This window comes from Vulpes vulpes, chromosome 12 (genome assembly GCF_048418805.1).
Source record: "Vulpes vulpes isolate BD-2025 chromosome 12, VulVul3, whole genome shotgun sequence".
NCBI classification, from domain to species: Eukaryota; Metazoa; Chordata; class Mammalia; order Carnivora; family Canidae; genus Vulpes; species Vulpes vulpes.
The window spans coordinates 76,425,465-76,494,795 of NC_132791.1; the positions used below are offsets into that span (position 1 = coordinate 76,425,465).

The following is a 69,331-nucleotide window of genomic DNA, read 5'->3' on the forward strand; positions in this document are numbered from 1 at the left end:
AAGAATTATCCCTCTCTACTCCCTCAGCATTTCTCAATAATATGACTCCTCAATGTTTTTGTCACCATAAGTAATACATTAATGAACATTGGTGTTCATGCCTTTGTAGGGGCCTATTTAAGATCTTGTTATATAGGGACACCTGGGTGGCTCAGCGGTTGAGGGTCTGCCTTTGGCTCAGGGCATGATTCCCGGTCCCGGGATCAAGTTACACATTTGACTCCCAATATGGATCCTGCTTACTTACTCCCTGTGTCTCTCGTGAATAAATAAATTAATAAAATCTTTAAAAAAAATCTTGTTACATATTTCCAAAAATGATGATTTGTTTACAAAATTGTTAGCCTTGGAGTCTGCAAGAGTGAGATGAAATGTAAAAAGTTAAACATATGAAGTAGATGACTAAGGACATCCTCTAAGCACAATGTATTGTTACTGCATTAAGAAGATATCTGTTGGGGGTCAATCCCTCAGTGTCGTTCCAGACTCTGTCTTGGGATCGGGGGTATGGCTGGGAACAAGAGTACTCTTCTAGGGCTCACCTCTTTAGGGAGAGTTTTACAAGAATGTCATTCGTTTTCCTAGATCTAGGTCCTGGGGGTGGGCATCTTCTCTGACTTTGCGGGCTTATCTTCAGCGCTTTAGAGAACCTACAGGATTCTGAGGCTCAAATCAAGAATTAAATTGGACTCAGAAAGAGGCAGATGCGAGTAGCTCAAAACCTCTCCCCTCATTGCTCCCTTTGCACAATCACACCAGGCTCTCTTGCAGTTCGCAGAACGTGCTAAGCAGGGAGCTGAGCAGGGTCCTTCCATCAGAGCAGCTTCCCCCAGCTGGTGATTCTCTCAGCACCTGATGCCCCTGATGCCACGGCAGGGCCCTGTCTGCGGTCCTTCCTTCAAGTTGCGATTCCCAACTCCTTATCCACCCCCTTGCTTTGTTTTACACAAAATGCTTCATCAAGGAGCTGATATTTTATAGGTTTTATTAATTTATTTTTTATTGTCTGGCTTATTTCTCCCTTCAACGTGCCACAGGAACTTTCACAGGCTTTTATCACTGTGATAAAAGGAGGAGGCGGAGACATACCCTGTCTCCTCCATGCTAGGCTAGTACCTGCCCTATAATAGATGGTCCTATTTTATGATTAAGTAAATTAATTTCCCTTACATAGAGGTAAAATTACTGACTCTCCAGTGAGTTGCCTGACTTATAGCTGGAATTTGCAAGAATGTCTGTATTCTTCTTCCCTGAATGCATCAGGCTTAATCATTTTCCTGTTATACACATGGTCTCAAGCTCTATGGATTATTCAGACTTTTGTTACAGTTCTTAGCCTATCAACAAGTTCTGAGACAGACTGAAGTTCATAGAGGAAAATGTGAGATTAAAGGAAAGCAATTTAGGGGGAAAAAAACTTGCACGAAAGAAGATGCAGATTTTTCTATACTAAACATATAGAAAGAAAAACCAAATAATATCTTTATTACTGACAATAAGCCAATAAGTACATTCTAAAGAAGGACCTCCAGGATGGTAGAAGACAAAGTCCTGTCAAAGGGTACTACATGCCCCAATTCTCTTGTATGAAATAAAATCCTCTTCAACCTCTTTTCTATTTCTTTGTGTAAAATATAAACTCAAGCCTGTACTGTGGGGCCCTGTCTGCGTACCACGTTGTCTGTCCAATATGGAGTTCTGTGCCAGTGTTCAAAGCTGCCACCCAGTTGTTTTTTCCCAGTTTAAAAAGCATAGGAGTGTCATTTGATTGGTAAGAGGTCTCTTAGGACTTCCAAAGGCTAGATTTTGTTGCACAAATCTTAGACAGGTAGCCCTGCAGTGTGTATCTCTGATCCACTGGCTTGTTTGATCATATGCTACAAAGGTTAACAATGTTGTATATCAAGTCTTTCAACTGATTAAAAAAAAAAAAAAAAACTTGTAAGATTCTTCTACTAGTTCCAAAATAGACCAGTGGTCTTTTGTTTGTTTCCTTCATGCTCATGAAGCAAAGAAATCCTTTGAATGCTGGATTAATTTAATAAATAATTTGAGAGTCTGCTTCACTTAAGTAATCCCACACTGTTATAGTGGTCTCTAGAATTTTGCATATTCTATAATCTGACTTGATAAGCTCTTCACAATTCATATCTAGTTATTTAATCATGAGATCCTGTCATCATTTTATGAAGGCTGCCTCAAGTACAGAATGCAGCCCCAGGTAAAACATTCTATGAGACTCACTGCTCAGCTCCTTGGGCTGCTCCATTCTGCCTATCCTTGTAGACTTTAACCCCACCAACTATTACTGATTCCTTGAATGTCATACCCACTTTCTTACTTCACCTGCCTAGAATACTGTTTTGTACTACCTCCACCCCTACTGGGAAATTATCTATCCTGTGCTCCTGGGACTTTCCATACACATCTTTATTGAGTCATTTATTATGTGTGTTTTATCAATATTTGAGCAAGGAGATTCTTAGATTTGTTTATTTGTTCATTCATTTATTGTCAATGCATACATGATTTAAAATTCAAAGAGCATAAAAGTTACTTGAAAAGATCCTCCCTTCATCCATGGCAGTTTATCTAGTATCCTTCAAGAGATATTTTACAATTGCATAAACATACATGCACAAAGGTTTCTTGCACAATATCCTGAACCTTAGTTTTTGCATTTGCCAATAGATCTTGGAAATCATCACATAGCTATACCTGGAGAGGCCTGATAATACACAGTGATTACAAAAATAGATCCTGAAGCTAGATTTTTTTTTTAAAAATTATATTTTCACTACTTATTAGCTGTGCAACCTCAGGCAATGTACTCAACCTCTCTGAATCTCCGTTTTATAATCTATAAAACAGGCCTTACAGTAATTTAACTCATTGTTATAAAGATTAAATAACTGGATGTATCTAAGGAATCTGTTAGGACATTACCTGGCAATAACTTTTGGATGTTACCCAGTAAGCAAGAAATACTAGCTACTGTTATTACGAAAAAGAGCATTCTCATTTGGTTTTACCATCAGATAGAATAATGCACTGTAATTCATTCCTGGTGTTGATCACTCAGATTGCTCCTAGTCTTTTGAACTACAAACTGGCTGCTGCAAATCCCTGTCATATGCCATTTTGCACATACTCAAGAATGGTACAATCCCAGAGGTATGGTTTTTGGGTGAAAAAATATATGCATCATTTTGAGAGACATTGCCAGATTTTCCTCCATGGAGGTTTTACCTATTTTCAGGGCCAGCAGTGGTGACTGGAAATTAAGATCACAGAGTCTTATCAAGAATTTCCATTCCTAACCCAACATACAGGGGCTGCCCTATAGTGAATAGTAAATGCTAAATAAAATGCTAGTTAACTGGATGGGAGAACAGTTTAGTAAATACAGTTGGGTTTGAGGGGTGTTGTGCCCAAGATTGCGAATCCAAGAAACCACCAAGGAGCCGACACTGATGCAAGCACACGAGGGTTTATTAGCAAGCTCGAGCTTTGGTCCAAGTATACCCATCACAGCGGAGCAGGGACTTGGACCCTGAGGTGGGTTACAGCTGGATTTTTAGGGGCTGGTCTAGGGGATTTCCATTAAGGGTGGGAGAGTTTCTCAAGCTCTTAGTTCCTCATTCAGATATGGGGCATGCTCTGCAGTTTTTCTTGGAACTGACTTGGGCTACAGGCTGCAGGGTGTGCTTATCTAGGGCCCAGGGGTGGGGGACATTTTCTGAATTTCTTGGGTCCCACACTCCCCCCTTTTTCAGAGGAACCCAATGCAGGATGCAATCATGGGTCCTGAAAGTTCAGTGGCTGGTATTGTTGCCTTAGCACCAGGGGTTGAACGGTGTTAACTGGGTCCCTGACAAAAGCCACTACTCTATTAATGAGGCAGGGTCCAAAGGTCAGGAGGAGGAGGAGGATGATGAGGGGGCCCTAGGGAGGACAACAAGGTAGTTAGCCAGGGGAAATGATCGAACCAGGATTCGAACCACCCCTGTTGCTGCTCTCGCTCTCGTTTTCACCTGGCCAGTCCTTCCCTGATCGTTGCCATCGATTCTCGGACTATCCCTGAGTGGTCAGTGTAGAAACAGCATTCTTGGTTCAGGGCAGCACAGATTCCCCCTTGCTGTAGAAAAATTAGGTCTAACCCCCTCCTGTTTTGGAGCACCACTTCAGATAAAGATGTTAGGGATTCTTGGAGGTGGGAAATGGAGGTCTCTATGTGCTCTATGTCTACATCAATGGCAGCCCTAAGGCTACTGTAGTGGGAAGCCTGAGTGGCCAATGAGGCAATACCTGTTACTGCACCAGCCAAACCAATTCCTAGTAGGGTGGTGATGGTGACAGCAGAGATGGGCTCTCATTTATTTTACCCGTGGGTACCCAGGTCCATCCATTGAAGTACCTGCTCATCTGAATGGTAGATGATTCTAGGGAGTAGTTGAACCAGCACGCAGAAGCCCCCAGTTCTGCTTATAACCTGTCCGTGAGCGCAGGGAGTTAATCCCTTAGAACAGGCCCACCAACCGTCTTGGGGCGGTAGATGATACCCGGTACTGTTTATAGGCTGTGTAACATTGCACAGAATCTGGTAGTGGCGTGGAGGAGGGCCTATGCAGAGCTCCTGGCTTGACATGGATTGTAAGGTGAGGCCTTTACTACCAGGCTTTTGGTTCCACCTGCAAGCATTAGGGTCCGTGGTTGTGTTATATTGACCCATTACTGCAATTCCTTCATAGAAGGGGAGCCGGATGTCATAGCACAGCCAGCAGGATTGGGTTAGATTGGGTTTAGTTGTGTTGAGGAATTTGTAAGTCTGGGACATCAGGGCCCAAAGAGGGTGTTGAGAGGGGTTGAGGGGCAGGGGAGCGGGGTGCACGGGAAGGTGAGCCGGGACTGGGGTGCCTCAACTGGAGGGGTTGTGGGATGAATTCAAAGGGGTGCTGTAGATATTGCCTGAGGAGGCACTAGCAAATTGTTTGGACCTAAGGCAATTGGGTTAGTCAGGGGTCGCTGCTCGAGTCTGATTCCAAATATCACCCCGGGATCTCTGGGGAAGATTCTGGTTTTTTCATAAAGTCTTATTCCCCAAAAGCATCCAGTATTCCAACTTGTCTCTGCCTGTCCTTTAGGAGTGAAGGTAGTGTTTACCAGATTGCAGGTATCTTTGCTGTGTTTAGAGCCTATTTTAGAGCATTGGCCTATAGGGCCAATTCGTTTGACTGATATCAGGTCATCCCTTATTGGGGGATCCCACCAGGTGTGACCAGTGGAGACGCAGTTCCATGAGGAGCAATAGTAACTGCTGGCGCCCCCACATTGTTGGGCCTTTTTCCTGGTGTGTCCCAGGCAGCCATAAAAATGGTGCTGACTAATGAAAGCCCTGTCCCAGGTCAGTTGAAGGAGTTTAACTAAGTCAAAAATTAAAGAGGGAAACCAAGTCCCGGGTGGATGCAACCCGGTGGTGACATTTAAAATTTCTCCCGTGGCTGTGTTATGAACTATCCATGTCAGATTTTATGGTGAGTGGGGGTTAGTTTCAGCCGCGAGGGGATACAGTGCAAGTAATATTAGCGGGGGAAGTGGGAACGACTCAGTCTTAGCTTTAGGGGATTGTCCTTGTCAGGCTGACTCTTCCATTCTAGAACAAAGTCCTTAAGGACGGCATGTGGATCAGCTGGCCGGACGTGCGTGTAGTGGACCCAGGGAGTTGTTCCGTCGACCTTGAGACGGTGGGAGTGGTCATGATCACAATGTAGGGTCCTTTCCAGCGAGGTTGGAGTGTCTGCTGTTGATCCCGCAAGTACACCCAATTGCCTGGTTGATACTGATGGGGGTCAGGGGGTGGCCCAGTCTTGTAGAGGGCCCTCAACTTAGGCCATACCTGCTCATGGGCTCTTTGTAACATTTGGAGGGAGAAAAGAAGTTTTTGGTCATTGAACTCAGCAAGCACTTCAGGTTTCAGGATAGGAATGATATGTGGGGGTATACCAAACATGATTTCATAGGGAGTCAGTCCCATCTTATATGGTGAGTTCCTCACCCTATATAGGGCAAAGGGGAGGAGAGTCACCCAGACCCCGCCAGTCTCCAAGGCTAATTTAGTTTAAGGTCTCTTTTAATGTCCTATTCATCCTTTCTACTTGACCTGAGCTCTGGGGTCTGTAACCACAATGTAATTTCCAATCTGCCCCCAGTATTTGTGCTACTCTCTGTGTTACCTTAGAAAAGAACCCTGGTCCATTGTTGGATCCGATCCTGGAAGGAAATCCATACCGTGGCAGAATGTCCTCCAGTAGCTTTTTGGTCACGATATGTGTGTTTCGTGTTTGGTGAGGAACGCCTCTGTCCACCCTGAAGAGGTATCTATAAAAACTAGCAAGTACTTGTATCCATACCTTCCAGGCCTTACCTCAGTGAAATCTACTTCCCAGTATGCTCCTGTGCGGTCTCCTCTGAGTCAGGTTCCGGGGTTAGACCCATGGGCGGTAGCGTTGGTTAGCTGGCATGCATGGCAGCTTGCCACAATCTGCTCTATCTTTGCTCGAGAGTCCTTAATAGTGATCTTTGCATGTCGTATGAGGTCTTCCACTTTCCTTGTTCCCATGTGAGTACTCCGATGCATTTTGGATAGGACTCGCCGTCCTAGTTCCTCTGGCAGGATGATGCTGGAGTCTGCGGCCCTCCACCAGCCACGCAAGCACTGGGTCATAGGCAAGCGTTTGATCCAGTGTAAGTCAGCATCAGTATCGTTGGGGGTGTCCAGCAGGGTCGGTTCCCCCGGATCAGGTAGCGTGGTTGTTAAGATCTGAGTCACCGAAAAAGGGCCACCTCCTTTGCTTTTGAATCAGCTAGCCGGTTTCCCCCAGCTACTGGTGTGTCTGCTCTCTGGTGTCCCGGACAATGGATGATAGCTAGTGCCTTGGCAGCCAGAGGGCCCTCAGGAGTTCAAGAATCTCTGTTTTATTTTTAATAGTCTCTCCCTCTGCTGTCAGAACCCCTTTCTCTCTGTAAAGGGCTCCGTGGATGTGAGCGGTGGCGAAGGCGGACCTGCTGTCGGTGTAGATGTTTATTCATTTACCTTCTCCCATGGTCAGCGCCTTGACCAGAGCGATCACTTCTGCCCGTTGAGCCGATGTTCCAGCTGCCAATCGCTCTGCCCATTGGTCTTTGTTTCCCTGGTTATGGCTGCCCCCGCGTATCTGATTCTTTCTCTGAGGAAACTGCAGCTGTCCTTGTACCAGGTGGCGTCGGGGTTCGGCAGTGGCTGGTCCTGGAGATCAGCTCTGATTCCTGCACTTGGGCCAAAATTTCTTGACAGTCATGCAGAGGGGGGTACCAGTCTGGATTAGGGAGTACCGTTGCCGGATTCAGGGTTGTCGGTGGCTTGAATAAAATTCTGGTGGGGTTTAGCAGTAGGCTCTGATAATGGGTCAGACGGGCAATGCTGATCCAGCAGTCTGGGGGCTGTTTGAATACTCCTTCAACAGCATGTGGGGTGGTAACATGCAGTTCTTGCCCCATGGCCAGCTTGTCTGCGTCCTTGACCATAGTGGCCACTGCGGCAATAATTTTTAAGCATGGGGGCCATCTAGTGGCCACTGTGTCCAGCTTTTTGGAGAGAGTCTATGGGTCTCTTCCAGGGACCTATGTACTGGACAAGGACCCCTTTTGCCACCCGTATTTCTCATCCACATACAGGTAGAAGGGCTTGGTTAGGTTGGGCAACCCAGAGCTGGGGCAGACAGCAAGGCCTGTTTAAAGTCATTAAAGACTTTTTCCATGGCCTCTGTCCATTCAAAATTTTGCTGGTGCTTGGTGGCCTCATAGAGGGGTCTGGCCATCTCGGCAAAACCCAGAATCCATAATCGACAGAACCCTGCTGACCCCAGGAATTCACATACCTGGCGGATGGGTTGCAGCTGTGGGATCCTTAGGACGCTTTCCTTCTGTGCATCTGTCAACCATCTTTGTCCGTCTTTTAATTTGTAGCTCACCTCTAGAGCTCTGCAGACCTGGGCTTTTTTAGCTGAGGCCTGGTATCCCAGAGCTGCTATTGTCTGGAGCAAGTCCTTGGTGCCTCGCAGGCATGTGTCCTGGTCCTCTGTCACCAACAGGATATCATCTACATAATGCAATAAGGTCAAATGAGGGTGCTCGGAACAGAACTCACCCAAGTCTTCGTGTAAAGCCTCATCGAAGATGGTCGGTGAATTTTTGAATCCTTGTGGTGGTCAAGTCCAGGTGAGCTGGCCATTGATGCCTTTCTCGGGGTCCGTCCATTCAAAGGTGAAAAGGTCTTGGCTCTTGGGTGCTAAAGGCAGGCTGTAAAAAAGGCGTCTTTTAAATCTAATACCGTATATCAATTTTTCCTGGAGGCAAGGTGGAAAGGAGGGTGTATGGGTTTGGGACCGTAAGGTGCATATCCTCTACTCACTGGTTGACCTCCCTTAAGTCCTGGACTGGCCTGTAATTGTTAGAGCGGCCTGGTTAACAAATGTCCGGAGTGGCCTGGTTAACAAAAGCCATGATAATTGTGGCCTTTGTTTCTGGTGCTTATGGGTTCATAGGGGTGCACTGCCTAAAAGCCTCTATGATTCTCTCTAAAAGGGCTGCTGGACTCTCATCCTTACCCTGTCTTACATCATAGAACTTGGCCAGATTGGTAGGTTTGCGTGCGGCAGGCTGGAGACCTGCCATTAGAGTCTGGCGGTAGACCCGGAGTCTCTCCTTACCTTCAGCTGAGCTGTAGTCCCAGGTAGGGCAGGATAAGGGGAAGGCAGCGTTTATAAGGTCTGGGTTTTGAGTTGGCTGTCTGTCCTCTCCCAGGACAGACTTCTGGGCTTCCGCCTGAGTTCATTCTCTCTCTTCGGTGGTGAAGAGAACCTGCAAGAGCTGTTGGCAGTCATCCCAAGTAGGCTGGTGGGTAAAGAGAACAGTATCTAAAAGCCCGATTAGATCTTTCGGGTTATCAGAGAACTTTGCATTTTGGGTTCTCCAATTAGATAAATCACTGATGGAGAATGGCCAATATAGCATTGGTTGTTCTCCAGTCTCGGGAGGCCCCATGGCGCGGAGGGGAAGGGCGGTGGAGTGGGCTGGCCCCACATTTGGAGGTGAGGCCTACCGGTGGGTCCATCAGCGTGTCCCTGCGGCTAGCGTGCACAGGGACTCCTTCGTCAGGGAGGGGTGGCGCCCCTTCTGCAGCCCCCCGTGCCTCCAATGGAGGGGCGGAAGGGGGAGAGGTGCCCAGTAGGACAGGGGGAGGATCAGGTCCTCCGGAGAGGAATCCTGCAAGACCCAATAAAGGGGCATTTTGATCTTAGAGTCGGTCTCCTTCTCCGCTTTCCGCAGGGCTAGAATCTTGGTAGGTCCTGCTTTGGGAGGTAAAAATGGTTTTAGCCAAGGAGGGGGATTCTCGATCATGTCCTGCCAGACCAGGATGTAGGGCACCTGGTCAAGGTGGCCGTCCGATTTATCCCTGAAGATCACAGCCTTAACCTGTAAGATAATAGGTAGGTAAAGTTCCTTCTCGGGGCCATCCCACGTCAAAGGTTGGCCATTCTGACTTGCAGTAAGTTCGAAATTTCCCTTTCTGTATGTCTGTGCTCAGATTATGAGCTTTTCCCCTAACCTCCAAAAAGTGGGAGAGCATAAGAGACAGGGGTCGGGGGTGGGGGGTGGTTTGGTCTGCCACATTATGTCCCCAGTCCACACCAAGGCACAGAGAGTTATGACGATTAACAAGGACACAGTAACACAGACAAACGTTCCAATGCGGCCGCGGAGACAAAACAGAAAGTAACCTGAAGGGCTGGCTGTCCCTAATGGCAGTCGGCCCTCCTCACAGATGAGGATTTCGTCCTTCTGGCAGGGGCAAGGGACGTCTCCTAAGACCCCCTCGACCAGCGCGTCGGCCTAAGCCAATGTCGACCTAATTGTCTGGAATTCCTACAGGTAGAAATACAGCATGGAGCTCTCAGAAAATATGCGTGCAAAAGGTAGAAAAGTTGAGTGCACTTACCAGGTGTGGGACCCTCTGGGTGAGGTCCTGGGGGTCTCTCGGATCCCGGACAAGCCCCCAAATGTTGTGCTCAAGATTGCGAATCCGAGAAACCACCAAGGAGCCGACACTGATGCAAGCACACGAGGGTTTATTAGCAAGCTCGAGCTTTGGTCCAAGTATACCCATCACAGCGGAGCAGGGACTTGGACCCTGAGGTGGGTTACAGCTGGATTTTTAGGGGCTGGTCTAGTAAGGGTGGGGGAGTTTCTCAAGCTCTTAGTTCCTCATTCAGATATGGGGCATGCTCTGCAGTTTTTCTTGGAACTGACTTGGGCTACAGGCTGCAGGGTGTGCTTATCTAGGGGCCAAGGGTGGAGGACATTTTCTGAATTTCTTGGGTCCCACAGAGGGCAGCAAGATAAACATTTTAAAACCCACTTTGGCATCTTATTTTCTAGTAAAGTCACTGAAGATTATTGGAAGGCAAAGTAGACATAGTTAACTTTTATTGATCACTTTGACTTGATCTACTATTACAGAGATTTCTTCTGGAAATCGGAGAGTAACAAATATTATTGCAGTTTTGTTAATACCTTTAATGCAACAGGGTGGCAGAGGATCATAAATAGGGTTTTGTCCAGAGTACAACTGATTTACTGGCTTTCCTGTAGCAAAATGCTTTCTTATTCTAATAATATGTCTTCACATTTATTATTTCATGTGATTCTTTTTTTTTTAAATTTTTATTTATTTATGATAGTCACACACAGAGAGAGAGAGAGGCAGAGACACAGGCAGAGGGAGAAGCAGGCTCCATGCACCAGGAGCCCGACGTGGGACTCGATCCCAGGTCTCCAGGATCGCGCCCTGGGCCAAAGGCAGGCGCCAAACCACTGCGCCACCCAGGGATCCCGTGATTCTAATACATATGAAAAGATGTGAGGGGAAAAAGACAAATGAACATTGAGACACTAAGCTGTAAACTCGCTTTAAATTTACCATTGTAATCTTTAAGTTATTCCCATTTTATGGAGGAAAGATATGGAGACCCGTGCCTTATGTAGTTTGCTGCAAGACCCAGAGCCAAGAAGTGGCCTAGTTGGGCTGAGAATTTAGCAGGGCCCTAGGAACTTATTAATGATCAATCAACTTGAATAAATAGTTACCATGTAAGAGTGACTTTGATAAAAGCAAAGGTCTGTTTTCGGGCTTCATTTGCACTTTCTATTCTCACATAGGTGGGCAATATGAACTAAAACAGGCAGTAGATCCTATACTAGGAGGATGGACTCAGATTTGGCAGCCGAAATCCCATTCATTCTAGTTTCTTGCTGTGTGACCTTGGGTAAGTTCCTTCTGTTTTGCCTTACTTGAGAGACGGAGATGACTGTACCTACTTCATAGAGCTGTTCTAAGAAGTTAACATGCCCTAAGCACCTTAACATGCCACATGGTACACCGTGAGTTTGCTACATTCTACAGATCAATCAACATACCTCTGGTCACACAGCAAGTGGTGGAGCTGAAACCAGAGGCCGATCTTCCCATTCCAGTACCTTGTTTCGCATCTGCAGTTTGGCAAGCAGCAAGCGGAGACGCACATGCACCAACATATTTGTCTTGCCTAAAACATTCATACCTGAATCCACGTCACCCTTTTCCCTTTCCCTTTGTGTGTGCAAGGGCAGCACAAAGACTGCGTCACCTTCACACTGCCTCAGCGACTCCCGAGAAGCTTCCGCTCGAACTTCCCTCCCTCCCGCCGCCTTTGTTTGCAAGCAGGAAAGAGGTAGGACAAGAGGGCGGAGGCAAAAAAAAGCGGGGTGGGGGGGTGGGGGGCAGGCGGGTGGCTCAGCGGTTTAGCGCCATCTTCGGTCCAGGGCGTGATCCTGGAGTCCCAGAATCAAGTCCCACGTCGGGCTCCTTGCATGGAGCCTGCTTCTTCCTCTGTGTGTCTCTGCCTCTGGGTCTCTCATGAATAAATTTTTTTTTTCCAACAAAAAAAGAGGGCTGAGGCTTTCCCGCCTGCGCTGCTCTAGTTTACAATTTGGTCCGAAAGGGTCAAGGAAAAGACTGGTCTCCTCGCTCTCTTGAGCGCCCCGGTTTTGTCCTTAGGATTTGTCTACACCGTCAACATCAGGTTCAGCTGTGGCACTTAGTGACGGGACCGGGAAGGGTGGTACCAAGTGCCAAGACTAGCCCGAGCCCTCCATTCAGCCGGGCGGCGTCAAGCGCACGTCCAGGCTTCACACCCGTGGGGTGCTCAGGATGTTCCTGCAAGACGGGGCGCGGGACGCCGTAACCTACTCTTACACTTTTTAAAAAGCAAAGCGAAACACCTCTTTCTTAACAAGTTAAGTGGCTCTGAAAAGAGCCTTTGGATTTGATAGCGGCTTGGAGAGCGCTCACTTGGAGCTGGTGTACTTGGTGACGGCCTTGGTGCCCTCGGACACGGCGTGCTTGGCCAGCTCCCCGGGCAGCAGCAGGCGCACGGCCGTCTGGATCTCCCTGGACGTGATGGTCGAGCGCTTGTTGTAATGCGCCAGGCGCGACGCCTCGCCCGCGATGCGCTCGAAGATGTCGTTGACGAACGAGTTCATGATGCCCATGGCCTTGGACGAGATGCCCGTGTCGGGGTGCACCTGCTTCAGCACCTTGTACACGTACACCGAGTAGCTCTCCTTGCGGCTGCGCTTGCGCTTCTTGCCGTCCTTCTTCTGCGCCTTGGTCACCGCCTTCTTGGAGCCCTTCTTCGGGGCCGGTGCGGACTTGGCGGGCTCGGGCATGACGGAGAGAAGACAGACGTTACTCAAAGAAGAGAAAAAAAGTGTAGTGTGAGCAAAGTGCCGCTGGTCCCTTTCATATAGAACCTCTCATGCAAATTAGGCGTAAGTTAAAGTCCTGTGTCTGATTGGTGACTATTCAAACCAACGTCAGAAATTAGTTCTGCCCAATCAAAACGCGAGAATCCGAAAGTTGCATTTCCATTGGTTAAGATAAAGCCGCAACCGTAACCAATGTAAAACCTTCTTTTTCGCGCCCAACAGGGGCTATAAAAGGTGCTGGACTCCGCTTTTACCTTTGCAACCACTTGCATTGTGCTTGAGTTCCTGATGTCGGGACGCGGGAAGCAGGGCGGCAAGGCTCGCGCCAAGGCCAAGACGCGCTCGTCGCGGGCCGGCCTCCAGTTCCCGGTGGGCCGCGTCCACCGCCTGCTCCGCAAGGGCAACTACGCGGAGCGGGTCGGGGCGGGCGCGCCGGTGTACCTGGCGGCCGTGCTGGAGTACCTGACGGCCGAGATCCTGGAGCTGGCGGGCAACGCGGCCCGCGACAACAAGAAGACGCGCATCATCCCGCGCCACCTGCAGCTGGCCATCCGCAACGACGAGGAGCTCAACAAGCTGCTGGGCCGCGTGACCATCGCGCAGGGCGGCGTCCTGCCCAACATCCAGGCCGTGCTGCTGCCCAAGAAGACCGAGAGCCACCACAAGGCCAAATGAGGGGCAAAGTAGGGAATGTCGCAAAACAAAGGCTCTTTTCAGAGCCATCTCTATAGTCATAAAAAGATGACACTTGCTTTAACTGGACTTTTGTACCGATAAGGATGATTTGGGGCAGAGTTTCCAGTTCTAGGTCATCTTTAACCCTTGGCTACGCTTCAGTTATTGTAGCCAAGGTCTGTCTCCCTTTGCCTTTAGTTTCCTTCAATGGCATAGTGATTATTGGCAGGTGAGCCTACTTGTGAAACAGGGTAAAGACCCTCCGACCTTACTTACCCTTTTCCCTGAAAGCAGGAAGTAATAAGCCCACATGAAAAATACCCTCCCTATACTAAAAGGTAAAAAGACCTCCTTGTCACCAGAGGGAAATGGTCTCTAAAGGCTAGGGAGTTATAACTTTTAACTAATCTGTCTCCACTCAAATTCTGCTTAAATTTCCTTATCAGTCAGGGCTTGTAAGTACCTGTTTTCTTTATTCTGTCAAGTCCTCACAAATTTGTCTAAGGTATAAAAACTCCCTCGGTCGTTTCTTTGGGGTTGAAATTTTCAGTGGGCCTATCCATGTGATAAAATGTGCATTTCCTGACTCATGTCAATTTATTCCTTAAACCAGGTAGGGTAGAAGAGTACCAGAAGGGCAGAAGAAAAACATGTTTTCCTTCCCTACAGTATTCAGAATACTTTGCCAGCAAATTGACATTTGTGAACTAAATAGACTATAATTTCAAAGTCATTTATATTGAATATGCAACAACAATAAATTGACCTAAGTCCGTATCTGGAAATTAGTTGTAGATTGCTTATGGGTGACCAGTTCTATTCTCAAAGCAACTTTGGGAGGATGCAGGAGTGGTTTCCATAAATGGTACCCAGAAACCCATTAGGGTTGTCAAGTTGGAAGACAGTAAATGTATCTTAAAAAATTGCCTTTAGAGAATAATTTGTTTGAAATGACATGCTTACTAAAAGTGTTCAAATATAATTTATAGTATCTAATTATCCACATTACTGCCTGACATCACGTTGCCAAATGAGATGTCCAATATCGCAGTACAAGCTTGGCTGTAAAAAGGATGTAACAAGGATGATACTGAATGCCATTAACTTGATTCCAAGTTTTGATTATGGAGACTCACAGTTTGAAACAACAACAAAAATAAGAACACCTTTGAAAAGTCAAAAGCTGCTTTGAGAATAGTGAGGTAAAAGATCCTGGTAGTTGTCCACATTTCTTTATGGGCAAAGCAAGATCCTTATATTCTAGGGCTCCTCAGAAAGAATATTCCTTCCACTTACTAGTACTGCCATCTCAAGAAATGGAGGGACAAAGACTATTTCTTGTTTCCTCTTTCATTAAATTGTAATATACTTCTATTTCTACAATTTTTTATTTCATATTCAAGTATAATGCATTAAGGACATGGCAGTAAGACATTGCTTATCCAAAAGAAACTCTAATGGGAAGAATCACACAAAAAAAGCAAATAATTGAAACATAATGTAGCAAGAGAAGTAAGCAGAGGATATTAGGAGGGCATAGAGGAGGAGTGAGATCTGTGAGCAGAAACATCTGATCTGAGGGTTCAAGGGAATTGGGAATTAGAAGGATGGTAATGTTAGCAGAGAATGAGCATCATCAGTCTCATGGCTTATATGTTCAAGCAAATGACAGTTTAATACTGGCAATAAAGTGGAGATGCAGAGTGCAAGACAGGATGGGGAGCCAGAAGGGATCTGTAGGCCTGTCCCTTGGTTTTAAATATTATTCATATACTGACTCCCAAATCTTTATGTTCATCCCAGACTTATCTCCTGCACTCAGTGTGCATATTCATGATATTCTTGTATATCAGGAAACTCTAAATGCCTATCTCAGACTGATCAATGCCATCACTACTTCAGTGAGCCTTACATTAGCAGATGGCCCCACCATCTATACATTAGCACAAGCCAAAATTATCTGTGCCATCCCTATAGCAAAACAAGTCCTGGTACTGTGTGATGAAAGCAACTTGAAAGGCCAGTTTAGGTTGAAGGCCACAAGATGTCAGTTTAGCATATTGTTTTGAGACTTGGAGTATCCAAAATCACATTAACTAGAACTACTCACTGCTCCTAAATAAATCTTCATATATTCAAGATTGAAAGACTAATTTGGAGAATTATGTTTACTGCAAACCTCTAGATGGGCCTCTGCCCAGCCAGTAAGACTTTATTGATCAGTGGGAACTGGGACTGCTTTTGTGGGACTTTAGCTTTATCAGCTCAGAAGGAAGATTGCTTATTCTCAATACCAAGCTGCTTAGAAATTGGCCTTGGATTAGATTACCACAGCCAAGTATGTGCTAGGGAGTGGAGGGCACTGCTTCCATCCAAATTTATTCCACCTGCTCGAGATTAAGGCAGATTACAGAGGACACAATACTTTTTGCTAGTAGGCTATAGGACACTTTTAATCTGCAAAATATTAGCATCATCCTAACTTCTGGATGTGGCAATCACAGGTCCTATTTACCATGAAGTCACTTACATAAAGGCAACTAGTGTCATGGTCAATGGTTTAACAGTTAGCAGCTGTGATCTTTCTTTCCTATTTCTAAAGCACAATGTAATTTCTAAATTCCCACCTGCCTCCTAAGAGGGAGACAGGATTTACAGGTAGTCCTCTCTACCGTTCTGTGGGATAGAGTAGAGCAAACAGGACAAGACAGGGGACAGGTAAAGTGGACTAAGATTATAAAACTGGAGCAAGAACCTGCTAAGACCAAGGAAAACACTTAGAAGTAATTTCACAACACTTATCAAACAAGATTAAAATGCCAACCTGGGGCCTGTCAGAGAAAATTGCTGCACCAAGGATCACAGGGAAACAGGCCTTTTCATCGTGCATGTGGCGGCTCTGAAAAGAGCCTTTGGAGAGGAGTGGGCGATCTCACGGCTCAGGCCCTCTCCCCGCGGATGCGGCGCGCCAGCTGGATGTCCTTGGGCATGATGGTGACGCGCTTGGCGTGGATGGCGCACAGGTTGGTGTCCTCGAAGAGCCCCACCAGGTAGGCCTCGCACGCCTCCTGCAGCGCCATGACGGCCGAGCTCTGGAAGCGCAGGTCGGTCTTGAAGTCCTGCGCGATCTCGCGCACCAGGCGCTGGAACGGCAGCTTGCGGATCAGCAGCTCCGTGGACTTCTGGTAGCGCCGGATCTCGCGCAGGGCCACCGTGCCGGGCCGGTAGCGGTGCGGCTTCTTGACGCCGCCGGTGGCTGGCGCGCTCTTGCGGGCCGCCTTGGTGGCCAGCTGCTTGCGCGGGGCCTTGCCGCCCGTCGACTTGCGCGCCGTCTGCTTCGTGCGAGCCATAGCCTGGATACTCCGTGCAGGTTAGAAGAGAGCCAGTCATGGTATTTATAGTGAGAGTCAGACGCTGATTGGACAAAAGGCTATAAAACCAGTAACCGGATTGGTTAAGGGCTCGAAATTTTTAGGGTGCCTCAAATGCCCTGATAACACTCGCCGGTGACCTCAATATATTTTTCCTGTCTGCTTTATATTAGGAGATTTCCAGTAGAAATAAATTCGAGCTACCTAAGAATAAATTTTTTAGGACCCACATTAGAACAAAGTAAAACGAGGAGAAATTATTTTAAGTAATCCTTTAACCCAATACAGCCAAAATACTCATTTTGACATGTGGTCAACAATTGTTAGATATTTTACATTCCTTTTTATTTTATACGAACTCTGCGGAATCCAGCGCGTATTTTACATGTTTGGCGCTTCTTGAATCAAACTAGTCCCACGCACAGTGATTACTAGCCACAATTGGCTAGTGGCTACCACACAGGACAGCTCAACTCTATACCCTCTTCCCTCAATTTGTTAACCTTTGAACACTTAAAGATTTGTATTTATTTTTCTGTAAGAAAAATCTATTTTGTATGTGAACAATCCAAAGGCTAGTAACCTCAGAGAAACGTACTTACATGAACTTATTTTTCAGGTAATGTAAACCAATCCTATTGTAGTAGACTTTAATTTTCTGCTCTCCTGGAAATTCAGAATGCTAATAGAAACCTACTGTCTTTTTTTTTTATTAATTTGGGAACGTAGGGACTGGCTCTGCCATAGGTACGAAGCATTATATATCTGTAATTTAACAGAATTACTTGTAATTCCTTTGTCTTGAAGAATCTAATTGCGTACCACCAGGAACCTATATAGGGCTAAACTAAGGCACTCCAATACTTCTCATTAGCAACTGCCAAAACTGTAGGTTCCTTGCATGGCATGACGTATCTGATGCCCCTGAACTAGAAGTCACCACGGCAGGCAATTAAAGAGAATCTAAATCCATTCATGCATCATCGAAACCTTTAAGTCACAATAGAAAGACAGTTTTAAAGGAAGAATGATCATGGTTTTAGGTACCTGTTGACATCTCAAATAAGGATGATTAAAATTAACTTCAATTTAGCAATGTGAAAACAGGCCAGATTAGGTCTTTCTCAGAAATCACTAAAGTCTCTAAAAATAGCTTTGGCTTGGAATGGAGGTTTTGGGCTAATCTCTGTATGTTCGGGTCTTCAATTAGAACTAGAACTAGAAAACAAAGTTTTGAAACTGTTTGCCCTCAAAAGAAATCCATCACCAGAACTTCTCTTTATGAAGCTGAAAAAGGACACCAGTATGGAAGAGTTCACACAAGATCCTGCATATAATCCGTTTACCTAGTTCTGACTAACCAAGACAGGCTTTTGGAATACTCTACACTAAGTTTAAATGACCATCAAGAAAGGATTTTGAAAACCGTAGGCCTTACAAGGTAAGTTTCATCAAATTGCCCTCCCCTAACCCAAGCTGGGAGATTGACAAAAAGCGATGTTTGATTTTTAGGAATCTCTTAAGTGTTCAGCTCTTTACAGAAAGCCTTAGGTGGCTCTTAAAAGAGCCTTTGGTTTGACTAGAAGTTCTGCGGGGCAAATTAATCCAGAGATCTACTTTCCCTTGGCCTTGTGGTGGCTCTCGGTCTTCTTGGGCAGCAGCACGGCCTGGATGTTGGGCAGGACGCCGCCCTGCGCGATGGTCACGCGGCCCAGCAGCTTGTTGAGCTCCTCGTCGTTGCGGATGGCCAGCTGCAGGTGGCGCGGGATGATGCGCGTCTTCTTGTTGTCGCGGGCCGCGTTGCCCGCCAGCTCCAGGATCTCGGCCGTCAGGTACTCCAGCACGGCCGCCAGGTACACCGGCGCGCCCGCCCCGACCCGCTCCGCGTAGTTGCCCTTGCGGAGCAGGCGGTGGACGCGGCCCACCGGGAACTGGAGGCCGGCCCGCGACGAGCGCGTCTTGGCCTTGGCGCGAGCCTTGCCGCCCTGCTTCCCGCGTCCCGACATCAGGAACTCAAGCACAATGCAAGTGGTTGCAAAGGTAAAAGCGGAGTCCAGCACCTTTTATAGCCCCTGTTGGGCGCGAAAAAGAAGGTTTTACATTGGTTACGGTTGCGGCTTTATCTTAACCAATGGAAATGCAACTTTCGGATTCTCGCGTTTTGATTGGGCAGAACTAATTTCTGACGTTGGTTTGAATAGTCACCAATCAGACACAGGACTTTAACTTACGCCTAATTTGCATGAGAGGTTCTATATGAAAGGGACCAGCGGCACTTTGCTCACACTACACTTTTTTTCTCTTCTTTGAGTAACGTCTGTCTTCTCTCCGTCATGCCCGAGCCCGCCAAGTCCGCACCGGCCCCGAAGAAGGGCTCCAAGAAGGCGGTGACCAAGGCGCAGAAGAAGGACGGCAAGAAGCGCAAGCGCAGCCGCAAGGAGAGCTACTCGGTGTACGTGTACAAGGTGCTGAAGCAGGTGCACCCCGACACGGGCATCTCGTCCAAGGCCATGGGCATCATGAACTCGTTCGTCAACGACATCTTCGAGCGCATCGCGGGCGAGGCGTCGCGCCTGGCGCATTACAACAAGCGCTCGACCATCACGTCCAGGGAGATCCAGACGGCCGTGCGCCTGCTGCTGCCCGGGGAGCTGGCCAAGCACGCCGTGTCCGAGGGCACCAAGGCCGTCACCAAGTACACCAGCTCCAAGTGAGCACGCCAGTGGCTGAAAGAACGGTCCTGACAGACCTAGACCTACGGCCAACCGGCTCTTTTTAGAGCCGTCCACGCTTACTAAGAAAGCTGTTCGCTGTTCGGATTCGGCCACAGTAGGAATGCACATTAATCTTTTGGATGTCCATAGCTATAGGTAAAGTGTAGCGTTCTAGTTAGGTTTGTGTATTTCAGTCTAATTTCCAGTTGCGGGGATCCCTGGGTGGCTCAGCAGTTTAGCGCCTGTCTTCGGTCCAGGACGTGATCTGGGGTTCTGTGATCGGGTTCTGCATCAGGCTCACTGCATGGAGCCTGCTTCTCCTCCCTGTGTCTCTGCTTCTCTCATGAATAAAAATCTTTTAAGTGATGTCCAGTTGGTTTTTAATACTATTTCATGTATTCATATCCATGCTAACAACACCTCGGATCTTTGGGCTGCAGAAATATTTGCAAGTCCTGAAACCACCGTTCTAACGGAGGAAGTCCTAGGCATCCTAGCTCTCCGCTTATCTCTGGGTGGGGTATCCACACGGGGCCCACCATCTCCCATTACGATTCTAAGCATTGTGAAAGGGGTATTAGCGATGTGACCAGTAAGATTTGAAAATTAAACCGGAGTTCTTTCTCATGGGCTGAGTGAAGAGTTGAAAATATTTCTTTTACTTCTCCGTCTCTTCAGTTCTCTTTAAAATCCTATTCCCAATAATGCACCATATCTTCATTGGCCAGCAAGTCTGCTGCCTCTGACAGGGAAAGCCAAAATTAAAGGCAGGTCTGGTATGGGTGCTGTGTTGCACTAGCTGCTGTAAATCCAGGAAGATCTACCATTATTACCTTTGCTTAAGAGTAAGGACTTGGCAGAGAGGATTGCAAGAACAAAATACATGTAGCCAGTGTACTTAAGGCTAACTTTGACATTTACGCAGTGCATCCACTATTCTTCGATCTTACATTTATTCTGCCAACTGGCCTTGAGTGCCTCTGCTAAGGAATGTATCTGCAATGGGAAAGTCCCAGCATTTTCAGAAGAAACAGTTAAGAAAATACGGACTCTAAAAAGAAACTGGGAAGTGAATGAAATGGAGCCTACTGACTGAATAAGGTCTTGTAGCTGGGAGGGGAAGTCTGCTCCAGGCAGAGTGCCCTGGACTTAGAAATTCTTCAGCATGGCTAGAGCCTGGAATGGCTGGGGATGAATGTGGAAAGCTCAGTAGAAGGGGGGTAGCAAACCTTGCTATACTGAGGAGCTTTGTACACTTTGAAAAGATATAGAAAGTTTATCTACGAGACCACAGAATTTTAAAATCTTGTAAAATGTCTGATTCAGAATCCTTATTCTGGTGGCCCAGTTGAGAGCAGCCTGAAAGGAGGTGAGATCCAGGTGAAAAGGTTGGAAAGAGCAGCCAGGGGTGAGGGTCTGAACTAGGTGAGGCAGAGATCGGGAAGAGGAAGAGGGGAGGAGGGGATGTGAGGGGGGTTAAGGGGAAAGGGAGCAGGAAGGTTAGGCCTTGCTGCAGACTGACTCACAGGGGTGAAGGAGGCCAGGCTAGAGTGTCTGGCTTTCAGCTGTGCCAAGTCACTATTCAACAAAGTGGTTTCAGAAGGTGGGAGTGGGAGGAAAAGTGATTTGCCAGGTTCATTCTGACTTGTTGCCCCCATAATACAGCAGCTAGGCATATACTGAATATCTAAAGCTTAAAAGAGTTTGAGAAAACTGCAGAAGTGGGAAGTTCACAGGAACCTCCCCAACCCTGCTCAGCCCTTCCCTGAAAGCTGGAGATAAACCTATCCTGGGGAAGGGGCCAGCCCTGTACCATGAGGAGGGGAGGCCTTCTTATCACCAGAGACCAGGTATTTAGATGTAGGGTCACAGGAAAAAAAAAAAAGAAGAAAGAAAGAAAACCTTGCTGTTTCTTCGGTTTACTACCCAAGCTCAAACCACTTTGTCTTGTCACATCTTCACAAATGCATCTTTGTCTAAAAGACATGAAATCCCCCTGATTAGTTGCTTTGGGACTTCCTTCTCTCCTGAAGGCGTCCATGTAACATGCAAAACTGATAAAATGTGTATGCTTTTTTTCCTATTACGGATATTAATTAATTAATATCTTCTGTCAGTTTAACTTGTAGGCAGAGATCCAAAGAAGGCAGAGAATGTTCCATTCCCTACAGTTCATCCAACAAATACTTATTGCCCCTCTGCTGCGAGCCAGGCCCAAGTTCAAACCCAGCGGATAGGACAGTGAAGAGTTTCAGAACAGAGCTCCCCAATCCTTGGGTGGCTCCGCAGGAGATCCGGGATATAGTCCCACATCAGGCTACCTACATGGGGTCTGCTTCTCCCTCTGCCTGTGTCTCTGCCTGTGTCTCTCTCTCTCTGTGTCTCAAATAAATAAATAAATAAATAAATAAATAAATAAATAAACAAACAAGGCTCCCCCAAATGCCACTGACATGTGGACAATTTTGAATTAATGTCACCTGAAAATACCATAGGTCAGAAGGAAATTCTGCCCTTCCCCTAACTGCTTGAAAGAATTTAGGTGATGGGTTGATAACAGAGAGGGAATTCTTATAAGATGGAACTTTTTCATGTGAGATCTCAGCTCCTCAGGGCACATGTGCAATTGCTAAACATCTCTTCTCTCGCTATGAATTTCGCTTCTCTTTGTAGTCCCCTATCCCATTCCTTAGCTGGAGATAGCATAGAAACCTTCATTCTTTGACTGCCTTTAAGTATTATTTTTTAAAGGGCTTCTGAACTGACAAAATTAAATGTTTTTCTTCTATGAATCTGTCTCCTGTCACTTTAAGTAGTAGATCAGCCAGAGAATCTAGAAGGAAATGAAGGAAAATTTTCTAGCTCCTACAACATACAAAGATGTAGAACTCATTCTTTTAAATATGTCCATTTTCCTGCACTTAAAAAGTGCAATGCAGTTGTGAAAAAAATTCCAAAGGGGGTGCATTCTTTCTTTAAACCTGAAAGAAGAAGAAGAAAAAAAATAAACCTGAAAGAAGTTACAATATTTTGAAAGGGAGCAGAATAGAGCATTTCAACATATGCCTCTTTTTGTTGTTGCATCAGTGACAGTGAATGTATATGCACAACAGTTATTGCTGGCACAGGCGAATGTGGTAAGAATTCGGTGGAAAATGTAGTAATATTAATTAAATACCACAAAATCTACATCCTCTCTGACAAGGCATTTCAATTCTAGTTTATCCTCAGGAAATAACTTATGTACAGAACGCTCTTTTAAAATAGAAAACAATAGAAAGCACGTTTTGTTAAATACTAGAGATTTTGTTTAAAACGTATCATAGAAAATATTTACGATGGAGTATTGCACAGGCATAAACAATCACTTTTTTTTTTCATGTTCTCTAATATAAATTTTCCAAAGATTCAATGGAGAATAGATTTCCTTTGGTAAAGGAAGCTGATTAAACTGTAGAACAGAATAGAATTTTTAGAAATAGTTCTGTCAGGGAGCACAGATATCCTGTCCCTTTCTAAGTCTTTGTAACCAGACCAAGAATCACATTGGCATGAGACAGATTAACAGGAGAAAATCAAATTCAGTTGTACAGGCAATCCATACAGACATGAAATTTCAAAGACTGTCAAGCAAAATATGAAGTATGTATGTCTTTCTGAGCTAAGGAGAAAGAGTCTGGGGCCTGGGACTTCAAAGGGAAGCAATGTAATTCACAAGAAGAGTAATTGTCTGGTACACAAATATTTGCGGGCACTCAGACAAACAGGCCTTGGTCCTCCCCATGGTCTGCACCTAGCTCAGAGCATAATAAATACAATTATCTGCTGTGATGACTCTCTTCCTTTTAGGCAGTTGTGGAGGGGGTAAAAACTTTTCCAGAATTTGCTGGATTTTAATACCTTCATGTCAAAGCGACCACTCTTAGGATGGCCTGCCCTCACCCCCTACACTTCCAACATCGTGTTAAAAGTGGTACATCTGGGCAGCCCAGATGGCTCAGCGGTTTCATGCTGCCTTCATCCCAGGGCGTTGTTCTGGAGAACCGGGACAGGCTCCCTGCATAGAATCTGCCTGCTTCTCCCTCTGCCTGAGTCTCTGCCTCTCTCTCTCTCTCTCTCTCTCTCTGTGTGTGTGTGTGTGTCTCTAATGAATAAATAAATAAAAATCTTAAAAAAAAAAGTGATACATCTGTACGTCCGTACTTCAGTATGGAAAAGAATTATTTTAAATATGTGGCTTGTTAAGGAATTGCTAGGTAATTGGTTAAGGTATACCGTAGTGAATTCTTAAGAAGGAATAACAGGTATTAAGAGCAACTTTTTTGTGTCCTTAGAGAAGGGGAATTGATTAAAATATAGCGTAAAGAAGTTCCGAGACACCATACATAGCATTGTGTGAATTTTCTTTGAAAAAATATGTGCATTTTTCTGTTCACCAAAATATCAAATGTGAAAGGGCTTTTAGAGCTTGTTGGCGTTCAGCATAGGTTCCTTTGTAAAACTGGACACTGGAGAAACGTTTCTACCTCTGCTAATCTTGCAAGAGCTGTCCTAATGGAGAGTCTGCCTGATGCAGTTGGAAAAATGTTCAGACAATAATTCAGAAAGAATTGTCATAGAAAAAATGACAATTTTTAACTTTAATTATAATCTTCTCCATGAGCAAAATGAGACCTGGCTTGTCAAGTCAAGGAGGTCTATTAGCTCGAAGGGACAATTAATGGCCTATTACTTGTCTCCATCACTTACCCCAAAGAATAGAGAACTTTTAAAATTTAAAGTGAATAAAGATGTTTTGGTCTTTTAAGGATGATGATCATAGTTGGCATTCATTAGGTGTTTATAACGGACAAATCATGAATGTGTCATTGGTGATTGCCAATAAAAACTCAGTTACAGGGACGCCTGGGTGGCTCAGCAGTTGAGCACCTGCCTTCAACCCAGGGCATGATCCTGGAGTCTCAGGATGGAGTCCTACATTGGGCTCCCTGCATGGAGCCTGCCTATGTCTAAGCCTCTCTCTGTGTCTCTCATGAATAAAAATAAAATCTTAAAAAAAAAAAAACCAACAACTCAGTTACAGTTACAGTAACATTGTTCTGTTTAAGCAAATATAAGTATGTTCTATCCAACTTAAATAGTATGATTGTTACACATTTATATTAAAAGCATTTTATCTGATTGCAACAGGGATGAATATTTTTTATTTACTCTCTTTTTCCTATTGTGAGATATATAACACAACAGTTCTACAATTGTATATGGCTAATCACAAATACAAAGTATGTCTTTTCTCATGAAATGAGAAAGTATGAGTGGCCCAGTGGTCACTTGGAAAACTGCAAAAGGAGTTTAGATGTAATACATTAAAGGTTTCGTTATTCAAAATTTAGGACCTGGATTTAGGAAAGATATTATCAAGAAGTTTTCAAAGTTTCATTAAATCAGGCTATGAATAGAAGTCATAGAAGTCTAAAGACAAGTACTAGAATATTAGCTATAAAAATTGCTATTTTTATAGCAATTTATAAATAATGTACAGAATACGTAGAGCTTTTTTAATTTTTTTTCTAAGAATTGACTTTTATCAAAATTATTCAAGAAATTAATGGAAAGCTACAAATGCCTAATTGACCCTCAGAACGTGTTGGGGAAATATAATTTTTAAAAAAGATCTCCCAACTCAGAAAATTGCTCCACAAAGGTACTAGAAACAGAAAAGTTTTATTATTGAATAAGCATTAAATCAGAATGTGATACATATCACGCAGTCTGCTACAGGAATAGCAGACAAAAAAGAAATCTCACTCTGTCGGAGAGCTAAGTGAACACAAAGCATTCAAAATACTGCAGGTTTTGCAATTTGGAGTTCTATGTTAGCTGAAGTTAGGCCCAGGTCTTCCCAGGAAAACAGGAGATTACCATCATTAAGAAAGGCACCACTGTATTTCAGAGATGCTTTTAGGGTCCTCGAGGACCCTACCAGCTCTGGTAGACGGGCTAGATGCACATTTAACATCTGACCTTACGAGGGTTAAATCTTGGTGAGGCAAGAAGGTGTTGAGTTTTTAACTTCAGCTTTAAAATGTATATAGGTCATCATTGCTTACTCTCTTTATATGCATTTGGGCAATGACTACTTCAATCTATGTATCTGCGTTAGCCATGCTTCCTACCAACACCCAAGTCTTCACCTTTGATTTTGGGATCTTTCTCTAGTTTTTAAGATCTTCTCTGGGAGAATCCTAAAACTACTTTGAGTATCGGTCTGGATTTATGTCCTAATCTCGAGTTTGACTCCTTTTGTACTTTGCACTAAGGATCTCTTTTTAGTAGCTCTCCTGGGTTAGGAGCTGCCTTCATTCATGGTAACATTTTGTGTTGCAACCGTTTCCCTTATTTAGTTGAAATGCCCCCCCCCCCTTTTTTTTTTAATTTATTTATTCAGAGAGAGAGAGAGACTGAGAGGCAGAGACACAGGCAGAGGGAGAAGCGGGCTCCATACAGGGAGCCCGACGCGGGACCGGATCCTGGGTCCCCAGGATCAGACCCCGGGCTGCAGGCGGCGCTAAACCGCTGCGCCACCGGGGTTGCCCTGAAATGCCTTTTTATTGCATCCCACCCTCACCAGCTGTTCTGTAGGTATTGGCCAGCATCAAGTCTTCTACAGGCTTCCAGTCTCTGCTCCCAGTGGAAACCAGGTCTGAAGCCCGGGGCTAATCACATGCTTGGTCTCTTAGAAGAAGACAAGCAAAGTATGGCTCGTCATGACTTGCTCTCCAGTTAAGCTCATTTAAGCAGAGGACAGATGGCACCAGAATAGAGGTCACTAAATTGTGTTTAAACTTTAAGGCGTCGTATACACTGAAATGTGCCTTCTCGCAAACTCAAGGCTGAGATGCCAGGGGCCTTTCCTCCTTCCAATGTCAGGCAAGATTAATATTGTATTAAAATTCCGCTTAAAGACCTATTTTTTAAGATTTTACTTATTCATTCATGAGACACAGAGGTAGAGACACAGGCAGGGAGAAGCAGGCTCCATGCAGGGAGCCCGACATAGGACTCGATCGTGTATCTTCAGGATCATGCCCTGGGCTTAAGGCGGCGTTAAACCGCTGAGCCACCCGGGCTGCCCCCGCTTCAAGATTTAAACGTCAAGTGTTAAAATACAGAAAACCTAATACAACTTCAACAACAAACCATGGCGAAAACATGGAAAATCAGGAACTAGCGCTTTCTCTAAGAACTAAGGACCGGTAAACACAAAGACGGAAACAGATACTTCAAAACCAAAATCATTTTTCCACAAGGTAGAACTTGTGGAAAAAGCCAGCATCGCAACTCCTCAGGTGAAAGGATGGAGGCCCTGAAAAGGGCCTTTGGTTTGTAGACAACGGATGCGGAGCTCAGCCGCCGAAGCCGTAGAGGGTACGGCCCTGGCGCTTGAGCGCGTAGACCACGTCCATGGCCGTGACCGTCTTGCGCTTGGCGTGCTCCGTGTAGGTGACGGCGTCCCGGATCACGTTCTCCAGGAACACCTTGAGCACCCCGCGGGTCTCCTCGTAGATGAGGCCCGAGATGCGCTTGACGCCGCCGCGCCGGGCCAGCCGCCGGATGGCGGGCTTGGTGATGCCCTGGATGTTGTCGCGCAGCACCTTGCGGTGGCGCTTGGCGCCGCCCTTGCCCAGCCCTTTCCCGCCCTTGCCGCGACCAGACATGGCCAAAACGCTGCGTGGGACGACCTCACGGCGCTGGGCCTGCGCCTCCGCCGGGAGTAATTATAAGCAGGCGTCGGACCTCGTTGAGAACTGAAGGCGCGGGCGGGAAGCGGGGCTTCGGCCCCTCCTCGGGCTCCGCCCCCTCGGGCCGCGCTCCCGGGACCGTCACGTGAGAGACGGAGCAGGGCGCTCGCCGCCCAGCTGGGCGGGTTCCGCACCCCAGGGCTGTTCGCATCTGCAGCCTCCCCTTCTTACTTAGCAGAATGTGATTAGGGGCTTCCAGTTTCCAACACAGTCCTGCACTTCCTCGTCCCCATTGGAGTAATTGTTAGCTGGGAAGGGTACCCCCAGATGCCACCCCAAAATAAGACCTGGCGTCGCAAAATGGGCCACTTGGGTAGGAAGGGGAGCAGAACATGACACCCCAAAATAGGGATCTTTGGCATAGACTGTTTTCGAGCAAATTTTTTTTTTTAAGATTTTATTTATTTATTAAAGACACAGGGAATGAGAGAGAGGCAGAGACACAGGCAGAGGGAGAAGCAGGCTCCATGCAGGGAGCCCAACATGGGACTTGATCCCTGGTCTCCAGGATCTTCAGCCATGGGCTGAAGGCAGCACTAAACCGCTGAGCCACCCGGGCTGCCCCTCATAAGGCAATCTTAGCCCGACCCCCAGGATCCTGTAAGTCTGCTTTAACCTATACAAATTCCTTTAGAAATCTGCTTTATCTCTAAATCCCCCAAGATACATATTAGCAGTCATCCCCCTTGCGTATGACCCACTGATGCACATCTGAAGGGTCTCATGACTCAGGTTTTATTAGATGGTAATAAATGATCCTTTCCGAACAACAGCTAGCCCCCTCAAGGTCCTGGGAACCTTGCTTCCAAAATTCCTGAGAGACTTGCGCTCTCCCTGACCCCCTCCCAACTTGAAAGTATACCATGGGCCACTGTTCGTGACCCCAGGGGAGTTCATTCTGCCCCTGGGTCCTGTCCCCGTGCTTTCATAAAACTGCCTTTTTTGCACCAAAGACATCTCAAGAATTCTTTCTTGGCTGTTGGCTTGAACCCTAACATCTTTTCCTACATTAATAGTGTTTCAGGATTTTTTCTGATCTCAGCTGTCTGGTGTCCACAGACCCCGGTCATGTGTCTTGAAGGAATGAAGAGGGAGACCAGACACAGTGGGAAGCAGCAAAGCAAAGTTTTATTAAGAGGCTAGAATCAGCTCTCCACACAGAGGGTGGATCCAAGAAGAATACCGACACACACACACACACACACACACACACACACACACACACCCCACCCCCAGCAATGAGAGGAGATTGCCTTTTGTGCAGCTTAACAGGGATTCTTTCAGTGGGGACCCTGAAGGATTTCTGTGTCTTTGATAGGGACAGTATTCCAGTGAGGCTACCTCCCCAAGCCCAGCCTTCTTGGGTTTTTTTTCTCTGTGGTTTTTCCAGGAGGCCAAACAGCTGCGATATAGATCTTATCCTTGGGGCCGCTGGTCCTTACTGTAGTCCTCTCTGCCTGCCCCTGCCCTGTTCCCACTCCCATCAGGTAGCTCCCCACTGCCCTTCCAGGGGTCTATGACTGCTTCCTGCTGGGGAGGCGCAGCGCTTCCTCAGCACTGTGTCCAGAGGTCCCTATCATAGGTAGGGGCTGTCTCCATCTGTGGCTGCATAGACAGTACTGTCTGTTGCCTGATGGACTCTAAATGAGAAAAGAAAAATAAATCAGATGTGGGGATTTAGAACATAAGATCCAAAAAGCAGGAGGAAGATGACTAAGGTGAAATGGCCATCACCAGCATCAGAGTTGGCACTAACGGGCGCCCACCATGAGGAGAGATCCTCTATTTGGGCCACCAGGTTACCTGAGGAATTTAAATGAGTGACCATCTAACCTGTGTTGTTAATATAAAAGCAGCATTCTTCCCCGGAGGAATGTACAGGTGCCCCCTGCCTGGGAGGTCAGGAGGTCAGGAGGTCCAGGGCTCAGTGGTTTTGGAAGGTCATGCCTGCCAAGCAGTTTACTTGCTGCCTGAGTACTGGGGCTCCCTACACCCACATTTTGGATTATTTTATGACATATGGCCCGAGGTGGGAGCAGGGGCATAGTCTTGACTGGAGCTAAGTAGGCCCCTGGGATGAAAGAGGGAAGGTTGGTTGTCTTGGAGCTGGGGGCAAAGCCCCCGAAGAGCTTCACTGAGACTTTGCCAGAGGGATGACACAATTTACCAAATCAAAGACTCCCTTATCTACCAGCCCCTCATTTAATTACAAGGATGGGTCTCCCATAAGAGACCTCAGAGGGGCTGGAGCCCCTTTCTGCAGGAGTGTTTCTAATCTGGAGTGAGGCAATAGGGAGAGAGACACCCAATTCTGACTTGTTTCTTGTGCTAGGTGTCTTCTTTCTTTCTTTCTTTCTTTCTTTCTTTCTTTCTTTCTTTCTTTCTTCTTTCTTTCTTTCTAGATTTTATTTATTTATTCATGAGAGACACACAGAGGCAGAGACACAGGCAGAGGGAGAAGCAGGCTCCATGCAGGGAGCCTGATACAGGACTCGATCCCTGGACCCCGGGATCACGACCTGAGTCAATGGTAGAACCTCAACCGAGCCACCCAGGTGCCCCTCTTGTGCTGGCTTTCTGAGGTGTTGTTTAATAACCTCATTAGTGCTTTCTACATTTTCCAAGGATCGGGGTATCCAGCATAGTATGAGTGACAGTGAATTCCCAAAACCTTGGATACTCTACTACCTGGGACTTAAAGGAGGAGTCCTTATCACTTTGACCAAGGAAGTCCAAAGGGGGGATGATTTCATTCGTCAGAGTCTTTACCACCTGAGGTCTCTGTGGTTCTGCGGGGAAGGCCTCCACCCAGTGTGTGACAGCATCTACCCAAACCAGGAGGCATTTGTATCCTTGCGCTCTAAGGCACATGTGTGAAATCCATTCACCAATCTCCCTCAGAGTAGCTCCCCACTCACTGTATGCCTTGGGATTTGTGGATGACAGAACGGGTTATTTATTTATTTAGTTAGTTAGTTTTGGCAGACTTCACAAATCTTTAAAATGTGTTTAATGGTTTTATTCAGGTTTTCTCCTGTAAAAAACTTGTGGTCTCTGCAAGGTTTTATCCTGTCCCAGATGGAAGGTTTGATATAGGGTTTTTCCAAAGCTTTCCATTGGTTAGCGGTGGGTAGCTGAGCCTACCATCCTCCGCTGGAGCAGCCTGTAGGCCAAGGGGTACCATCTCCTTCTGAGGCCCATTGCTTTTTCTCCATGGAGTGGCAAGGTTTTTCCTGGGTTCTGAAGCCATGCCAAATTAGCGAGGCAACAACAGGGGCAGCTGAGGACCTGGAGACAGATTTTGCTGCAGCATCAGACAACCTATTCCCTTCCAATACCTCACCTGTTCCTCTTTGGTGCCCCTTGCAGTGTCTCACTGCTACCTCTCCTGGTGAGGTACGGCCTGTAGGAACCAGCTGATTTCTTGATTTTATTTAAGGGGGGAACCAGAGGCAGCTAAGAAATGCCTCTCTTTCCAGATAGTGTCATGGCATGCAAAACCAGGAAGGAGTATTTGGAGTCAGTTTAGATGTTTACCCTTGTGTTTCTACTGCACTCCAAAGCTGTGTTGAGGGCTGTTAGTTTAGTCAGTTGGGCATTTGATCCAGATAGGAAGGGATTGCTTTGTACTGTTTTGCGTAAAGTGGCAAAGCAACCATGGAGTACCTAGCCTTTCAGGTGCCGTGCTCAACAAATTACCTTCTGTTGGTGAATAGGGTCCACTCTGGATAGGGTCTACAGTGGGATTTCCTGGAGGTTCTCACAAGCAGCATAGGTTAGAGCTACAATTTGTTGAGTCGTGTGCTGGCTCTGTACCCTCCTCCCGATGGTAGAGTTTGAAGTGGAGCAAGTTTTTATTTGCATGAGTGAACCTTCCAGTAAGAGTGCCTGTACTGCAGAAGGCGGCTCTCCGTGAGCCAGTGGTCACTATCAGTTAATAGGACACCTTGAATATTATGGGGGATGTATACAGTAAGATCCTGTCCCAAAGTCAACTTTGTAGCCTTGGGATTAAAAGAGCAGAGGTGGCCACAAGCCACCAGGTCGAGCTTTTTGCTGGCTGTGCAGTCAGCTCCTAGCCTGGGTTAGAATGCCCAAGACCATTCCCTTCTTTTCAGTCACATCTAAATTGTAAGATCTCTCTGTAGGAAGGCTCGGGGACACTGAGCAATGCAGCTATGAGTTTTTTTCCAAAGCCCTTTCTGACTCTGGGCTCCATATTAATAAGCAGTTTCCAGCTGCTTGCATGTTCTTGATCAGCTGGTAAAGAGGTCATGCTATTTCCCCATATCCTGGTATCCATAAGTGATAATACCCGGTTATGCCCCCAAAACCTTTCAACTGCTTAAGGGTTTGGGGAGAGAGGCAATGGGCCATATCCTATCCTCTCCTGGTCTCCTTGTTCCCTCTGAAGGAACTAGACCCAGATATTAGACAGATGTCTCACATAATTGATCCTCAGGTTGAGAGACCTTATACCCCCTTGTATCCAGAAAATGTAGAGTTTTTGGGTGTCAGCTTGTATGATCAGCTCAGAAGGGAGCACATAGCAGGAGACTACCCCCATATTGTCTGCAACTGAAAATTCTGAGATGTCAGAACAGGGCCTGTCCACATAAATGCAGACTATCCCGGAATCCTTGAAGTAAAACTGTCCATGTTAACTGGGTGGTTGGATTCATGGAGTCCTCAAATGTAAACAGAAACAGAGTCCACATAAAGGGGAATACAAAAGAAGGCATATTTTAAGCCTAGGACTACAAGCCAGCTTTTACCTGAGGGAATTTGAGCCGAGGGTGCAAGGGTTGGGGACTGCACGATGAATGGGGATCACAGCCTCATTCATAATGCAGAGCTCTTGTACCAATCTCGCTCCCCATTGCATTTTTGTACCACCCCCCCCCAAAACTGGGGTGTTACATGGGCTGCTGCATTCTTTTAAGAGGCCCTGCTGCTTTAGATTATTTTTAATTTTTATCAGGCCCTCCTTTGCTTCTGGTCTTAGTGGGCAGTGTTTCTGACAGGGGAAGATTGTCGGGTCTTTAGGGTGTATGTGAACAGGCACCTCAGTTAAGGCTGGACCCAATTCTCCCTGAATTGCCCACACCTGGAGATTAACATCAGTCTATGTTAAGGGGAGGCAGTGGCTAGTGTGTCCAGGGGCCATTAATATGGGAGTTCCCAATATCTCTTACTAAGAGGTGTGAAGCTCTCAGGCATTATTCAGAAGGAGTGAGAGAAAATTACCTCTCCTCAGGTGCATCCCAGCAGGAGAGAAAAAAAAAAAATCTGGTTATGGGCTGTCCAGTGATGCCCTTACCAACAATGCTGAGTGGAGAGAGTTGTCCCAGGGCAGAGAGTAGGACAGAAAAGGTGAAACAAAATTGACTGGCTTTTCCTCTATCTCTAGAATTACCTGAGGCTCTGGGTTCACAATGGCAAGTTATTCTGGGGGAGCCACCGGGAAGAGCCCTGGGTTCCATCAGACCCTGTCAGGGGTGCTGGTTGTCTGAGCCTCATAGATTGAGATCCTCGAGGGTATTCAGATTTCCAGGGCCCTGGATGGCCACAGAGGTGGCATCCGGTACCAGTGTCTTCGGGGACTGCGTTGGTAATGGCTCATAAGGGCGCAGTGAGGGCCTGTACTACTTTCTTAGCCTCTTTCTTGTTCCTTACTCCCCTCTGGGCCCTAGTTGTTAGACACCCAGTTAGCAGCTCAAAGAGCTCTTCGAGGTCCCTTCAGGGCCACAGCCAACTTTTGCAGCTTTTTCTGAATATCTGGGGCTGATTGGATCACAAATTTGTCTTTGAAAAAAATCTTAGCCTCAGAAGAATGGGGGGAGATAGATTCTATCAACCTCCTTAAGAAGGCTGTCAGGTTTTTCTCTTGAGTTTGGGTAACAATAGACAGCTTGGCATAATTTAGAGGTTTAACCTTTGACCTCTTAAATTTGTCTAGGCCACAGGCCTGGAAGTGACCAAGGTACCAATTTCTGAGGGGATCGTCAGGGTCTCAACTGGGTTCTTAGGCAGGACAACTTGGGCTCCAGTTGGTAACTGGAAGTCCCTCAGGGGCCCACCTGTGTCCTGATGATTAATTAGCTGTTCGTCCCCAAATCTGTCAGCAGTGGCCAGGACTCTACGCCTCTCTACCTGAGAGAGAGCTTGATTTCACAGGAGCATTACATCCTTCCAGGTTAATTCAAACACATAAGTGAGATTTTGGAAGGCTTCTATAAATTTATCTGGGTTTTTGGAAAATTTCCCAAGGTCCCCTTTGTCTCTGGGCTTGGAACAAAAAGGACACCTGCTCCTGGGGCAGGGCACACTTCCCCTTGGTCCTCTTCCAGGTACTACATTTTCTTGCAAGAGAGCGAGCCCCCAAGCATCAGTACGGGGTTCAGGACAGGTCAGGGGACCTGATCTTAAATCTGGATCAAGTGATTGAGACCTTAGGGAAGACTGAGCTGGGGTGGAAAATCCTCTGCAGACTCCATATGCTTGTCTCCCTTTGGAGTGGGGGTGGTATCCTCTGTTCCTTTACCCCCAGGGTCCAGCCATGAGAGAGAGCAGCCAGCAGGCTTCGCCAATACTGCTTTGCTGACACATGCCCTTATTTTCCTTTAAGGCCCAGAAACATTGTCCAGAGGGCACTTCTCCCCATTTTCCCTCACGTTTGCCAAACAAGTGCAATTTTAGAAGGGTATTATAATCAATACTTCCCTCAGGCCGCCATGTCCCCTCCTCCAATTTCTATTGTGCCATGCCTTGGAACAAAAGAGAATAAGTTGCCTTTTGTTTCAGGTTTGCAGGTCAAACTGTTCCAGTTATTCAGGAAGCATCCCAAGGAGTACTGGTTTTGGTCAGGGACTTGCAAATGCCCATCTACAGCAGAGAGGAGAAGGCATCCCTTGCCTCAGCTCCTCATGGCTAATCAGGAGGACTTCTTCCTGATGCAATGTCCTGGCTGTCCATGCAACTAGCAGCCCGGGCTGCGGTTGCTTCTGCCCAGGCTTGACCCTACTCCAGGAAGTGACCCCACTTTTCCTGACTCTTATTACCTCTGGGTTTCCCAGCCACAGGATTCAAAGGATACTGGCTGTGACCCAGGAAGACTCCATTAGTGGTGGATGGATGTGCCAGACTTCTGGCCCGTTGAGAGTTGGCATGACAGGCACAAGACCATTGTTCTGTTTGACAAACCCATTTTAAGAGGTTAACAAAGGCCAATTTCTGGAAGGACAGAGCAGGCCACCAGGGAAGGGATAAACTGCCAGGGTGGATGCCTATTGCCCTTCCCTTGTCAGCAATACCTACCCCGATGCATTCCAGCCAGACCGGGGTCCATTATAGGATGGTCATAGTTGAGCAAAGGGGCGGGCTCCTTGCCAAGTGTAACAAAATGGTCCCATGTATTCTGACGGTAGTCCCTCATGGATGTCAAGCAAGCTTGATCCATAAGGTGCAGGGATATAGCATTCTGTCACACAAAAAAAGCAAACATGTTTAGTGGCTGGAAGGCAGCAGGTCAACACTGCCAGCGCGACCCCAGTGAGGGGTGTGTGTGTGGGGGGGGTGCTATTTCTAACATGTTCTGGGCCTGATCCCCGGGGACGCCACCTGCCCTGCCCTCCTAGTCAGCCTAGATGCTCTCTCTACCTGATCGGGTAACAGGTGAAGGAGTAGGACTCAGATGCCACCAGACAGGAAGGCAGAGGCAGAAAGCCATTCCTCACCATATCAGGGTACTGGGAGTGAACTGGGAGTGAACTGGGCATACGATCCCTTGGGGGCCTTTCCTAGCTTTGTGTATCCCTTCCCTTAGAGAAGGGGTCAGTGGGAACCTATCACCAAAGACTTGAGAAGAGCAGCCTCGCTATTCCGCTGAGTGCCCATCATGTTGAGGACTGTAACAGAGGGAGGGACTTGCTGCCCACTACTCAGATGCCCATGGTGACCACCAGAGATCCCAGAGGAGCCCCCAAGAAAATGGTTCAGAATTTTTTAATCTCAGTTTTCTGGTGCCCGCCATCTGTGGTCACACCGCGAGGAGGAATGAAGAGGCAGACCAGACAAAGACTGGAAGGCAGCAAAGCAAACTTTTAAGAGGATAGAATCAGCTCTCCACACAGAGAGGCCGATGCGAGAATACCCTCCCACTGCTCAGCAGTTAGATTCCCTTTTGTGCAGTTTAGGTTGTGGCTGTTGCAGCACAGATCCTACAGGATTTCTTCCTGTCTGATAGGCTGGAAGTTCCCAGCCCAGCTTCCTTGGGCTGTTTTTCTGAGAGGCCACCAAGAGTGCTAGGGATCTAACTAACCCTGAGGCCTCAGGTCTTGCTGCAGCCCAGTAACAGGACGCCAAGTTTGTGTCCCAGACAGACATTTGAACCTGCAGAGAAATCAATACCCAAATTTTGCTCACATGGGTTCAGTAAAGCAAGTTTTTTTTCTTCCAAAGACTTCAGTTTAGGGACTCTCGGGTCAAGTGACAGATTCACAAATACCTTAGGCAACCTCTTTTCTTTTTTTGCGGGTCAGTATTTAAACCTTGCTAAGCCAACAATGGCTTAAAGGCACAGCTCTTTTGGTTCATTAAGTGAGTGGCTCTGAAAAGAGCCTTTTGGCTTGGGCAGGTGGAAACTCTGCCAGATCTACTTGCCCTTGGCCTTGTGGTGGCTCTCGGTCTTCTTGGGCAGCAGCACGGCCTGGATGTTGGGCAGGACGCCGCCCTGCGCGATGGTCACGCGGCCCAGCAGCTTGTTGAGCTCCTCGTCGTTGCGGATGGCCAGCTGCAGGTGGCGCGGGATGATGCGCGTCTTCTTGTTGTCGCGGGCCGCGTTGCCCGCCAGCTCCAGGATCTCGGCCGTCAGGTACTCCAGCACGGCCGCCAGGTACACCGGCGCGCCCGCCCCGACCCGCTCCGAGTAGTTGCCCTTGCGGAGCAGGCGGTGGACGCGGCCCACCGGGAACTGGAGTCCGGCCCGCGACGAGCGCGTTTTGGCCTTGGCGCGAGCCTTGCCGCCCTGCTTCCCGCGACCTGACATCGTAGTGTCAAGGTTCTCCTGCAATATAACGTGAAGCTTCTGAGGCAGGAATGAAGAAGAGCGGGAGGTGGGTGGGGGGTGGGGTAGCACTTTTTATAACCCTTATTGGGCTTGAAAAAGGAAATCTTTCATTGGCTAAGAATGCAGTCTCATTTTAACCAATAGCAACGCAACGTTGGGGACATTGCAGTATGGTTGGTCAGAACTAACGTCTGACGGTGCCCTGAATGGCGACCAATCAGATCCAGGACTGTCATTGACACCTTATTTGCATAAGAGGTTCTATATAAAATGGACCCATGACTTTTCTTTTCGCTTACTAGTCTTTTCTTAGGAAGCGTTTGAGCTTTTGCGAATTATGCCTGAGCCAGCCAAGTCCGCGCCGGCCCCGAAGAAGGGCTCCAAGAAGGCGGTGACCAAGGCGCAGAAGAAGGACGGCAAGAAGCGCAAGCGCAGCCGCAAGGAGAGCTACTCCATTTACGTATACAAGGTGCTGAAGCAGGTGCACCCCGACACGGGCATCTCGTCCAAGGCCATGGGCATCATGAACTCGTTCGTCAACGACATCTTCGAGCGCATCGCGGGCGAGGCGTCGCGCCTGGCGCATTACAACAAGCGCTCGACCATCACGTCCAGGGAGATCCAGACGGCCGTGCGCCTGCTGCTGCCCGGGGAGCTGGCCAAGCACGCCGTGTCCGAGGGCACCAAGGCCGTCACCAAGTACACCAGCGCCAAGTAAACAATAAGTTGGCTGCAAATTCAAAAACAACGGCTCTTTTAAGAGCCACCCATATTCTCAAGGAGAGCTGTTCCTTTTTCTTCCGTGCTGCGCTCTTGTAACAAGTTGCAGTAATTAGTCTGCCAAGTATGACAATTGAACAAGATCAGACTTCTGTCGCCTTAACTAAATGACCTAAGTAACACTACCAAGCCCTGGCAAGGCTTTGTGCAAACCAGCAACGCTCAGAGCTTGTCACTGTCCGTTGGGAACTCTTGAAAAATGCTCTACCACTAGTTCTGATAACTTAGGCTTAAGTCTCCATGGAAGAGAAAGCTAAACTCGAAAGAAATTCCGAGAACTCCGCAGTTCGGTTATCTGGAGCTGGAAGCTGGACGTGGCGCCCGCCTGCAGGGATTGCGCGGGCAGTTTGAATTTGCCGCCATCCCTCCCCGCGCTCTGGTCACTGGCAGCTGAGGGAGAGGGGAGGCGGGCAGCCGCCTCCCGCCCCGGAGCCCAGCGCACACGAGCACCCGGGAGTGAGTATTCTCGCGTGGTCTATCCTGCTTTTCGTATTCCTGATCTTCTAGCTTTCTGCCCTTGTCTGGAGTGACGTTTATTATTTCCGCGTGGAACTTTCGTTGGAGAGAAAGGAATCTGGAGGATGTGATTTTCATCCTGAGAAGCAGCAATGCTTTATTTCTAATTAGGGCGCTACTTTCCCTTTGCCATACATCCGTATGATGGAAAATGCTACAGGACGAGACAGGACTACCTGGGGGGGGGTCCAATGAAGGCAAAGAAGCTTGATGGCATCTATCCTAGACTTTCTCGAAACAAAAATCGGTGTATTTTAACGTTCTTTCGTTGGTAATTTAAGTCCTGTTTGCCTGAAACCAGTGAGGGAGAACAAACTCCGTGTGAGTTTGGTTGTCATAAATAAAAGCCAGTCTCCCAACAATAATATGTCTCTATTATAACTATTCAATATTCTGTATCTCTGAGCTAAAAAGTCATGATCCAAAGCATTTGGAAGTTTCCACTATGGCTGGTTTTGGGTTTAGATAATTATTTTAAGTGGATTTAATTTAAATACATTATCTAATTTATCTAAAACGAATCTAAATTTAGTACAGTGGTGACACCTAAGACCATATTTTGTTAAATCCGGTATCAAATATATACTTTTTGTTGACTCAAATCCTACTCATGTTTCAATTCCCACTTCAATCTTGCATATAGTTAGTTCCATATATATATATATATATAGTTCCATATATATATACATATATATCGGTATGAACTGCTACTGTTTTGTTGTATATTTCCACATAGAAAATGTACAGTCAGAAAAAAAAAAAGTTCTTTCCTTCATCTCCATCCCACACTAATGAAAACTGAGTATCTGTAAATAAGGATGTAAATAATTTTTGTCACTTCCTCTGTCATGTGTCACATGAGCCCCCATCCTCCATTAATCCAAATAATCAGATGATAATTTGCAAGCTAAATACTTTTTTGTTGTTATTTGTCTTTTAGGCTATAGAAATCAGAATAAAAATTGAGAATTTGTGGGAAAAGGACAGAGATTGAGACAGAGGATGAGTCATATGCAATAGTCCATTATTAGAAAATCTTTAAAGACTAAGTTTTTGAAAGCTACAACATTGAAAAGATCCCAGCCAATTCCCCTTTACTCAGAAAATTAAACTGCCTAAACCATAAACAAATCAGGTAAATAAATAAAATTTTCATCTTGGGGTTATTTGCACTTTGATAGAGCTGTTATCACTTTAACCCATTGCTAATCAGCTTCAGAAGAACTGGTTCAAAGCTAAACTAACATAGTATGTCGTTTACAAAAGTGTACATTGTGAAATAGCATATCACAAAATAGATATTTGTTGATGAAAGTACTCATGACTATTTGACAGGGCTTCCTTGGAAATCACAAGCCAGAATGATGCTTTGAACACTGTGTTGGTAGAACTAGTTGTTTGTAAGGAATCCTTTTTCCAGCCATGTCAAATGATTATATTTTATTTTTCTACTGCGTACATTATTTTTTTATATTTGTTAAAATTATCATTATTTTTTAAAATATTTTATTATTCATTCATTAGAGACACAGAGAGAGACATAGACAGAGGGAGAAGCAGGCTTCCTGCGAGGAGCCTGATATGGGACTTGATCCAAGGATCCCAGGATCAGGACCTGAGCCAAAGGCAGAGGTTCAACCACTGAGCCACCCAGGTGCCCCATTATTTCTTTTAAACTAATCTCCAATAGTTGTTGAAATCAAGGCACCCATTCCCCAGTAAATTAATAGAGACCCACTGACAAAGCCTATGGAAAGATCAATGGCCCTATATCTAGAGACCACGCAGATATACATCATTATACCTTTGGTATGTTAAACTTAATCGCGTTGTAATATAATTTTGGCTAATATTATTTTCAAGTTTTGATAATAAATGGTAAATATCCAATTAGTAGTAACTATATTTACGAACTATCCATGAACCTCAATGATTTATTCTTAGCTTTAATCTCGAACTGTCACTTTTCTTGAAACTTCCCCCAAATGTTGGATATGCCATTCCATTTTGAGTCTGCATAGCATGAAGGCATATTTTCATTCTGCACTTAACTGTAGACTGAAGTTTTTCAATTTTAATTTAAAAAAAGGATTCCTGAAGAACTTGTTTTGCATGTTATTAATATTTTTTCTAGTCTTTGTAAATGGATCTGTTCTCATTTACTATGGAAACTATACTATATACTTGATGTTGGGAAACCAAATGCACGTGTTGTTTGTGTTCCTACTGCTTGCACACCATCAGATCTGCAAACTATGAAGCATACAGCAGCATTCGATTGTCATGTGGAAGTCATATATACAAGGCCTACCACATAGGCCCTGTACTGAAGAAAAAAAAAATTGTTAGAGCAAGCAGCTCACACTCCATTTATTTCTACTTTGAAATATAGTTATACTTATTATTATTAAAAACACGAGGAGTTTCCTATAAATTGTTGATTGAGAAAGACTATCTAGTTTTGAAACTAGGCCATGCCACTTAAAATTTGCATTTACACATTAGTTTCTCTAGCTTTTTTCCTCGTTTAAAAGGGGGATATAGTAGTGGTTCTCATGAATTAAGATTCTTAACATGCCTGGAACAATGCCTTGCATATAGTAAGTATTCAACATATGTGAGCTAATACCACTGCTGACACCAATCCTAACAGCAGTATTAGAAACAGTAATAACAATGTACTACTCAGGAGTATCCATGAAAGACAAGAGGGAAGAAAGAATTGCTGCCACTGCGAAGAATTGGGAGCATTGTATCTCATTGTTTACTTTTGCTGGAAAGAGAAATGATCTAAGATATTGATCTAAACTGATTCATGTGTGTGGGTAATGACTTGTCTGGCTAGGCAGAGATTGAAGGGGACAAAATGGAGGTTTGTTGACTAGTTTGGGGGAAGAGTGATAGGGACGCACTCAGAATGGTTCCAAGGTATAAGAATAATGTTGGTCCGTGTTAATACCAACTAAAAGGTTCGTACTTCCAAGGAGGCAGGCTATCAGTCATCAGGCATGCAACACCAGCCATGTGTATGTGATTAAATGTCTTTTCTCAGCACCCTTCTTACTGACCAAGCAATTTATAAGTAGGGTGGCCAAGGTGGTGCTGGTAGAGTTTTCACACAAGCTATTCAATATAGACTTAGCTCACCAGAGCTGACCTGGATACTGATGCTGCTAAGTATTCTTGGATCCATTTTGTCATGGATGAGGCAGATATGGGACTTCATGGAGATAGATACTTATTCTAGATTTGGTATACTTCATTCTCATGCCACTGCTAGCAAGCTTATTTATGAACTCAGTGAATTCTTTATACCTACGACGTGGTTTTTACCCATTTTAGTACCTTACATAGAAAAGATAAGGTGATGCAAAGATGACCATGGGACTCACTAGTCTTCATATGTACCACAGCCTTCACGAGTGGCAACCTTATCAGTTAGTTACTGGGAGACTCAGTTAAAGCGGCATGTAGGAGTCTGGCAAGTTATTGGAGTCCCGTTCAGCTGGATAATGTGTATATACTGAATGGTGACAAAGACCTGTAACCCCTGCCATTGCCAAAAAACATTGATTAGAGAACAGAGAGGCAGAAATTGAATGGTCCCTCTGCTATGAGGGCTTAATCACCAGCTCCAATAAAGCTCACTTTCCATCCTTGCAACTCAAGGCTCATTCTGTTGAGTTCATTGGATTTTGGGGGTTTTGTTTTTAAAAGTTTTGTTTTAAAAGTATTCAAGGGAAGAATGCCTCTGCTGGTGGACACTGAGATGACTCTATTAAATTTTACTGATTTTCCAAAAATGGTTCATTTTTTTTTTTATGTAAAGTTAAAACAATTTTAATTAGATTCACTAGCTGGCTTAAGAGATATGTGAAAAGTCTTGACCTGAGGGATTTAGGCCTTTGCATTCCTCTGTTTCTCAATGTTCTCTAAGTTTTTGTTTTCCTTCTTCCCTCCTGCACATTCTCTTTTTAGGAGGATGGGCAGGCAACAGGAACAGAGACAGTTTGAATGTTCTTTAAAAGGCTGTCATAAAAAATACACAATGAAAGTCCGTTGACTTAATCTCAGAAATTTGCAAATACAAGTTAAACTGTGCTAATGTAAGTTACTATAAAATTGATAAATACACAAAGTTTCAACAATTCTTAAGAATTGATCACTTGGTGAAATGATTTTTAGATAACTGAGTTGAGAAAAATTGTCCTGTTTACCTTTGTCTGTGATATTTCACGTGTTTCCTATTTAATCTAATCTAATTAGATTTTCCTATTTAATCTAATCAATTTAATTTAATTTAATTTAATCACTACTTTTTCTTTCTCCCAGTATTTTATTTAGGGTGTCTTGGTGCCACATAACTTTACAAGTCACACAGTATATAGATGGCCTCACAATAGAACCAGAAAAGCAGTGGATTCTGGGTTATGAGCTATTTTCCATAACTAAAAAGATTTTGCATGCCCTTAAAATATAACTGAGACATGGAAAACAGGCAAATCATCATCGTCATGGAGAAGCTTTATGTGGAAAAGAGTGTATTTTGATTTTAGGCCATTGTTTATTTCTCAATTTACAAAAATTAATTGAATTTTTGTATAATAACAAATTTTTTCAAAAATTATTAAGCCTATATATAGAACGACATAATAGCTGCATTATACGATTAAGAAGAGGTCCAATGCTATCAGACTCTTATCTAAAGACATTAAATGAAAAGATAGAATATGTTCATGGACAAGAAATATGAAATAGCATGAAGGTGTCAGTTCTCCTAAAATTGGCATAATTGTTCAAGGTATTTCCAGTCAAAATCCTAATGTTAGTTTTGGAATTTGGAAGTTAATTCTAACATTTATTTGAAGAGCTAAGTGATTTAAAGAAATCCAAGGAAATCCCAATAAAAGGTAGAATATGATTTAGTGATAAAAGACTTATAAAATACTAAATGGTACTGCACAGAGATGGACACATTTACCAACCGAATTAGATAGAAAGCCAAGGATCGCATCTAACTTTTGTTGAAACTTCAGAAAAGAAAGAGGTGAGATTTCAGATTAGTGAGGAAGAGATAGACTGCACAAAAAAAATTGATCAGGGCAACCGGTTATGGGGCGGTTGTGGGAGGAGGATCCCTAAATGTAAATAGAAAACCACTAAGGCCTTCGAAAGATAAAATAGGAAAATATGGCTCTAGGGAAAGACTTTTAAAACAAGAAACCGAAGTACTAGCCATGAAGAAGTGTGCTAAATTATACCTCATTAGAGGAGGCATTTTTTCTTAAGCTGTTTCACAACATCAAGACTTCTAGAGATTCTTTGTTCTTTAATTTGGGAAGGAGAAAATATTAGTGAATGTGTCAACTGAAAATGAAGAAGAGATGGAAAAGTGTTTCCACTGAAATCTGACCTTGATCTGAACTGAGGTCAGATTTTTCAGTTCAAACTTTCTTTTCTTCTCTCTTTCCTTTTGATTTCTAGTTCAAAACAATAAAAGTGTTAAGATATCTTTCCTATCTTGTCTATAGATATCAAAAACAAGTTTGTTTGCTTTTTGTGTAAAAAAACTAAGCTTTTCAAAAGAAAAGTGTTTCAATTATAAAGTTAAAGATGCTAACTTTCATGTGAATGGGATATGAGCAGAAAATATCAGTATGATATTACTTCTGTTTTTTAGAAAGCAGCTTCTTCTCAGCACTTTTCACAGAAAGGGTCTACAAGGAATGACAATCCGTGAACAATGAGAATTGCCATCACCCAGATTATAGTTTCTCCACCCTTTTCCAAATAGCAAACTTGACTATTTGGAGATCTGGTTAAGCGCTATGAATTAAAACAGATTTGGAAGACATAGCAATACCAATGGAATCCTAATTCAGATAAAATCATTGTGAAAAAGTATTTAAGGCAGTTGAGGATTTTTGGGGTTTTTTTTTTTTTGGATGATGTTACAAATGATCCCTTCCAAGTGTTTTTAGGTGTGAGGATCCTGTATTTTGTTGACCTCTGTATCTGTTGGGACGTTTGTGACAATATTCATGAATGAAATGACGTGCTGCTGATTTCCTCACACTGTCCCCCTCCTGCCGGATGAAGCCTGGAGAGTGAAACAGCGTGGACAGGATGTTGGTCGTTCCCGGGGATTTGAGGTAGGCTTCAATATGGTCACAGTCCTTTGCTTGCCTGCCTCCCCTGCACCCTCGCCCTCAAAAAAGTTCTTTAAAAAGTCGGCCCACTTAACGAATCTATTTCTCTTTTGGTCAACAAAGGGTGCCAAGGAGGAATCGAGACACAGAAATGCGCGCCACTGAGCTGAGGAACAGGAAGAGGGGTGGGCCTCAGGCGGGGGCTCCTGGCCTGGTCTCCTCCTTCCACCCGCTTCCCCACCGGCGGGAGCGAGCGACACGCTGTCGTCACCTGCCGGCCGTTTGGGATAATGCAGCTAAAACTGCTTGCATGGTTTCCATTAGGCAGCCTGTTGCGAGGGACTCACAATTGCATGTATAAAGAACACAAAAAACAGTCCTGCTGCCAACATAGTCCTCAACCGCCCAGCTCTCCCATTCAGTAACAGGGAACCACGTTCATTAGCTTTGTGTGTAGCCGTCTGGGACTTCTTTATACAAACAAGTGCATAAACCTGAACTCCCCCGCCACAACACACACACTTTCACTCAAATGACCCATGGTGATGTTCTCAGAGTTTTACTCATTGTTTTTCTCATTACCTAGCTTGGAACACTTCCCTTAGTTAACTAGAGCAGCTGAAACTTGTGGGGAGTTGCGCCCTAGCTAGTAACCTGAGGAAGGTAACCCGAGGCCAAACCTGTTCCTACACTGGGAACCCTTGAAAGTGAGCCTGAGGTTCACCTTTGAGAGGATGGAAGCAAGTCAGGACAGCTGTGGGGTGGGTGAGTGCCTGCTTCCTTCCTGGGTTAGGATCTCTGGGCTTTGTAAGGAGGGACAGGGGGATCCTAAGACTGAGCACTCACCTTGTCAGTGGGGCTGTCATTGATAGTCATCTTTATCATTGAGCAACCTCACCGTAATTTCCCATTCCTACTTACTACTCTATTTGTCTTCACAATATGGACCAGGACCTGACATGCTGTATATTTCTACCTTTTCTTTTGCTTATCGTCACCCTAACACCCACTGGAATATAAGTCCCTTGACAGATGTTATTTTTCTGTTTTGGTCTGTTTTGATCATCACTGTATTTTCCAGCTTTACAGTGCCAGGTTATGATCCTGGTGTCCTAGGATGGAGCGGCAACATCAGGTTCCCTGCTCAACGAAGAGTCTGCTTTCCCTCCCCCTGTTCTTGTGCTCTCTCTCATTCCCTCTCAAATAAATGAATAAAAATCTTTAAAAAAATTCTAACAGTGTACTGGCATGCCCCTAAATGTTATCCATAGGTGCATATCTAATAAACTATTTTTTAGGACAATAGGTTGTTGCTTTGCAATCCATCCTACTTATCTGGTAAGCAAAAGATATTCGATTCAAATCCTCACAGGATTTTGCTTTTGCATGTCTAATACTTCTTGATACTCATTTCTTTCCACAAAACTTGCCCTTGGGTTAAGTCTCATTTGCTTTATCTGGTCAGTTCCACACTTGACCTACAAGCACTTGGACAATCGAGAGTAGCTATAATTGTGTCTAATGATATGGGGTGTGTGGGTGGCTCAGTCAGTTGAGCATCTGCCTTTGGTTCTAGCCATAGTTCCGGGGTCCTGGGATGGAGCCCCATGTCAAGCTCCACACTCAGTGAAGAGTCTGCTTCTCCCTCTGCCCCTCGCCCTGCTTGTGCTCTCTCTCTCTCTCTGAAATAAATAAAATTTTTGAAAAAAAAAAAAAAAAGCAGTGTTTATTGGTGCAATAAATAATAACTGTTGAATAAGTGCTTATTTGTCAAGAACTGTTTCAGGCATCTGGAAAGGAAAAAGGAGTGAGACATTATCCTTGCTCTCATAGTCTAATAGAAGAGACTAAAGGTACTTTTACTTAATCCCAATAATCCTGCTGCTGTGTTGGGGACCTTCCTCAACCCCATATCTCCCGGCTTGGTGTTGCTAGTGCTGAACACCCATTTGATCCCATTCCTAGTCCTTCAGGCTCCCAAGAATTCAACCCAGGAAGATGCAGAATGGCCTCCTCCACGTGGGAGTAGGACCAGACCCTCCAAACTACTTTATTATTTCTGTCTGCTAGATTGGATGCTGCCTGATTTATGAATCACTGAATGAAACCAGTAAGCTCTTTAAAGTTTTACTCAGTTGGATAGCTTACACAAAGTAAGACCAGAAACTTAGTATCTGGAATAATACACATCTATTACTTCAGGATTGTAAATGATGGGAAGTCTGGGGAAGACTTAGCTAGGTCATCTGCTTAGGTTCTCACAGGGCTTCAATCAAGATGCCTACTAGGCTGTATTCTCATCTGGAAGCTTATGTAGCAGACAAAAAATATTTTTTCCTCCACCCTTCTTAGGTTCTGTGGCTGAGACCCCTGTTGTAATAAAAAAAAAAGACAGATTAATAAGAGAAAAACAAGAGTTTAATAACACATCTCCTTCATGTATACATGGGACATACTCAGGAAAACTGAGTAAAACTCCCTGAAATGACTCAAGCCACCAGTCTTAAATATCAGACGCTGGAGGTTAAGAAGGCCAGGTATGGGAAGTTATCAAGAAGAGCTGTAAACAAGAGAAGGCTGTTATGCAGATGCAGACTGCAGTGGGTACCCCCTTCATTCGTTAATTTCTCTTCCTGGTGCAGAGAGGGACACATCCTTACAATGGGAGACTTCCCTTATTAATGCAAAGTGCCCTAATGAAAGAGGAACTTGTACTGCTTCTAGAGATTTTCCTGTGTATGTTTTTTTTCCTCAAAATTAATTAGCTTGAAAAAAAATCGGCTCAAAATAATCATTTATGCCAAAGAGGCATGCTTTGAGGTGGCAATTTCTGCTACCCTTCAGTTGGCTGGGGAAGAATCCGTTTCCAAGCTCACTCGGGTTGTTGGCAGAATTCATTTCCTTGTAGCTTTAGGACTGAGGGCACAGGCTTTCTGTTGGCTGTTGGCTGGAAGTATCTTTCAGTTTCCAGAGATGTCTCAAGCTCCTTGCCAAGTGAGCTTTCCCTGCTTGACTATTTACAACATGAATCCAGCATCGATATTCTCTAGATTAAGTCTGCTACCAAGATTGAATCATATATAACTCAACATAATCACAGGAATGATCCCATCACCTTTTCCTATTCTATTGGTTAAAAGAAAGTCATCATAGAGCACTTGGGTGGCTCAGTAGGGTCTGCCCTTGGCTCAGATCATGATCCAGGGGTCCTGGGATTGAGCCTCTCATCAGGCTCATTCCTGCTCAGTGGAGAGTCTGCTTCTCTTCCTCTGCCCCTCCCCCTTACCTGTGTGCACTCACATTCTTTTTCTCTCTCAAATACATAAATAAAATCTTTTTTTCTTTCTTTTTTTTTTTTAAAGAAGCAAGTCAATAGGTCCAGCTCACAATCAAGGGGAGGGCATAGGCAAAAAGTCTGAATGCCAGGATGTGGGTTTATGGGGGTCTGGCTACCAAACACACAACACAGATAATAACCACACAATAGTTATACTGAGTTAAAGGAGCCAATCAAAATAGAGTACATACCGAATCCTATTTATATAAAACCTTAGAAGATGCAAACCAATCAATTGTGACAAAATGCAGATCAGTGGTCCCTTGGAGATGGGTCCACGGAGCAGGAGAAAAGTATTATAAAAAGGGACAGGGAGACTTTAGGGGTGATGGCTAAGTTCACTATCTTGATTGAGATGTTTTCATGTGTATACATATATCAAAGCTCATTAAATGTATACTTTAAATATATGCAGTTTATCACATGCCAATAATACTTTAATAAAGACGTTTTCTTTTTTTTTTTTTTTAAAGATTTATTTATTTATTTATGAGAGAGAGAGAGACAAGCAGGTTCCCTGCCAGGAGCCCAAAGTGGGACTCAATCCCAGGTCTCCAGGATCGCGCCCTGGGCCAAAGGTAGGTGCCAAACCGCTGAGCCACCCAGGGATCCCCAATAAAGATGTTTTTTAAAAAAATAAGTAAAAATATAATTCTTCAGTCATATTAAAAATATAATAGGATAGAACCAATTTATAATATACCTTTTTATTTTTTATTTATCTTTAAAGACTTTATTTACTCATGAGAGACACAGAGACATAGGCAGAGGGAAAAATCCTAATGCAGGTCTCAATCCTAGGACCCCAGGATCACAACCTGAGCCAAGGCAGATGCTCAACCGCTGAGTCACCCAGGTGCCCCTATAATATACCTTTTTAAATTAAATATGAGAAGCCCACAAATAAGGGACAAGGACTCTAATTCACATATGGAAATGATGACCACAAAGTCCTCCCAGGAAAATTCTCCTGGTGTCTGCTCTGTGGCTTATGAGACCCCAACTTTTTGCATAGTCAAAGATGTCACTTCCTAGTAGGCCGAGAACATTAACAAATGTGAGTCCTCAGAGCACGAGGATACCCTTTCAGTGAGGCATTCTTTAGCAGCAATGTGGTAGAGTGAAGAGCATGTAGGTAGTGCCCATTGCCATGAAGAACACAATTTTAATCTCAGGGCAGGGTAAAGTATTTCTTTATTGCTTCCTTATGATTCAACTTTCAATTCATATAAAGTCAGGCCCTGATGGAGTCCTACACACCCTCCTCCCAGACTTTCCCTCCATCTCTCCTACCAAATAGGAGATGCTCTGAAGGTCCCCAGGGAATATGAGACTATAATTGGCTGTAGCCGAATCCAGACTCATTCACAGTAAAAAGATACCAGTATGAGATATACACTCAAGCAAAGTATGAAATTGTTTGATAATGACACCAAAAGTAAGAGTAAAGAATCATTAAAAAATTTATCATTGGTTCTAGTCCCCTGTATGAAGAATTTTAAAGATAATAACACATCTAATTTTGAAAAGGTCTTTTCTACTTATCTCCATTTACAGAGGATGAACCTGTAGGATAAAGATTGTGGCAAAGAGTGCAAGGTCCTACAACAGTGACTTGCAAAGATTGTTAAGAAGCCAGCTAAAATAGCTCCAAAGTCTTTCTTTTAACCCCATTTCATGTTAAATCCTGTTCAGTTTTATGGTCACCAAAAACCAAGGGTTTTAAGACCCGACTTCAATTAAATATTTATTATATGTTGAAGAGTCTTTACAAGGAGCCATATCAGACATTCAGGCAAAGCATTTCTGGTTGAATTAATACTATTTGTAGAAACATTTTCCAATCCTGCCAAATTGACCAGATTCTAAAACAGCAGACACTAAAACTAGTAACCAAATCTGCCAACATTAAGAGCTAAAACACTGGGATACCTGGGTGACTCAGTGGTTGAGCGTCTGCCTTCGGCTCAGGTGGTGGTCCCAGGGTGCTGGGATGGAGTCCTGTATCAGGTTCCTTGAAGGGAGTCTGCTTCTCCCTCTCCCTGTGTCTCTGCCTCTCTCTCTTAGTCTCTCATGAATAAATAAAGATAAAATCTTTTTTAAAAGTCAATCAAAATAAGACAGGAAATTCACCTGCCCATGTAAGACTCCAGGATTTGTGGGTGGTGATTTGAAGATGCAGTCCATCATTCAAAATTTTACTTGCTACCTATTTTGTGCAATAAGTATGCAGAGAGAATCCTTTTTTTTTTTTTTTTTAAGATTTATTTATTCAGAGAGAGAGAGAGAGAAAGGCAGAGACACAGCCAGAAGAAGAAGCAGGCTCCATGCAGGAAGCTGGACGTGGGACTCGGTCCCAGGTCTCCAGGATCACACCCTGGGCTGCAGGCGGCGCTAAACCGCTGCACCACCGGGGCTGCCCTGCAAGGAGAAACTTAATGGTGAATGGGAAAGACTTGATATCTGCAATAATATAATGTCTTCCAGATGAAAATTTAGAAAATTATTTCTTTTCATTTGTGTTTATGAATTTCATCCTAAATCTAACAAAAGACACAAAATAAATACTATTATGTACACATTTAAAACATTTTGACAGATACCAACAAACAACAAACAAGGACAGAAAACAAATGACAAACTAGAAAATATTTGCATTATGTAAAACTGAAAAAGTCAATATTATTAATTTATAACAAGTCTTTTTAAAAAATATGTCAATACTATGTAGTTATAAGAACCTCTGGGCCTCTCCCAGTCTATATATCACTGAGTGGAAAAAATTATTTATTTATTTATTTATTTTTTAAATTTTTATTTGTTTGTCACACACACAGAGAGAGAGAGAGAGAGAGAGAGAGAGAGGGAGAAGTAGGCTCCATGCACCGGGAGCCTGACGTGGAATTCGATCCCGGGTCTCCAGGATCGCGCCCTGGGCCAAAGGCAGGCGCTAAACCGCTGTGCCACCCAGGGATCCCGAGTGGAAAAAATTAAATCACAATTTTGCAACCCCTCATAAAATGAAGGTGTCAGAATAGGAAAGGTTCAGAAACCCTCCTTCCAAGAAATCCCTGTCCCAAGTAATGAATATTCATTCCATCCCCTACTCAACAACTGTCAGTAAGGGACACCTGGGTGGCTCAGTGGTTGAGTGTCTGTCTTTGGCTCAGGGCATGATCCCAGATTCCCCCGACTGAGTCCTGCATTGGGCTTCTTGCATGGAGCCTGCTTCTCCTCCCTCTCCCTGTGTCTCTGCCTCTCTTTCTGTGTCTCTCATGAATAAATAAATAAAATCTTAAAAAAAAAAAAAAAAACCCAACCCCCAGGGTGCACAGCTCTCTCTCTCTCTCTCTCTTTCTCTCTCATTCTCCTATTCTCATTTTAATAAACTTTCCTGCTTGTGTCACTTGTCTTTTGTGTTGGGTGTCTGTCCGTGAATTCCTTCTTGTGACCAAGAACCTTCTGTGACTCTTTTGGGTATGGCTGGGTAGAGGTCTCCAGGCCTGGAGACCCACCACCCTCTCCCAGTTCACCAGCCAACAAAAGTTTCTCAAGAGTAGGGAGTTAATCATTATCAGTCAGATAACAATCAAATTATGTTAAATACTCACATCCCCTGTGTGGCTCTCTCCTTCAGTTCATGGCTTTTAGGCAGCCTATTCTGGGACTTTTTTCCTGACCCTTAGTTTAGAATCCTTTGTTTCTGCACTTGTCTCATCTAGTTCTTCAAGGCACACATGAACATTGTATTAAGTAATTCAGTTACTTATTTAATATTTGTTTTCCAGGAGAATATGTCACTACCCTGATGGCATGGATCTTATTCCTGGCTCTGCATCAGGCCCTGGTTTCAAGGAAAGCCGACGCTTGGGCTTATTATTCATTCCATACACAACCCCATAACACTTAGGAACCAAACACAGGGAGCTGAAGAGCCTGTTTCCCACCCATTTCTCCTCTATCATCACCTAGTCTGCTGCCTACAGAGATATGCTTATTTCATGGGTGTGGGTATTCCCGGGCCTGTACCTTGGCAGCTAAGTTTCAAAACCTATTAGTCCTGATAATACCTCAAAACAAAACTCTGTTCAGTGCTTGATGCCTTCTTGAGTGTCCATTTGTCAGTGTGAGACTCACATATTAAAGAATATAAATTATTGGCATTTCTCTTGTCTTTGAGAGCCTACAAATGATTTCACATTCATTATTTTACTTATTGCCTCAAAAATCTGAGAGGCATATGATATTTGGAATATAAGAAAAATGAAGAACCAGAAGCCTTGGAAAGAAAAGAGAAAGACACACAAGTAGTGAGTCCATAAAGAACATCCACATCTTCAGACTTTTTCCAGAAACACATTGTCACTCTATGCCATCCTATAGTGAGAAAGGAGTTAGGAGGTTTGTGGAAGAATAGCTAGGGAATCAACAAGTCTTAGAAGATTCTAAGGAAAAACCTTTTATATAACAGAGACACACAATGGCACCGACATTGAATGGCAATTCACATGTTGAATGGCAACAACATGTGAAGTGATCAAATATAAACTAGTAATCGCTTGGGGAGAGACCAACAGTAAAAAAAAAAATAAAATAAAATAAAAAAATAAAAAATCACTGATCTTGTAACTGTTCATCTAAAAATATCTTTGGATATTCTCCCTGCAAATCTGCAAATAGATCAATTCCCGTACCCAACTCAGAAACTCAGAGAGTTACATAGATTCCCTGAGCCACAACCATAGAAATAAAACTCCTTTTATTTCTACATTGAATGTACATTTAGTAACAATTATATTCCAAGACTCCATAGGCTACAGGGCTGCCTGAAGGAAGTAGGGTTGCCAGGTAAAATATAGGACACTTAATTAAATTTGTATTTCAAATGAACTGATAATTTTTAAATATAAGCATGTCCCTAATATTGCATGAGATGGACCACAAAATTATCTGAAGTTCCAATTTACTTGGGCATTTTGTATTTTCATTTGCTTTATCTGGAAGTCATAGATGGACCAGACCCTCCCCAAGTCCTGTGGGGGAAGCCACTATATACACTAGGAAAAGATACAGAGTAATTTCAAATATTCATGGGTTCCTGGAGATGACAACGCAAGGCAATGTTGGATTTTTAAAATATGGGGTCTTGGAAGGCCTCTTAGACCTGATATTTGAAGGAGGAGGAAGGACCACCCTCAAAAGACCCTCAGGGAAAAGGACAGTTGAGAATTATGGATAAGGCAGATACTAGATTTTGGACCAGACAGGTAAAAATCCTAAATCCCCAACCCAATTTATGAGCTAGTGACCTTGCGAAGGTTTCAGTTCTTTGTGTCTTGGATTTATCAAAGTTTAAATGGAGATCATAATGGTATCTGTGATCCACATTTTATTAGGAAGTGCTTAGCACAGTGTCTGGCACATTTTAGCCCTTAATGCCTTATTTAATGTGTGTGGGTGTGATTATGTCTGTTTGATCATGATCTGTTTCTCACATGGTGTGTCTGAGGACATTAATCTGTCTCTCTACCACTCAAGGTCTGTGTGGGCACTTCTGTCTTTCGGTAGTATTGTGTATGGTTCAAGTTGTGTCTCAATAGCATGGCCTGTGGGGTCGTGGTCTGTATCACCTACCACAATGGACTTCCTTAAGAATCAGGACGGGTTTTTCTGAGCCACTGCACCAGAATCGCCCAGCACAGAATCATGTATAGAGAGGACTTAGTGATTGTGCAGTAGATTAATACATGAATGGATGAGATTTGCTGTTTTGTGCTTGTCTGTTGCTGTGTGTCAGTGTCGTTGCATGTCCCTATCATTTTATCATTTTATCATTTTATCAGTAACAATCATTGTAGAGGACCTTGATTAGATGAATGTCTGATGTGTATCTGGGTGTCACTGTGGAGCAGTATCAACGTTTTGTCCTTTTATGAATGCGTGGCTTTTCAGAATCAGTGTGTTTTGGAAGTCATTAACCCTGGCTCTAGATTTGCCATCATGTGAGCCTCACAAACCTCACAAGTGGTGGTAACTCCCCTCCCGAATTTCTGGGGTTTGCTCTTCAAGGCCTATATACAAGGGCTGCTTCTGCTCTCTGAACTTGACAAGACCCCAAGCCTAGACCCATGGACATATGTACCTAGACTCAGTATATAAAAACTATTCCGGAAGTAACTTTTTCATTTAATATTTCTTTAGAAGTCCATTATGTGTTAGTCTTGATACCACGGACACACTACAGAATAGCCCAGGCCCTTATGGAGAAAGGATAACAGATATGATGGGAGACAGATATTAAACAAATAGTTGGGAATACTTAACTATAATTCTTATATGTGCATAAAGAATTACAAAGGGCTCTGAGAACTTAACATGAAACATCTTAATCTTGGAGACTGGGAAAGGCCTCCCAAGGTGGTGGTTGGCATTAGAGCTGTGTAGCAGAGAATGTGCAGAAGAACAAGATCTCAGACAGTACAAGGTGTAAGCATATAACTAATTTTAACTGACATAGTTGCTATTTGAAGGAAGAAATCTCTTGAGGAGTCCTCATGTTATCAGAAGATATTACATTGAGAACAGATCACTATTATTCTTCACTGGTCTAATATGCTAGAAAGAGTTGTACACATTTCTGTATATATTTGATAGAAGTAGATTAACTCTACCCAAGTGAATGGAGAATGGTGTTGGTTAAGAAATATCACCCAAAAAGCAGGTATGTTTGGGCAGATGTCTAATTAGCTGGGTATATGATGAAGCACCACGTGTTACAGACCACAGAACCAAACTCAAAGTTGAAAAGCAAATAATCAGTCCCTTTCTCTATAGTCGTTCTACAAAAGGTAAATATGGAAATTCTCTTTGAAAAAATATAAATTAGTCAAAGAAAACGAAGCAGTACAGATTGTACAAGCATCCTAAGAAATGGGTTAAGAAGGAATTCATATGACATAGGTGAGAGAGATCAAAGCTTCACTCTGAGGAGTCTTAAGAGCATGGATGGTCTTGAATGTTTACTTAAAGAGTTGCATATTGATCTAAGAGACAGAGTCAAGTTGTGGCCATTTGATGTATTTTTCTCTATTTTACATATATATATGTACACAGGCTCCATGCAGTGAACCTGATGTGGGACTTGATTCCAGGTCTCTAGGATCAAGCCCTGGACTGAAGGCGGTGCTAAACCACTGAGCCACCTGGGCTGCCCAATTTAGATAATATTTAGATAAAAATATCTAAAATATATCTAGTAAAATAATGGGCTATATATTTCTATGTAGAAAAATCATGTAAGACACTATTGAGATAAATTAGAGAAGATATAAATAATTGAAAAGTATAATATGCATTGCAAGATTCAATACCTTACAGATGTCAATTATATTCATATTGACTTACAGATTCAAACAATATTATCCAAAATTACATCAGCCTTCTCTTTTTGGGAGACAGAAATTTACAAAATGATTCTAAAATGTTTATGAAAATACAAAAAGGCAATTTAGAACAGGCAAATCTTGAATAGGAACAAGGTGTGAAGACTTACTACAAAGCGATATCTATCTATCTATATATAGATAGATATAGATATATATCTTTAAAGATTTTGTTTATTCATGAGACACAGAAAGAGGCAGAAGACACCAGCAGAGGGAGAAGTAGGCTCCATACAGGGAGCCCCATGCAGGACTCGATTCCAGGACCCCAGGATCATGCCCAGAGCCGAAGGCAGACACTTAACCGCTGAGCCACCCAGACGTCCCTACAAGGCTATGTTACATAAGACAGAGGGTTATTGTAAAATAGGCAGGTGAATAAAATAGATATCTGAAAAACACTACACACACATGGACATTTGATGTGTATGGTAAAGGTGATTTTGTAGTGCAAAGGAGGAAAAGATAGTCTTCTCGACAAATGGTGTCTATTTAAATACCAAAATGAATGTATTTATCTATAGATGGATGACAGATCAATAGATATTTCGATGGATTTTTCCTCCCACTATAAATAAATATTAGTTCTAGGTGAATTGTAGATCTAAATCTAAGAGGTAGAATAATATAGTCTGTGCGTGCTAATAAAGGGCAAAACCTTTGTGGTTTCCAGATGGCAGATTTTTTTCAAGCATCTTTCACTCTCTCTCTTCCTTTCGCGCTCCAGGAGGCACCAGGCAGGAGAGGTGCACCAAGGAGGTACTTCACTGCTCTCATAAAGTTCCCACCAAACGAACGATAAAGTGGAAAACCCGCAGTCAACTTTTTGGACAAATTGGCTTAATTTTTTCCCCTCTCCTAACTAAAATGCCCCAACCGACGAGGGTAGGATTCGAACCCACGCGTGCAGAGCACAATGGATTAGCAATCCATCGCCTTAACCACTCGGCCACCTCGTCGCGATGCGCCAGGGTTCCTAAGTACTTTATTTCAGAGTTTACACCCGGGAACTCTTGCTGTCCTGGATGGAAGGACAGTCAGGAGTCGGCTCGGAGACGTCCAGGAGACGCGGGGCTGGGTGGCCCCGCACAGAGGGGCCACGGAGCGGGGGGGAACCTCGCGATGGGGAAGGGGCGGGGCAGCTCTCCCCGGAGTCGCGCCAGGGGCACCCGCGGGGTCCGGGCTGCAGGGCCGCGTGCGCGCAGGCGGTGGGCGTGGCCCCGGCGGCCCCGAACCTGGCGGCGGTCCCCACCTGCGCGGGGAGGAAGCCCTCTGAGCCCGCCGCGGGCAGGGGCTCCCAGAGTCGGGCCGCCAGAGCCCACCCCAGGGCCCCTGGCGAGTCCGGACCCCGAATTCCTGGCGGATGAGACAGCCTGGGCGATTGAAGCACGGGTCCGAGTGAGGCGGTGCTCCCGCTGCGGGCTGGGGTCGCAGAGGTGACCCTGTACCGGGGTGGGGCGGGGCCCCTTTCCCGCGCATCCGCCCGGGGGAACCCTGTGAGTTCTCAGCACCCCCCCCCCAATATCCGTGCCTCTGGGTGATTTGCTAGGGGACGGGTTCTCAGCTTCTGTCCGATTTTACCAGGCATGTGGTGCTAGGGATGTCAAAAGACTCACTCCTAGCGAGGAAATTATTTGGGGAAGGGGTGAAAAAGGGCTATTTCAACCTTTTTTTTTTTTTTTTTTTTTTTTAGATTTTTTATTAGTTTCACTGAGTGAATAAAATGCACATAAATGAACATGGGTAGGGCTTAATTCTGACTAATCATAATGAATCATAAATGCCTGGTCAAAGAAGGTCATATTAAAGGTGAGTCTCGCAGAGGAAGTTTTCAAGAGGTGGCTGAGAAAGGGTGTCCGCGCTGAGGAAGGGGCCTGAGCAAAGGCAGGGAGCTCGCAGGATCTACACAAGTATGGGGAAATCACTGGCTGGAGCACTGATGCACGTGAGTGATCAGGGAGCATCCATAAATCTGAGAAGGAAGGTGGTCATGAAGATTTTTTTTTCCCCCTGAAGCCTAAGCAAATCAATCATAGGAAGAACCTATGCAGGGGACATGGGGGAAATCTTGCAGGAATTGATCTCCACTGATTCTTATATTCTTAGTGTGAGGGCACTTTACCTTGGGTTGCACTAATATCTTGAGTGAAGACCACTCTTTGCTTGTGATGAACCATTCTCTCTTCTTCCTTGAAAAAAAACCTTCTATTTTAGTGTTTGCCTTATTGACCTGCGCGGATCTTCATGCTCAGCTTTACCCACTTTCCTCTGCCTCGTTTTCCTCTCTAGTCCAATTCCTGATTTTGTATCAAGAAGGATCTATTTCCCCTCTTTCCAACAAGACCTTTTCCCTCATGGAGTGCTCTTGCCCTTCTTCGTTTGAACCTGGATAAATTTTTTATCCATACCTTAGTTCTCACCTTAAAGCTTATTTTTTCATTAATATTTTTTTAACAATAACCATGTTTTAAAATCTTAAACACTTCAAAAACATGTATACATAAAAAAACGATCTTTTTCCTCTTTTCTTCTTCTCCCTTGGGAGAGAAAAAGATTTTTAGACATTTGATTTTTTGTTTGTGTTGTTTTTGTTTTTACCAGCAACATGTCTCCAGATCTCATACTATAGCAGAGATGGCTAGTTGTCCATCAATATTTGTTCCTTTCTTAGAAATGGGCATTTAGAAGGGCTTATAGCCAACCAGAGAAAACTACCATGCACAACTTTCTTGATGGCTAAGCATGGCCATGTGACCAATTTCTAAACTAGTGCATTAGAGAGTCACTGTATGTAAAGCTTGCAGGTTATGCCCAAAAGAGGAAAGAAGTACCACCCACTTCTCTCTTCCTACTCTCTCCGCTTGCTGGAAGAGGCAACACCATAAGAAGGAGGGAGCAATGAGGTAGAATACCGGAAGGAAACACCCTGGAGTGAAAGCATCACCCTAGACAATTATGTGAGATGTGAGTCCCATCTGCTTCCTTTAAGCTACAGTAGGTTACAAAGACAAAATTATATTATATTTTATATTAAAATTATATTCCAGGGGATCCCTGGGTGGCTCAGCGGTTTGGCACCTGCCTTTGGCCCAGGGTGTGATGATCGAGTCCTGCATTAGTCTCCCTGCATAGAGCCTGCTTCTCCCTCAGCCTGTGTCTCTGCCTCTCTCCATCTCTCTCATGAATAAATAAATAAAATCTTTAAAAAATTATATTCTAAATAATACACATTATTTCTACTTACTGATTTTTTAAATTTACTGTTTTTTACTGATTATCCATTATACAAAAAGATCCACCTATTTTTCCTGAACATTAGAAGTTTTTTTTTCCAAGTTACCGCAAATAACCATACACGTTTGTCTTAAAAAAGGGGTTAAGACGGAAATCCCTGGGTGGCTCAGAGGTTTAGTGCCTGCCTTCAGTCCAGGGTGTGGTCCTGGAGGCCCAGGATTGAGTCCCACGTTGGGCTCCCTGTGTGTGTCTCTGTGTCTCTCATGAATGAATAAATAAAATCTTTAAAAGGGGGGAGGGGATAGAATTGGATGATTTCTGTAGTTGCTATGCAGTTTTCGTCAGGATGTCTTCACCATAATCATGTACCTTTTCTTTCCCTACCATTGGGGGTGGATATCCTAAGGCTTTTTCTATCTTAATTTGCCTTCTACATTGTAGAGTAGCTTCCTGAAAAAAAAAAAAAAAAAGTTCATTGGAAATAAGATTTTTGAGTATTTGGGCATTGGAAAATATCTTTTATGTTTCTCCAACGGTTGATTGAAGGTTGGTTGGGTATGGGAATGCTAGGTTGGGGAATATTTTCTTTCAGGATTCTGAAAGTTCTCCATTGTCTTCTGGCTTTCAGTATTACTTTACGAGAATTAAGAAGTCATTCTAATTACTGATACTTCATTTCTAATTAGCTTTTCTCTCTTTCAGGATAATTTCCCTGTCCCCAGTGTCCCCAAAAGTATGAAAAGTATGAAAAGTATGCCATCATGTGTTTCTATTTTCATTCATTGTTCTGAGAGCTCTATTACTTCATTAAATTTGGAAAATCATGTATTTCCGTTTGGAAAATTAGCTTGACTTTTTTGTTGTTGATTTTCTCACTTACATGTTCTATATTTTCTTTTTTCTTTTTTTCCTGGAACTTCTTTTACCGCAGATTTTACAGCTCCAAGATATTTCCTCTCCTTTTTTCTTTCCTCCCTGCCCCCCCCCCTTTTTTTTTACTATTTCCACTCTGCTTATTTTTTAATAGACTTATTTTTTTATTGGAGTAGAATTTGCCAACATATAGCATAACACCCAGTGCTCATCCTGTCAAGTGCCCTACTCAGTGCCCATCACCCAGTCACCCCAACCCCCCGCCCACCTCCCTTTCCACCACCCCTTGTTCGTTTCCCAGAATTAGGTGTCTCTCGTGTTCTGTCACCCTCACTGATATTTCCTACTCATTTTCTTTCCTTTCCCCTTTATTCCCTTTCACTGTTTTTTATATTCCCCAAATGAATGAGACCATATAATGTTTGTCCTTCTCCGATTGACTTATTTTACTCAGCATAATACCCTCCAGTTCCATCCACGTTAAAGCAAGTATTGGCTGAGTATTATTTCATATGGCTGAGTAATATTCCATTGTATACATAGACCACATCTTCTTTATCCATTCATCCTTTGATGGACACTGAGGCTCCTTCCAGAGTTTGGCTATTGTGGACATTGCTGCTAGAAACATTGGGGTGCAGGTGTCCCAGTGTTTCACTGCATCTGTATCTTTGGGGTAAATCTCCAGCAGTGCAATTGCTGGGTCATACGGTAGCTCTATCTTTAACTCTTTGAAGAACCTCCACACAATTTTCCAGAATGGCTGCATCAGTTCACATTCCCACCAACAGTGCAAGAGGGTTCCCCTTCTCCACATCCTCTCCAACATTTGTTGTTTCCTGCCTTGTTAATTTTCCCCATTCTCACTGGTGTGAGGTGGTATCTCATTGTGGTTTTGATTTGTATTTCCCTGATGGCAAGTGATGCAGAGCATTTTCTCATGTGCTTGTTGGCCATGTCTATGTCTTCCACTGTGAGATTTCTGTTCATGTCTTTTGCCCATTTCATGATTGGATTGTTTGTTTCTTGGGTGTTGAGTTTAATAAGTTCTTTATAGATCTTGGAAACTAGCCCTTTATCTGATATATCATTTGCAAATATCTTCTCCCTTCTGTAGGTTGTCTTTTAGTTTTGTTGACTGTTTCTTTTGCTGTGCGAAGCTTTTTATCTTGATTAAATCCCAATAATTCATTTTTGCTTTTGTTTCCCTTGCCTTCATAGTTGTATCTTGCAAGAAGTTGCTGTGGCCAAGTTCAAAAAGGGTGTTGCCTGTGGTCTCCTCTAGGATTTTGATGGAATCTTATCTCACATTTAGATCTTTCATCCATTTTGAGTTTATCTTTGTGTATGGTGCAAGAGAATGGTCTAGTTTCATTCTTCTGCATGTGGCTGTCCAATTTTACCAGCACCATCTATTGAAGAGACTGTCTTTCTTCCAGTGGATAGTCTTTCCTGCTATGTCGAATATTAGTTGACCATAGAGTTGAGGGCCCATTTCTGGATTCTCTATTCTGTTCCATTGATCTGTATGTCTGTTTCTGTGCCAGTACCACACTGTCTTGATGATCACAGCTTTGTGGTACAACCTGAAATCCAGCATTGTGATGCCCCCGGCTCTGGTTTTCTTTTTTAATGTTCCCCTGGCTATTCGGGGTCTTTTCTGATTCCACAAAAATCTTAAGATTATTTGTTCCAACTCTCTGAAGAAAGTCCATGGTATTTTGATAGGAATTGCATTAAATGTGTAGGTAGTCCTGGGTAACATTGACATTTTCACAATATTAATTCTTCCAATCCATGAGCATGGAGTATTTTTCCATCTCTTTGTGTCTTCCTCAATTTCTTTCAGAAATGTTCTGTAGTTTTTAGGGTATAGATCCTTTACCTCTTTGGTTAGGTTTATTCCTAGGTATCGAGTGCTTTTGGGTGCAATTGTAAATGGGATAGACTCCTTAATTTCTCTTTCTTCAGTCTCATTATGAGTGGATAGAAATGCCACTGATTTCTGGGCATTGATTTTGTATCCTGCCACACTGCCGAATTGCTGTCTGAGTTCTAGCAATCTTGGGGTGGAGTCTTTTGGGTTTCCAATGTACAGCATCATGTCATCTGCAAAGAGGGAGAGTTTGACTTCTTCTTTTCCAATTTGAATGCCTTTAATGTCTTTTTGTTATCTGATTGCTGAGGCGAGGACTTCTAGTACTATGTTGAATAGCAGTAGTGACAGTGGACATCCCTGTCCTGTTCCTGATCTTAGGGGAAAGGCTCCCAGTGCTTCCCCATTGAGAATGATATTTGCTGTGGGCTTTTCGTAGATGGCTTTTAAGATGTTGAGGAATGTTCCCTCTATCCCTACACTCTGAAGAGTTTTGATCAGAATGGTTGGATTTTGTCAAAAGCTTTCTCTGCATCTATTGGGAGGATCATATGGTTCTTGTTTTTTCTCTTGTTGATATGATCTATCACATTGATTGCTTTACGAGTGTTGAACCAGCCTTGCATCCCAGGGATAAATTCCACTTGGTTATGATGAATAATATTCTTTTTCTTAAAAAGGTTTATTTATTTATTTATTTATTCAGAGAGAGCGAGAGAGAGAGGCAGAGACACAGGCATAGGGAGAAGCAGGCTCCATGCAGGAAGCCTGACGTGGGACTTAGTCCGGGATCCCCAAGATCACAACCCGGGCTTCAGGTGGCGCTAAACCGCGGCGCCACCGGGGCTGCCCTATTCTTAATGTACTGTTGGATCCTATTGGCTAGTACCTTGTTGAGAATTTTTGCATCTGTGTTCATCAGGAATATTGATCTTTAATTCTCCTTTTTGGTGGGGTCTTTGTCTGGTTTTGGAATTAAGGTGATGCTGCCTCATAGAAGTTTGGAAGTATTCCATCCCTTTCTATCTTTTGGAACAGCTTTAGTAGAATAGGTATTGTTTCTTCTTTAAACGTTTGATAGAATTCCCCTGGGAAGCCATCTGTCTTGGGAGGTTTTTGATGACTGCTTCAATTTCCTCCCTGGTTATCGGCCTGTTCAGGTTTTCTATTTCTTCCTGTTCCAGTTTCGGTAGTTTGTGGCTTTCCAGAAATGCGTCCATTTCTTCTAGATTGCCTAATTTATTCGTGTATAGCTGCTCATAATATGTTTTTAAAATCGTTTGTATTTCCTTGGTATTGGTTGTGATCTCTCATTTTTCATTCGTGATTTTATTAATTAGAGTCCTTTCTCTTTTGTTTTTAATAAGGCTGGCTAATGGTTTATCTATCTTATTAATTCTTTCAAAGAACTAACTCCTGGTTTTGTTGATCAGTTCTACAGTTCTGGTCTCTATTTCATTGGTTTCTGCTCAGATCTTTATTAACTCTCTTCTGCTGGGTGTAGGTTTTATTTGCTGTTCTTTCTCCAGTTCCTTTAGGTACAAGGTCAGCTTGTGTATTTGAGTTTTTCCCAGTTTTTTGAGGGATGCTTATATTGCGATGTATTTCCCTCTCAGGACTGCTTTTGCTATATCCCTAAGATTTTGGGATTTTGGGATAATGGTTGTATCTTCATTCTCATTAGTTTCCATGAATCTTTTAAATTCTTCTCTAATTTCCTGGTTGACCCTTTCATCTTTTAGCAGGATGGTCTTTAAACTCCACGTGTTTGAATTTCTTCCAAACTCCTTCTTGTGATTGAGTTCTAGTTTCAAAGCATTATGGTCTGAAAATATGCAGGGGACACTCCCCATCTTTTTGTATTGGTTAAGACCTGATTTGTGACCCAGTATGTAGTCTATTCTGGAGAAAGTTCCATGTGCACTTGAGAAGAATGTGTATTCGGTTGCGTTTGGATGTAAAGTTCTGTAAATATCTGTGAAATCCATCTGGTCCAGTGTATCATTTAAAGTTCTTGTTTCTTTGGAGATGTGCTTAGAAAATATGTCATTTGCAGAAAGCACTGTGTTGAAGTCTCCCAGTATAAGTGTATTATTACCTAAGTATGTCTTAGCTTTGGTTATTTGATTGATATACTTGGCAGCTCCCACATTAGGGGCATAAATATTCATGATTGTTAGGTCCTCTTGTTGGATGGATCCTTTAAGTATGATATAGTGTCCCTCTTCATCTCTTACTACAGCTTTGGGATAAACTTTAATTTATCTGATATAAGGATGGCTACCCTGCTTTCTTTTGAGGACCATTTGAATGGTAAATAGTTCTCCAATCTTTTATTTTCAGGCTGTAGATGTCCTTAGGTGTAAAATGAGTCTCTCATAGACAGCAAATAGATGGGTCTTGCTTTTTTATCCAGTCTGAAACCCTGCACCTTTTGATGGGATCATTAATCCCATTCATGTTCAGAGTTACTATTGAAGGATATGAATTTAGTGTCATCATGATACATATTCAGTCCCTGTTTTTGTGGATTATTTCTTTGGACTTCCTCTTTCTTTTACAGAGTCTCCCTTAATATTTTTTTGCAGAGCTGGTTTGGTGGTCACATATTCTTTCAGTTTGTGCCTATCTTGGAAGCTCTTTACCTCTCCTTGTATTCTGAATGAGAGCCTTGCTGGATAAAGGATTCTTGGCTGCATGTTCTTCTCATTTAGGACCCTGAATATATTCAGCCCTTTCTGGCCTACCAGGTCTCTGTGGAGAGGTCTGCTGTTAATCTAATATTTCTCCCCATATAAGTTAGGGATCTCTTTTCTCTCGCTGCTCTAAGGATTTTCTCTTTATCTTTGGAATTTGCAAGTTTCACTATTAAATGTCAAGGTGTTGAGATCCCTGGGTGGCTCAGTGGTTTGGTGCCTGCCTTCAGCCCAGGGCATGATCCTGGAGACCTGGAATCGAGTCCCACTTTGGGCTTCCTGCATGGAGCCTGCTTCTCCCTCTGCCTGTGTCTCTGCCTCTCTATATATCTCTCTCATGAAGAAATAAATAAAAATCTTTATAAATAAATGTCGAGGTGTTGAACAGTTTTTATTGATTGGGGGGGGTGGCGGGGATCTCTTTATATTCTAGATCTGAATGCCTGTTTCCCTCCCCAAGTTAGGGAAGTTCTCAGCTATGATTTGTTCAAATACATTTTCTGGTCTTCTCCTTTTGGTGCCCTCTGGAACCCCAATTATACATAGATTTTTCCTTCTGAGGCTGTCATTTATTTTCCTTAACCTTTCCTCATGGTATTTTGTTTTTCTCTTTTTTTCCTCAACTTCCTTCCTTGCCATCAACTTGTCTTCTATGTCACTCACTCTTTCTTCTGCCTCATTAACCCTCATCATTAGGACCTCCAGTTTGGATTGCATCTCACTTAATTGATTTTTAATTTCGGCCTGATTAGATCTAAATTCTGCAACCATGAAGTCTCTTGAATTCTTTATGCTTTTTTCCAGAGCCACCAGTAGCTTTATAATTGTGCTTTTGAATTGGCTTTCTGACATCAAATTGTAATCCAAATTCTGTAACTCTGCGGGAGAGAGTACTATTTCTGATTCTTTCTTTTGTGGTGAGTTCTTTCTAGTCATTTTGCTCAGTGCAGAGTGGCTAAAAAAGAGTTGTACTTGTTAGAAGTGCAAACTCTTCTCTCTGTAGCATTCCAGCTGTTCTCTCTTTAAATCTCAGGCTGAATTCATAGGTTTTCAGGATTATTTATAAATTGATGGGGACAGGTGACTTGGGGACCCTACTCTTCCGCCATCTAGACTTTTTTTTTAAGATTTTATTTATTCATAGAGACAGAGAGAGAGAGAGAGAGAGAGGCAGAGACACAGGCAGAAGGAGAAGCAGGCTCCATGCAGGGAGCCCGACGTGGGATTCCATCCTGGGTCTCCAGGATCACACCCCGGGCTGCAGGTGGCGCTAAACCGCTGTGCCACCGGGGCTTCCCAGACATCTTTTTAAGGCAGTTCTAGGTTCACAGAAAAATTGATAGGAAAGTACAGAGTTCCCACATACCCTCTCTTCTTTCCTACAGCTTCTCTTATTATTTACATCTCATAGTGTTGTGCTATATTTGCTACAGCCGAGGGACCAATGTAACCAAAGTCCATAATTTACATTAAGGTTCACTCCTTCTGCTGCACATTCTATGGGTTTTGACAAATGTGTCATGACATGTGCCCATCATTACAGTATCATACAGAATAATTTCACTGGCCTGTGCTCTACCTCTTCATTCCTATATCCCTCCCTACCTGTTTCAGATTGGCTTCTTTCACTTAACAATATGCTTTTAAGGTTCTTTAATGTCTTTTTGTGGCCTGATTGCTCATTTTTTTTCTTACTAAATAATATTCCATTTTATGGATGTACCACAGTTTATCCATTTATTAATTTTTAAAAGATTTTATGTATTTGAGAGAGAGAGCATGTGTGTGCCCAAGCATGGGGAAGGGCATAGTAGAGGGAGAGAGATTCTCAAGCAGACTCTGCACTGAGCACAGAGCCCAACATGGGTTCAATGCCAAGACTCTGAGATGGTAACCTGAGCCAAACCCAAAAGTTGGATGCTTAACCAACTGAACCAATCAGACACCCCATCCATTCATTTACTGAAGGACGTTTTGGTTGCTTCTCAGTTTTTCCAGTTATGAATAAAACTGCTATAAGCATTCGTGTGCAGGTTTTGTTGTAGTCATAAGTTTCAATTCATTTGGGTATCTACCAGGGAGCATAACTGCTGGTTCCCCTTTATATTTTTACTCCATATTCTGGAAGATATCCTTCACATTTTATTGCAGTTACTCCATTAAGTTTTTCATTTCTACTCTCATAATTTGAATTTTAAGAGGCTTTTGTAGTTGAGCTACTGTTTTGTATAGCATTCTTTCTCTCTGCAATAACTTTCCTGAGTTTTCTTCTTTCTGCATAATACTTTCCTCTATTTTTTCCAGTTCACTTTTATCTCTATCATGTTAGGCACTTATTTTAGATGTCTAGTGATCCTTGGTTGCTGGTTATAATTATAATTAAGCCCTTATAATAACTGGACACTGAGATTATGAGTCCAGTTTATTGACTGTGGGCATCACAGTAAAGTGATCTACTGTGCCATTTCCTATCAGACGGTATCTTTAAATTATCCTTTTTGGGATAATAAAATGTCTTGAAGGAGGATAATTCAATCTCTGGCTTAGGTGGCATAGAACTGACTTCCTGCATCCTAAGAAAATTCTTGAAGGACAAAGGTTGGAGGAGGTTTGAATTTCAAACTTCATGAATAACAACATCTACTTCAAATTATAAAATTGTTTTACAAATAAATTATACACTCATATTTCATGTATAAAAAGAGATAATATATTCTACACCACTTCTGAAAAAGGACCTGCATCTTCATGTTTATTGGGCTTCCAAAATTGCCCTAAACAAAGGCAAAAAAAGACCACTCTTCCAGAATACTTTCAAGATGAGCCTTCAAAGAAATTGCCGTGATGTGTGTGTGTGTGTGTGTGTGTGTGTGTGTGTGTGTCAGCATTCAGTGTTGGTCACAAAACAGCAGTTATTCCAAGGAAATATCTTAAGATAGCTGGCAAGAGCAAAAGAACTGAATTAATACCTTCCTCCTCATCTTTTTTTTGTCTTTTATATTTATGCTAATTAATTCACCTGAGCGTTTTGCACAGTTCCTAAGTGAGAGCATTTCCTGGAGGAAAAAGTACATGGGGTCTAGGGTAGGGATTGCTCCTTGGGGTTTTCCCTGGAGTGTACAGGTCGGCCCGGCTTCTGCATGCTCTTCTGGACGCATGAAAACGCTATGTAGTTACTTGGAACTAGTAGAAACAAACCTTATTTTATTCCCTGCCCACCTCTGCGTCCCTAGCATCAGGCACAGGTGGACACACAGCAGCCACTGAATATTCACTGGCTGACAGAGCCCCTGAATGAGCTCCGACCAGGGCAGTGCAGGACCAGAAAGAGGCCGGCGTCTGGCCGCAATCATAGGCCGTAGAGCCAGCGGTCAGGGTGGTGGGAGCAGCAGAGGTTGAGGGTCGGAGAGCCCCCCACCCCTCCCCACCCCTCCCCACCCACCAGAGGGCTGTAACAGCAGAAGGAAATTTCGGACTAGGACTGGGTGGCAGGAGGTAAGGTGCCGGAGCATGGCTCTCACTCCGCCCCCTGCGGCAGGTGTGCGCATGCGCGTGCCCGCCAGCCACTCCCCCGCCTCCCTCCCTCCCTGCACCCGAGGAAGGATGCACGGAAGAGCCGGCCTGTGGCTGGTGCAGCATCAGCACCGCAGGTGCGTAGTAGGCGCGGGAGATGCGGGCATTCGTGCCCGGCTCCTCCGAGAACACTGCCATTCCACAGCCAGTGTTTTTGGCAAGAATATTTGGGAAAACGGTTTTTCCCCCCTGATGCTATTAAGTCCAAGTGGTTGAAAAGGAAGAGGGCTCGTCCGGGATTTGAACCCGGGACCTCTCACACCCGAAGCGAGAATCATACCCCTAGACCAACGAGCCACCCACGTGCAGGGCTTGTCCATATTTTGGTATAAGAAGAAATAGAATCAAATTCTGTTTAATTTTGTTTACAAAAAAATTGTTTCCCAATAAGGTATAATTCCCCACCAATCACTTACATAAATGAAACAGTTTGGAAGAGCTGTTTGTGTGCATGGTATATTGAATCTAAACCACCATGATATCACTTGGTTGTAAGACTGGTCACCTGTAGGAAGTTTTAAGATTTTCTTTTTATTTTGATCTACATTACTGAACTACTCTACGTAATTGAACTCACTTTCATTTAGCTTTTAATTAAATTCGGTTAGAAAAAGTGTCCTGGGGCTTTCCTCTACTTACTATTATCCTTTTTGAAAGCTGGATATTACTATTACTGGGGAGCTCAGAAGCCATGCGCTCTAACCAGGAGTCTTTGCAGCTAGCAGAGGTTCCTCAGAATGAACACTCTGAATCTCCGCAAATTACGTTGATTCGATTCCATAACATTAATTTTTCAGGGGAGCCAAGAGGTTAGTATTAGGTGAGTTTCTTGACTTACCAAAATCTCTGGTTGAAAGCAAAGTTTTCACAATGGGCCATTAGCTGATATATGTAAGCCACATTTTAAACCCACGTAAAGGATCACCTGGGTGGCTCAGTGGTTGAGCGTCTGCCTTTGGCTCAAGTTGTGATCCAGGGGTTGTGGGATGGGGTCCCATATCGGGCTCTCTGTGGAAAACCTGCTTTTCCCTCTACCTATGTCTCTGCTTCTCTCTTTGTGTCTCTCATGAATAAATAAATAAAATCTTTAAAAATAAATCCATATAAACATGTATGCATTGAACTAATACACATTTTTTTATTTTATTTTGCTGTACTGAATTTGATACCTTCAAAATTAAAAGCAGTTCACCTCATTACATTCATCCTTTCAATTATTCTATTATTTATAGAATGCCTACTTTTTTTTAATTTTTTACCCCAAATGAAATTCTTTTACAAAGATGAATAAAAATAATGATTTTTTTGAACATGTGTGGAGAGAAATCAATCCTTTGTGAAAGAGAGAATAGACTTAAACCAGCACTCAGTTTACATTTTTACTTGTATTTACTGGGTGGATTAAAGTAATTATGAGGTTAGGAGGCACTCTACTTTTGATCTTAATGTTGGAATAGCAAGATTCTTGTTACCATCCAACTGCTTGCTTTCTACCTTGCCAGTTTAAAAAATCTTGACTGATTATTCTGAAACATCTGCCTTTGAGTAGTAATAATTTCTAACTGCCCTCAAACTTAAGCCATGGTTCAGACTCAGCATTCCACATCCACGAAAACATGTTCTCTTCAAAAAATAGCATCTTATATTCATTTACAGATGGATCCCCTGACATTGGACTATAATAAGACTTTAAATCAAAGTTTAAATACTTCATTGTGGAAAAGACTTGTTCAACCTGAACCCAAAAACTTCCAAAGATTCAATTACTTGGTAAACAAGAGCCCTTCCTTTCCGGTGAAATCAACTGAATAAATTAGTTTACTAATTTCTGAACTCACTTAGTCTTGGGGTCACATGCTCCACAGAGCGGCCTACATTCTAGACCCCAAACTTCTGTTCTCTCTATATTTCCATAGTGGGATATACTTTATCCTGTCTCAAGCCAATTTCCCTGAGAATAAAAAATAATTTATTTACTTGTATACCAGTGAGAACTCAGACTCCAAACAAAGGTCACTATTTAAACATTGCTAAAAGGAGCATCATTTTACATAGTAGAGGACCCACATGAAATTTATATTCCAGTGATTTTACTGGGATGTCTACTGTTCTTGTCTAAGTCATGTAGATCATATGTAATCAGATACTTAGTTATGTTGGCAAACATGATTATATTCATACTTACACTCACATTCCTTGGTAAACAGAAGGCATATCATGAAGATACAGTTACAGAAGACACATTAGGACAAAGGGCATAAAATATCCTAACAAATGAAAACAAGACTTATTTGCCAAGTTTCTATTTAATAATTACTCGGTGTCAGATTTATATTAGGCCCTGGGTTACCAAAAGCAAACAAGAGTTTCAGTCCTTAGAGAG

The 69,331-nt window shown here is 43.7% G+C and overlaps 8 protein-coding genes, 1 long non-coding RNA gene and 2 other non-coding genes across 14 annotated transcripts; 4 read left to right on the top strand and 7 right to left on the bottom strand.

Moving 5' to 3' along the window:
* Positions 1-2,487: 2,487 nt before the first annotated feature.
* On the bottom strand, positions 2,488-13,398 carry LOC140594608 (histone H2B type 1-C/E/F/G/I). Of its 2 annotated transcripts, none has more exons than XM_072728918.1 (3): positions 11,515-13,398; positions 8,748-8,907; positions 2,488-8,337 (listed from the first exon to the last, which is right to left on the bottom strand). In XM_072728918.1, exon 1 carries the CDS (start codon positions 12,802-12,804, stop codon positions 12,424-12,426), a length of 381 nt encoding a protein of 126 aa, XP_072585019.1. In that variant the 5' UTR covers positions 12,805-13,398; the 3' UTR covers positions 2,488-8,337; positions 8,748-8,907; positions 11,515-12,423. The 2 variants fall into 2 exon arrangements, with proteins under 2 accessions (XP_072585019.1, XP_072585018.1); XM_072728917.1 differs by having other exon boundaries at positions 8,748-8,931; positions 11,515-12,804.
* On the bottom strand, positions 2,488-16,882 carry LOC112910306 (histone H3.1). 3 transcript variants are annotated; one of them, XM_072728914.1, is made up of 3 exons: positions 16,343-16,882; positions 8,748-8,898; positions 2,488-8,337 (listed from the first exon to the last, which is right to left on the bottom strand). In XM_072728914.1, the coding sequence occupies exon 1, from the start codon at positions 16,866-16,868 to the stop codon at positions 16,458-16,460; it is 411 nt and encodes a 136-aa protein (XP_072585015.1). In that variant the 5' UTR covers positions 16,869-16,882; the 3' UTR covers positions 2,488-8,337; positions 8,748-8,898; positions 16,343-16,457. The 3 variants fall into 3 exon arrangements, with proteins under 3 accessions (XP_072585015.1, XP_072585014.1, XP_025842337.1); XM_072728913.1 differs by having other exon boundaries at positions 8,748-8,907; positions 16,343-16,880; XM_025986552.2 differs by lacking the exons at positions 2,488-8,337; positions 8,748-8,898 and adding an exon at positions 12,631-12,826 and having other exon boundaries at positions 16,343-16,880.
* LOC112910313 (histone H2A type 1-E-like) lies at positions 13,132-13,595 on the top strand. Its single transcript, XM_072728915.1, has one exon. The coding sequence runs from the start codon at positions 13,132-13,134 to the stop codon at positions 13,516-13,518; it is 387 nt and encodes a 128-aa protein (XP_072585016.1). The 3' UTR covers positions 13,519-13,595.
* A 1,587-nt stretch (positions 16,883-18,469) lies between the features above and the next one.
* LOC112910358 (histone H2A type 1-E) lies at positions 18,470-18,895 on the bottom strand. Its single transcript, XM_072728919.1, has one exon. It carries the CDS (start codon positions 18,893-18,895, stop codon positions 18,503-18,505), a length of 393 nt encoding a protein of 130 aa, XP_072585020.1. The 3' UTR covers positions 18,470-18,502.
* Positions 18,896-19,222: 327 nt separating this feature from the next.
* LOC112910317 (histone H2B type 1-C/E/F/G/I) lies at positions 19,223-19,969 on the top strand. Its single transcript, XM_025986565.2, has one exon. The coding sequence runs from the start codon at positions 19,223-19,225 to the stop codon at positions 19,601-19,603; it is 381 nt and encodes a 126-aa protein (XP_025842350.1). The 3' UTR covers positions 19,604-19,969.
* A 6,779-nt stretch (positions 19,970-26,748) lies between these two features.
* LOC112910324 (histone H4) lies at positions 26,749-27,321 on the bottom strand. The gene has a single exon (XM_025986573.2). The coding sequence runs from the start codon at positions 27,319-27,321 to the stop codon at positions 27,010-27,012; it is 312 nt and encodes a 103-aa protein (XP_025842358.1). The 3' UTR covers positions 26,749-27,009.
* An 8,074-nt stretch (positions 27,322-35,395) lies between these two features.
* On the bottom strand, positions 35,396-36,451 carry LOC112910311 (histone H2A type 1-B). The gene has a single exon (XM_025986558.2). It carries the CDS (start codon positions 36,449-36,451, stop codon positions 36,059-36,061), a length of 393 nt encoding a protein of 130 aa, XP_025842343.2. The 3' UTR covers positions 35,396-36,058.
* Positions 36,452-36,809: 358 nt separating this feature from the next.
* LOC112910321 (histone H2B type 1-J) lies at positions 36,810-41,431 on the top strand. The gene has a single exon (XM_025986570.2). It carries the CDS (start codon positions 36,810-36,812, stop codon positions 37,188-37,190), a length of 381 nt encoding a protein of 126 aa, XP_025842355.1. The 3' UTR covers positions 37,191-41,431.
* Positions 41,432-43,833: 2,402 nt separating this feature from the next.
* Positions 43,834-44,953, top strand: LOC140594609 (uncharacterized). Its single transcript, XR_011995639.1, has 2 exons — positions 43,834-43,920; positions 44,041-44,953. It is a non-coding gene; the product is annotated as an uncharacterized lncRNA (long non-coding RNA).
* A 10,620-nt stretch (positions 44,954-55,573) lies between these two features.
* TRNAS-GCU (transfer RNA serine (anticodon GCU)) lies at positions 55,574-55,655 on the bottom strand. The gene has a single exon. It is a non-coding gene; the product is annotated as a tRNA-Ser (tRNA).
* Positions 55,656-67,173: 11,518 nt separating this feature from the next.
* On the bottom strand, positions 67,174-67,245 carry TRNAP-CGG (transfer RNA proline (anticodon CGG)). Its single transcript has one exon. It is a non-coding gene; the product is annotated as a tRNA-Pro (tRNA).
* Positions 67,246-69,331: the final 2,086 nt, after the last annotated feature.

Excerpts from the sequence above, each read along its gene's own strand:
- LOC140594608 (XM_072728918.1), bottom strand. The coding sequence starts at position 12,804 with ATGCCCGAGCCCGCCAAGTCCGCACCGGCCCCGAAGAAGGGCTCCAAG.
- LOC112910313 (XM_072728915.1), top strand. The coding sequence starts at position 13,132 with ATGTCGGGACGCGGGAAGCAGGGCGGCAAGGCTCGCGCCAAGGCCAAG.
- LOC112910306 (XM_072728914.1), bottom strand. The coding sequence starts at position 16,868 with ATGGCTCGCACGAAGCAGACGGCGCGCAAGTCGACGGGCGGCAAGGCC.
- LOC112910358 (XM_072728919.1), bottom strand. The coding sequence starts at position 18,895 with ATGTCGGGACGCGGGAAGCAGGGCGGCAAGGCTCGCGCCAAGGCCAAG.
- LOC112910317 (XM_025986565.2), top strand. The coding sequence starts at position 19,223 with ATGCCCGAGCCCGCCAAGTCCGCACCGGCCCCGAAGAAGGGCTCCAAG.
- LOC112910324 (XM_025986573.2), bottom strand. The coding sequence starts at position 27,321 with ATGTCTGGTCGCGGCAAGGGCGGGAAAGGGCTGGGCAAGGGCGGCGCC.
- LOC112910311 (XM_025986558.2), bottom strand. The coding sequence starts at position 36,451 with ATGTCAGGTCGCGGGAAGCAGGGCGGCAAGGCTCGCGCCAAGGCCAAA.
- LOC112910321 (XM_025986570.2), top strand. The coding sequence starts at position 36,810 with ATGCCTGAGCCAGCCAAGTCCGCGCCGGCCCCGAAGAAGGGCTCCAAG.